General features: G+C 52.9%; 3 protein-coding genes across 5 annotated transcripts; 1 reads left to right on the top strand and 2 right to left on the bottom strand.

The window, feature by feature from the left end:
- The first annotated feature begins 669 nt into the window (after nt 1-669).
- Nucleotides 670-16,438, top strand: CCDC97 (coiled-coil domain containing 97). 2 transcript variants are annotated; one of them, XM_010380806.2, is made up of 5 exons: nt 670-1,167; nt 8,116-8,571; nt 11,186-11,464; nt 11,944-12,073; nt 14,169-16,438. In XM_010380806.2, exons 1-5 carry the CDS (start codon nt 1,122-1,124, stop codon nt 14,287-14,289), a joined length of 1,032 nt encoding a protein of 343 aa, XP_010379108.2. In that variant the 5' UTR covers nt 670-1,121; the 3' UTR covers nt 14,290-16,438. The 2 variants fall into 2 exon arrangements, with proteins under 2 accessions (XP_010379108.2, XP_030797545.1); XM_030941685.1 differs by having other exon boundaries at nt 14,174-14,344.
- A 6,020-nt stretch (nt 16,439-22,458) lies between these two features.
- TGFB1 (transforming growth factor beta 1) lies at nt 22,459-45,986 on the bottom strand. 2 transcript variants are annotated; one of them, XM_010380805.2, is made up of 7 exons: nt 44,754-45,986; nt 40,380-40,540; nt 37,148-37,265; nt 34,298-34,375; nt 34,011-34,158; nt 23,701-23,854; nt 22,459-22,765 (listed from the first exon to the last, which is right to left on the bottom strand). In XM_010380805.2, exons 1-7 carry the CDS (start codon nt 45,106-45,108, stop codon nt 22,607-22,609), a joined length of 1,173 nt encoding a protein of 390 aa, XP_010379107.1. In that variant the 5' UTR covers nt 45,109-45,986; the 3' UTR covers nt 22,459-22,606. The 2 variants fall into 2 exon arrangements, with proteins under 2 accessions (XP_010379107.1, XP_030797544.1); XM_030941684.1 differs by having other exon boundaries at nt 34,011-34,161; nt 44,754-45,295.
- Nucleotides 45,987-46,484: 498 nt separating this feature from the next.
- Nucleotides 46,485-56,727, bottom strand: B9D2 (B9 domain containing 2). The gene is made up of 4 exons (XM_010380804.1): nt 56,507-56,727; nt 55,977-56,068; nt 50,288-50,413; nt 46,485-47,038 (listed from the first exon to the last, which is right to left on the bottom strand). The coding sequence occupies exons 2-4, from the start codon at nt 56,062-56,064 to the stop codon at nt 46,725-46,727; spliced, it is 528 nt and encodes a 175-aa protein (XP_010379106.1). The 5' UTR covers nt 56,065-56,068; nt 56,507-56,727; the 3' UTR covers nt 46,485-46,724.
- Nucleotides 56,728-59,966: the final 3,239 nt, after the last annotated feature.

Raw genomic sequence — 59,966 nt, 5'->3', positions numbered from 1 at the left:
TATCCTCCTCAAGACTCTTCCTTACCTTCCTCTTACCCAGCTCCTACTCGTTCTTCAGGTCTTAGCTTGAGGGTCCCCTCCCAGAAAGAAGCCTTCCTTGACCCTCCAGCCTGGGGTGGGCAGCTCCCTCAGCCCTCTGGATCCATCAAAGCCCTGGCCACTGAGTGGTTATTGGTGACATGTCTGTCTACTCTGCTGGTAACACCTAAATAGAGCCCCACCCATCCCACAGGGAAATAAGGACCACAGTTGTCTTGTTTCACACCTGCAGATTTCCTCCAGGTCCTGGGAACACAAAATGGGAAGTTCTATCTCATCACCCATCTCATGCCAGCCAGAGACAGGGTATGATGACGGAAGTAAGCCAGGCTGGTGGCTCCACGCATGTAATCCCAGCACTTTGAGAGGCCGAAGTGGGAGGATTGCTTGAGGCCAGGAGTTGGAGACCCGCCTGGGCAACGAAGTGGGACCCTGGCTCTGCAAAATAATTTAAAAATTAGCCAGGCGCGGTGGTGCGCGCCTGTAGTCCCGACTACTCCAAAGGCTGAGGCAGGAGGATCACTTGAGCACAAAAATGTGAGATTACAGTGAACTGTGGTGGCGTGCACTCGTCTGGGCGACAGAGCGAGACCCTGTCTCAAAAAAAAAAAAAAAAAAAAAAAAAAAGAGTCAAGGCCTAGTAAATATTCCTGAATTCCTGAAGGGGTGAAGAAAGGAAAAGAGCAGGTGGGGTCTAAACCAGAGCACGAACCCTCAGAGTATGGCAGCTCCAGGCTCCGGGGGACAGTCGTTTAACCATCCATCCCAAAATTAAGTACGCTGGGAGCTGGAGTCACAGCAGTGAACAAACGAACAATGGTTCTGGTTCCTACTGACTGACAGCAGAGTCAAGGGCCTCTCACTCTCCGGGGAGCCCCTTTCTTTCCTGGCTGCGGAGGGCGGAGCCCGAGAGAGACACGCATGAGCAACGCAACGTCTGCTTTGGGCCCGGAACTTTGGTGCCTGGGCGCAGCGGCGCACCCGACCCGGAACATTCTCAGGCGAAAGTGTGTCTTGCGTGCGTGGGCCGGAAGTTGGTGTGCGGGGCCCGCCCGGCGGTTGACAAGTCCGAGAGAATCAGGATGGACGCCGTGGCGACTGCGGCGGCGGCGAAGGAACCCGATAAGGGTAAGATCTTGGTCACGCGGAGGCGGCGGGTGGGTGCGGCTGCGGTGTCTCTAGGAAATGATTCCCCCAGGAACGCGAAGGAGGACTCGCTTTAGGAGGACACCCGCCCCCCTCAGCCTTACCGGCCCTCTTCACCACTTTGCCCGGATTATCCCCTCCCTTGTCGGGGGCTGACCTCCATTCCTTCCTCCCTAAATTAACCTCTTCCCAGTTCCAGACCAATCCTTTCCATGTCCCTGACTAACTCATTTCCTTACCAGGCTAAGTCTCGAGTTAACAGAAACCTCTCTATCCCGGTCTAATTCCCGCACTGCCTCAGACCAGCCCTTTTCAAATTACCTCCTTCCCTATACCAAACTGAGCCTTCCCTTGCTCTAGACGAATCCTCCTACTTTTCCAGGCTAAACTTCTACCTGCCTCATGCAAACTTGACTTATCCCAGTCTAACGATTCCCTCATTTCTTTGTAACTCGCCTTTCCCCCAAAGTCCGAAATCCAGCCAGGCTCCTTTCAAAGTCCTTAGTCAATTTCTGTGCTTCCCCACAACCTTCAAAGTAATTCGTGGTCGGGTGAGGTGTGGTTGGAAGGGTGGCTCAACCACCACTGGCCAAGAATTGGTAATTGTGGAAGCCAGATGGAGATGATTGGTATATGGAGGTAGGGGGAGAGGTGTCGTTGTACTTTCTACGTTTGTGTGCGTTTGAAATTTTCTAAAGATAAATAATTTAACCTAAAAAAAAGTCTTAAGGCCGGGTGCAGTGGCTCCCACTTGTAGTCCCAGCACTTGGGGAGGCCAAGGCAGAAGGGTTGCTTGAGCCCAGGAGTTTGAGATCAGCCTGGGCAACAGAGAGAAACCTGATCTCTACAAACATTTAAAAATTGGCCGGGCGCGGTGGCTCAAGCCTGTAATCCCAGCACTTTGGGAGGCCGAGACGGGCGGATCACGAGGTCAGGAGATCGAGACCATCCTGGCTAATACGGTGAAACCCCGTCTCTACTAAAAAATACAAAAAACTAGCCGGGCGACGAGGCGGGCGCCTGTAGTCCCAGCTACTGGGGAGGCTGAGACAGGAGAATGGCGTGAACCCGGGAGGCGGAGCTTGCAGTGAGCTGAGAGCTGGCCACTGCACTCCAGCCTGGGCGGCAGAGCAAGACTCCGTCTCAAAAAAAATAAAAATAAAAAAAATAAAAAAAATAAAAATTAGCCAGGCCTAGTGGCTAGGGAGTAGCTAGGACAAGCTACTCCGGAGACTAAGGTGGGAGTGTCACTCGAACCCTTTGAGATTGCAGTGAGCTAAGATTATTACACCACTGCACTCCAACCTCTGCAACACAGTGAGACTTGAGCCCAGGAGTTTGAGACCAGCACTGGCAGCATAGCCAGACCCCATCTCTGCAAAAAAGTTTAAAAATTAAGGCCGGGCCTGGTGGCTCACACCTGTAATCGCAGTACTTTGGAAGGCCGAGGCAGGAAAATCACCTCAGGTCAGGAGTTAGAGACCAGCTCGCAACCCCATCTCTACTAAAAATACAAAAATTAGCCAGTCGTCGTGGTGTGTGCCTGTAATCCCAGCTACTCAGGAGGCTGAGGCACCAACTGGAATCACTTGAACGGGGGAGGCAGAGGTTGCAGTAAGCAGAGATCGCACCACTGTACTCCAGACTGGGTAACAGAGCGAAACTCTGTCCCCCAAAAAAAAAAAAAACAATTAGCCAGGTTTGGTGGTGCATTCTTGTGGTCCCAGCTACGCAGGAGGCTGAGGCAGGAGGATCACATGAGCCCAGGAGGTCGAAGCTGCAGTGAGCTTTGTTTGCACTATCGCACTGCAGTCTGGGCAACAGCACAAGACCCTGTTTCAAAAAAAGAAAAAGAAAAAAATCTGTTTCTTGGCCCCATCTGTCTCCTTCAGAGAGTCATGTACACTTGGTCTCCATTTCCTCTTCTGCTTATGACTGTCTCACTTTTCCCCTAAGAAACTGCTCTGATTAGGGTCCCCACTGACTTCCTCCATGTTGTTCAATCCAGTCACCTCATTCAGGTTGGTTTTTTTTTTTGGGGGGGGGAGAAAGTCTCACTCTGTTGCCCAGGCTGGAGTGCAGTGGCATGATCTCAGCTCACTGCAACATCCGCCTCCCAGGTTCAAGCGATTCCCATGCCTCAGCCTCCCAAGTAGCTGGGATCACAGGCGCCTGCCACCACGCCTAGCTAATTTTTTGTATTTTTAGTAGAGATGGGGTTTCACTGTGTTGGCCAGGCTGGTCTCGAACTTCTGACCTCAAGAGATCCTGCTGCCTCAGCCTTCCAAAGTGCTGGGATTACAGGTGTGATCCACCACACCCGGCCCATTCAGGATTTTTTCTTACTAGACTGGACTAGAATTAAATGCTGTTGACCCTTCCATCCTTCTTGCATGTTTTTCTTTGATTTCTGCAACACCACAATGCCTGATTTCCTGCCTGTCTCTCGGGCTGCTCCTTCTCAGCCTGACTTTGTTTCCCAGGGGTGCTGTAACAAAGTACCACAAACTGCATGGCTTCAAACAACAGAACTTTATTCTCTCATAGTTCTCAAGGCCAGAAGACTGAAGTCAGTGTTGCTGAACTGAAATCCAGGTGTCTGCAGGGTCGTGCTCCCCCACAGGCTCTGGGAGAAAACCCATTTCTTGCCTCTTCCAGCCAGTGGTGGCTTCTGGAATTCCTTGGGTTGTGGCTACATCACTCCAATCTCTGCTTCCCCTTTTGACATTGCCTTCTTTTTTTTTAAGACAGAGTCTTGCTCTGTTGCCCAGGCTGGAGTACATGATCTCAGCTCACTGCAATCTCTGCCTCCGGAGTTCAAGCAATTCTCCTACCTCAGCCTCCTGAGTACCTGAGACTACAGGCGTGCGCCACCACACCTGGCTAATTTTTTTGTGTTTTTGGTAGAGCACCATGCCATGTTGGCCAGACTGGTCTTGAGCTCCTGACCTCAAGTGATCTGCCCACCTCGGCCTCCCAAAGTGCTGCGATTATAGGGGTGAGCCATTGCAACTGGCCTCTTTTTTTAAAGGTAACAGTAATGGGCTCCAGGGATTAAGATGTAGCTATCTTTAGCACAGCCAGTTTTTTTTGTTTGTTTGTTTGTTTGTTTGTTTTTGAGGCGGAGTCTCGCTCTGTCGCCAGGGCTGGAGTGCAGTGGCCGGATCTCAGCTCACTGCAAGCTCCGCCTCCCGGGTTTACGCCATTCTCCTGCCCCAGCCTCCCGAGTAGCTGGGACTACAGGCGCCCGCCACCTCGCCCGGCTAGTTTTTGTATTTTTAGTAGAGACGGGGTTTCACCGTGTTAGCCAGGAAGGTCTCGATCTCCTGACCTCGGGATCCGCCCGTCTCGGCCTCCCAAAGTGCTGGGATTACAGGCTTGAGCCACCACGCCCGGCCGCACAGCCAGTTTTTAGCTTCAGAGACATGTCCTCCCCACATCCGTGCAGTGCTTTTTCCTGGACCCTCTTCTTATCCCTCTTCTACTCCCCCATCCCTACCTCTCATTTCTCTTGGCTTTGGTTCTTGTCTTGACTCTGATGACACCCACAGCTCTGTCTCCAGCCCAGCATTTCTCTCCTGAGGAGTCTGGAGGCCCGTGTAGCAGCGGTCGGACCATTCCCCTGGATGCCTCCCTTACCTCCCAGCACGTCAGCCCCGTGGCTTCTCCACTCAGCCTCCTGACATCTTTCCAGTTCGCTTACTCATGATCCTGTTCCTTCCTCCACAGCCCCTGCCCTTGTCCAGCTCAGTCTTCAGCTGCATCAGTGATTTAAATCCCCCCGATACACACTACACATGTAACGTCACCCGTGACTTCTCTCCTCCCCAACCCAGCCACGCTGCCTAAAGGAGTTGTCTCTATATTCTGTCTTCACGTATTTCCTGCTTGCCACAGGCTTGCTCCCTGCACTCTTGGGAAACAGCTCTCACCAAGGTTTGCCCAGCACTCCACTTTCCTGTTTTCTTTCCATTTTTTTGAGACAGAGTCTTAACTCTGTCACCCAGTCTGGAGTGCAATGGCTGATCTCGGCTCACTGCAACCTCTACCTCCTGGGTTCAAGCGATTCTTATACCTCTGCCTCCTGAGTAGCAGGGATTACAGACACCTGTCACCATGCCCAGCTGATTTTTGTATTTTTAGTAGAGACAGGGTTTCACCGTGTTGGCCAGGCTGGTCTCGAATCTGTGGCCTCAAGTAATCTGCCCACCTTGGCCTCCCAAAGTGCTGGATTACAGGCGTGAGCCACAGTACCCAGCCAGCTTCCTGTTTTCTTTGCCTGTATTATCGTTGATCCTGACTATCTCCTATATCAGACTGGGTGCTCCCTGAGGGCAGGAGCTGGACTGGATTCATCCTATGGATCCTCAGCATTGCCTGACTTAGGGCTTCTCAGAGATTTACAGTTTTTTGTTTGTTTGTTTGGCTTTGTTTTGTTAGAGTTTTGCTCTTGTTGCCCAGGCTGGAGTGCAATGGCGCAATCTTGGCTCACTGCCACCTCTGCCTCCTGGGTTCAAGCTATTCTCCTGCCTCAGCCTCCTGAGTAGTTGGGATTACAGACATGTGCCACCATGCCCGGCTAATTTTGTATTCTTAGTAGAGACACAGTTTGTCCAAGTTAGTCAGGCTGGTCTCGAACTCCTGACCTCAGGTGATCCATCTGCCACAGCCTCCCAAAGTGCTGGGATTACAGGCGTGAGCCACCGCACCCGGCCTAAAATTTAGAGTTACTAAAGAGTGGTTGGGTGAATGCATGAATACATGAGAGAGTGAATTAACGATTTAAAGAATTGAGTGGATCAATAAGTCAGGCCTCAGGGCCATTGTAGTAATTGTTCCCTCTGCCTGGAATTCTCTTTTTCAAGAGATCTCATGGCGTAATCCCTCACCACCTGAGGTCTCTAATCAAATGTCACTTTTTTGGCAAAGCCTTCTCTGAGCCTTCCATTTAAAATTGCAGCCTTGGCCAGGCATGGTGGTTTACACTGTAATCTCGGCACTTTGGAAGGCTGAGGCAGGAGGATCACTTGAGGCCAGGAGTTCAAGACCAGCCTGGGCAACACAGTAAGACCCTGTCTCTACCAAAAAAAATTAAAATTAGGCCGGGTCCAGTGGTACACGCCTGTAATTCCAGCACTTTGGAAGGTCGAGGTGGGAGGATCGCCTGAGCTTAAGAGATTGAGACCATTCTGGGCAACCTAGTGAGACCTTGTCTCTACTGAAACTTTTTTTTTTTTTTTAATTTAAAGATTGGCAGGGTGTAGGCCGGGCACAGTGGCTCACGCCTGTAATCCCAGCACTTTAAGAGGCCAAGGCGGGTGGATCACAAAGTCAGGAGTCCGAGACTGGCATGGCCAAGATAGTGAAACCCCGTCTCTACTAAAAATATAAAAATTAGCCGGGCATGATGGCAGGCACCTGTAATCCCAGCTGCTCGGGAGGCTGAGGCACAGAATTGCTTGAACCTGGGAGGTGGAGGTTACAGTGAGTCGAGATTGCTCCACCGCACCCCAGCCTGGGCGAAAGAGCAAGACTCCGTCTCAAAAAAAAAAAAAAAAAAAAAAAAGATTGGCAGGGAGAGGTGGCACACGCCTGTAATTCCAGCACTTTGGGGGGCGAAGGAGGGTGGATCACCTGCGGTCAGGAGTTGGAGACCAGCCTAACCAACATAGCAAAAGCCCATCTCTACTAAAAATACAAAAATTAGCCAGGCATTGTGGAGCATACCTGTAATTCCAGCTACTTGGGAGGCTGAGGCACCAACCAGAATCACTTGAACCCAGAAGGCGGCAGTTGCAGTGGGCAGATACCACACTATTGCACTCTAGTCTGGGCAACAAGAGCAAAACTCCATCTCAAAAAAAAAAAAAAAAAAAAAAAGGCCGGGCACGATGGCTCACTTCTGTAATCCCAGCACTTTGGAAGGCCAAGGCGGGCGGATCACGAGGTCAGGAGATCAAGACCATCCTTGCTAACATGGTGAAACCCCATCTCTACTAAAAAAAAAATACAAAACATTAGCCGGGCATGGTGGCGGGCGCCTGTAGTCCCAGCTACTTGGGAGGCTGAGGCAGGAGAATGGCCTAAACCCGGGAGGAAGGTTCACGCCACTGAGCCGAGATCACGCCACTGCACTCTAGCCTAGGCGACAGACCAAGACTCCCTTTCCAAAAAAAAAGAAAAAGAAAAAGAAAAAAATTAAAGATTAACTGAGTATAGCAGTGCATGTCTATAGTCCTGGCTGCTCAGGAGGCTGAGGTGGGAGGATTGCTCAAGCCCAGGAGTTCAAGCTTACAGTGAACCATGGTTGCGCCATTGAACTCCAGCCTGGCAATGGAACAAGGCCTTATCTCTAAAAATAAAAATAAAAATAGGCCAGTCACAGTGGCTTATGCCTGTAATCCCCAGCACTTTGGGAGGCCAAGGCAGGAGGATTGCTGGAGCCCAGGAGTTTGAGACCAGCCTGAGTAACATGTCAATACCCTGTCTCTACAAAAAATTTAAAAATTACCCAGGCATGGTGGTATGTGCCTGTGGGCCTAGCTACATGGGAGACTGAGGTGGGATGATCTCTCAAGCCCAGGAGGTCAAGGCTGCAGTGAGTCGTGATTGCACCCTACACTCCAGCCTGGGTGACAGAGCAAGACCTGTCTGGAAAATAAAATTGCAGCCTCCTCCACGTCCTTCCCTCTTTATTTTTCCGCATAACTCCCGGAAACACCTAACACATTATGTTTTCGGTAATTATGTTGCTAATTGTTTGTGTCCCCTACTAAAATGTCAACTTTTGCTCACTGTGGTTTCTCTAGTGCCCAGAACAGTGCCCAGAATATAGTCAGTGCCCAGTAAATGTGAGCTGAGTGAGTGACTAAGCCCCCAGTTCCTTCCCACACTCCCATCTCTGAACTAACAAATCTCTCCTTTCCTCAGGCTGCACAGAGCCTGGACCTGGGCACTGGGGTGAGCTGAGCCAGACACCAGTCCCATCTAAACCCCAGGACAAAGTGGAAGCAGCTGAGGCAACACCAGTGGCCCTGGACAGTGACACCTCCGGGGCTGAAAATGCAGCGGTGAGTGCCATGCTACACGCTGTAGCCGCCAGCCGCCTGCCTGTTTGCAGCCAGCAGCAGGGTGAACCCGATCTGACAGAGCGTGAGAAAGTGGCCATCCTGGCCCAGCTGTACCACGAGAAGCCACTGGTGTTCCTGGAGCGCTTCCGCACAGGCCTCCGTGAGGAGCACCTGGCCTGCTTTGGCCACGTGCGTGGCGACCACCGTGCAGACTTCTACTGTGCTGAGGTGGCCCGGCAGGGCACTGCCCGGCCCCGCACCCTGCGTACCCGCCTGCGTAACCGGCGCTATGCTGCCCTGCGAGAGCTGATCCAAGGTGTGGGGGCCAGATGGGCGAGAGTGGGCACAGATGGGGAGGGAGGGGAGACTGAGGCAGAGGGAATTAGAGAAAAGAATACAAGAGCAGAGATAGGGGTCCTGGGAGAGAAGTTTTGAGACAGAGACAGGGACACAGGAAGAGACTGAGACAGAAATGTAAAGTAAGGTGGAGAGATGGGGTCCAGGGAAGAGAATAGGACAGACAATGAGAATAGATCAGAATTTAGTGATGACAGAAGTGGCATTTCAGATTGGTAGGCTGAGGACACAGTATACAGTGCTGTGATAATTGTTCATACCTAAGGAACAAAACATGAGATCCCTACCTCATACCATATACAAAGGCATCAGGGGAAACCAAAAGGAGTATGTGCATGACCTTAGGGACACAGAAGCCTTGTGAACAAGACACACTGTGAAAACCATGAAGGAAAAAAAAGATAGCTTTTTGACCATGACATAATTAAAGCATCCTTGTGACCACAACACCAGAACCAAAGTTAAAAAGATGAGAGTGAATGAAGCAGAGAGTGAGTTAAGTTGTCATTAGGGAGAAGGCACAAGTTATAGAGAGGGTGAGAGGCTGGGCACAGTGGCTTATGCCTGTAATCTCAGCACTTTGGGAGGCCAAGGCAGGCAGATTACTTGAGCTCATGAGTTCAAGACTAGCCTGGGCAACATGGCGAAATGCTGTCTCTATAAAAAATACAAAAGTTAGCTGGGTGTGGTGGCGCCCTAGCTACTCCACAGGCTGAGATGGGAGAATTGCTTGAACCTGGGAGGTAGAAGTTGTGTGAGCTGAGATCCCACCACTAAGCTCTATCCTGGGCAATAAAGCCAGACCTTGTCTCAAAAAAAAAAAAAAAAGTGAAACACAGATGTGGAAATGAGGATGAAGAAAGAAGGAAGATGGGCCGGGGGAACGGTCGCTCAAGCCTGTAATCCCAGCTCTTTGGGAGGACGAGGTGGGGGTGGACCTGAGGTCAGGAGTTCCAGAGTAGCCTGGCCAACATGGTGAAACCCCATCTCTACTAAAAATACAAAAAAATTAGCCAGGCGTGGTGGCAGGCAACTGTAATTCCAGTTACTTGGGAGGCTGAGGCAGGAGAATCACATGAATCTGGGAGGTGGAGGTTGCCAAAAAAAAAAAAAAAAAAAAAACGAAGGAAGGTGAATGAGGTGGGGGTGGGTGACAGAAACTGAGAAAAGCAGGAAAGATAGAAAGATGGAGATAAAGGAAGAGATGGAGAGAGATCCAGAGCCAGGGTGGGTGATAATCCAAGTTGGAGTGAAGGAGGGATAGAAACTGAATCTGCTAGAGGCTGGGCACTGTGTTCACGCCTGTAATCCCAGCACTCTGGGAGGCCGAGGCAGGTGGATCACTTGAGATAAGGAGTTCAAGACCAGCCTGGCCAACATGGTGAAACCCCGTCTCTACTAAACATACAAAAAAAATTAGCCGGGCCCTGTGGCAGGTGCCTGTAATCCCAGCTACTCAGGAGGCTGAGGCAGAAGAATCACTTGAACCCGGGAGGCGAAGGTTGCAGTTAGCGGAGATTATGCCACTATACTACAGCCTGGGCATCAGAGTGAGACTCCATCTCAAAAAACTGAATCTGCTAGAGGATGCCAGAAACAGCTGGTGTTAAGAAAGCTGGCAGGAGTGGGGAAGCTGAGCAGGACAGGGACAGTCACAGCCTACAGTGCTGCAGAGGCCAGGAGTCTGAGCAGTTTTTTTGCCCTGGGCTCTGAAGACAGGGCTAGGACCAGTGGAGGGCAGGGACCAGGGCAAGTTTAACTGTTATCTGAGGGACAGAGTCGCTCCTGCAGGAACAGGCAGCCAGGGTTGATGCAAGGAACCCAGGTTTTGGGGCAGTGGGGAAGCCAGGCCCAACCAAGGGGTTGCTGCAGAGAGGAGCACTTGAGAGAGCACCACCAGGAGGGCCTGGCTTTCTCAGGGATACTCACACAGGCAGATGCCCCACCTGACCTGATCCCTTGCACATACATGCCAGATCCATGTGGATGTATGCACATACATGCTTCACAGTGCAGGCGTGTCCACTGCCAGCCAGACTGGGGCCCCACAAACAGTCACACAACCTAGAGACACACAACCTCTGCTGCATTGTCCTGCATGCTGACACCCAGACAGACAGGTGTCCATGGGCATATGCTGGGCCTCACGGGAGATGTGTGTGTCATGGGCCATGCACACATCCATGGGCAGGAGCTTGCGCCTCGTGCCTTGACATGGTTGTACACAAGCTCCAGACCATCGGAGCCTCAGAGGCCAGGATGTAGCCAGGTCTGCCTGTGCACACACATGCTTGGATGCATGAATACACAGGAAGATACAGGCGGGGCCACACACACACACACGGGCGCCTGCACGAGTATTCATGTGCACATGACCTCAGGTGCCTGCATGAGTGCTTGCGCGCATGGCCTCAGGCGCCTGCATGAGTACTCGCGCACACCTCAGGTGCCTGCATATTTGCCTGTGTTTTTGGGTGTGTGCACATCATCCCACAAGCATGATCACACGCATACCTACGTGGACACGTCTGCTCAGTTGCTTACCCCATGCCCACCCTGTCTTTCCTCTGCAGGGGGCGAGTACTTCAGTGATGAGCAGATGCGGTTCCGGGCCCCCCTGCTATATGAGCAGTACATCGGGCAGTACCTCACCCAGGAGGAGCTCAGTGCCCGCACCCCAACCCACCAGCCCCCTAAGCCCGGGTCCCCCGGGAGACCTGCCTGCCCACTCTCCAACTTGCTGCTTCAGTCCTATGAGGAGCGGGAGCTACAGCAGCGTCTGCTCCAACAGCAGGAGGAGGAGGAGGCCTGCTTGGAGGAAGAAGAAGAGGAGGAGGACAGTGATGAGGAAGGTGAGGGCCGGTAGCAGGGAGACCCCAGATTCCAGACACCCCAGCCCCAGGCTTGTCTGTCTCCACCTCATGGCAGCAGGCTGGGCCCCTAACCTGCAAAAGCCGACATTGTGTCCCTCCTCTGCCTGGCCTGACTCTCTCCCTGTGTGCCATTCCAACCGCTGCAACATCCCCATCACCCACTCCAAGACACCAAATGACCCCTCGCCTCCAGGTCTGCTCAGGCCGTTCCGTCTGCCAGGAATGCCTCTCCTCCCACCCTTCAGGTCTCAGATCCTGACCTGAGAATACGGTCACTGTATCGTCATGTGTTTTATGTGTGTCCCTGAAGGGCAGGGACCGGGGCCATCTCTGTCACTGCTGTGTTCCCAGAGCCACCCAGCACAAGGCTGGCGCAGGAGCAGCAGCTCTCTGTGGACTCTGTTCAGTGCCTGCCCGAGTGCACCCACATTCACACCCCCTCTGCTCTCCCTCTGCAGACCAGAGGTCAGGCAAGGACTCGGAGGCCTGGGTCCCCGACTCAGAGGAGAGGCTGATCCTGCGAGAGGAGTTCACCAGCCGCATGCACCAGCGCTTCCTAGATGGCAAGGATGGGGACTTTGACTACAGGTGCTCCTGTGCCCCCACCTTCCCATCCCCCATCCCAGCATCCCACAGCCTTTGGCCACATGCAGAACCCTTACCAAACTGTGGGGGCCTCCCTTCGTGGAGCTAGAAGGCCCCAAAACAGTTCCAGGATGTGTGGTTGAACAGCCAAAGGAAGAGACTGGGTGACCTTGGACTAGCCTGGTCTATCTCAGACCCTCAGTCTCCTCACCTCTAAGGCACGGGGTGGGCAGGGATGACATACAGCTCAGTATCAATGAAACCCTGAAACACTTCCCTCCTGACAAGTGGCAGAGGCTACTACCCTAAGTCCCCCAAGTCTCCCTAGGAAGCCCAGCCTCTTCCGCTTGACCTTGGACCTCCTCGTGGTGCAGGAAGTAACCCCTGGCAGGGTTCATGCCCGGCATGGAGGGACCTGCGCTGGCAGCCCCCCCAGTTACAGTTGTTCATTTCTCCAGTAGCACCCCAGGGCTGAGACATGTGAGCCACCTGCTTTGGAAAAGGACCCAGAAGAGGGATGTGTCAGTCAAAGATTGGTTTTGTCATTTAAGGTAGTTTTGCCTTGTGGTCCCCAACACTGGGCCCAGCAGCAGAGGACCCTCCTTGGTTTCACATCCAGCCCTGATGACATGTGAAATGTGTGACCACACGTAGGCGGACCCTACGTCCGTCCTGAGGTGGGCTCATCAGGAAAGTGGGAATTGTGATTGCCACTGCCATGGGGCCCAGCCATGGTCACCGGAGCCGCCTCCCATTCTGGGATCCCCAGCTCTTGAATGGAATCTGGCTACTCCACTTCCAGCCAGGCAGGCCTGCTCAGAGCCCCAGTTCCTGCATGCAAAGTGGTGAGCAGAGGGCCTGGACCACGGGGACCCTCAGTCAGCAGGCATCACTGCTGTTCCCAAGCCAGGGACCACAGTGTATCGCCTCGGGAAGGCAGCAGTGGCCCCGACACATCCCCCATCTGTGCATTCAATTGGCATGTGCTGAGCATCTGTGATGTCCACAGACTCTGGGGATAAGGCGGGGACCAAAACCAATGAAAGGCTTCCCTGCCTGGAAAGGGGTCCCACTCTAGTGAGGAAGATCTAGAATCTTCTAGCACTTCATGGTGATTGGGCCATGAGGAAAAGTGAAGCAGCAGGAGGGGAGTGACAGGGTGGCTAGGGAAGGCCTCTCTAAGGGGGTGACAGCAAAGGCCTGCAGGAAGTGGGGGGAGGAGCATTCCTGGCAGAGGCCACCGTAGATGCCAGAGCCCCCCGCAGCATCGAGGGGCAGAAGGGGCTGGAGCAGTCACAAGGGGTCATAAGGGGGTAGGAGATCTCTGCGTGGCCAGATCAAGCTAGGCTTGGCGACCCAAGTGAGTGCTACTGGGTTTACTTGCTGCCTTAGGGCATGGGCAGCTGTCCTGCCTGTGGTCGGCTCTGGCTGATCCCCAGCCTCTATCCACTGGAGGGCAGCAGCAAGCCCCCAGTGATGATGTCAAAATGTCAAAATGCCATGGGGGCAAAATCACCCCCAGGTGGTTCTCTGTTGAGAGCCACTGCCTGCTTGAGAATGTAAGCCCGTGTGTCGCCACATTTTACAGCTTTTTAAGAAAAACTAGAGCTTTGGGATTTTTTTTAGACAGGGTCTCCTTTGTCACCCAGGCTGGAATGTGGTGGTTTGATCATAGCTCACCGCAGCCTTGACCTCCTGGCCTGAAATGAGCCTCCCACCTCAGCCAACTGAGTAAACTGGGACTACAGGTGCTTGCCACCACGCCTGGCTACTTTTTCAGTTTTTTTGTAGAGTCAGGGTCTCCCTATGTTGCCCAAGGCTCCAACTGGTGGGCTCAAGCCATCTTCCTGCCTTGGCCTCCCATAGTGCTGGGATTGCAGGCATGAGCCACCATGCCCAGCCCAGAGTTTTTGTGCAAACTCTGATTTGGAAAATGTTTCCTTGAGTTTTAAACCCTGAGAATTTTAAACACCATCCCCCTTGGGAGGGTCAGCTCTGACGGCACATGTCCTTTGACATCAGGGTGCCCCAGGCCTTTGACCTGGGCATCCCAGGGTCCCAGAAAGACCCAGTCCTTGACAGCCTCCTCCCCCTGCAGCACAGTAGACGACAACCCCGATTTTGACAACCTGGACATCGTGGCACGGGATGAGGAAGAGAGGTACTTCGATGAGGAAGAACCTGAGGACGCGCCCAGCCCAGAGCTGGATGGGGACTGATGGCTGCCACCCTTCCCACTGCCTGCCCCATCCCTGACCCCAGCAAGGCAGCTGATTCCAGGCCGGCTCAGTGACCCTTTCTCTAGGGGGACACCAGGGCAGCGCCCCACAATCCACGCACACCACCATCTCACTGGGTCTAGTCTTATCTCAGACAACCCCCACCCCTTCTGTTTCTGGGGTTCCCTATCTTTCTCCTGTCTCCCACCCTGTCTCCTGCCTCTCTTGGTGTCTGTCTGGCCTTCTTTCTGTCTCTTTCTGTCTCTCTCCCTACCCCCGCTCCCTCTTTCCAGTGCTCTGGCTGGCTGTCTCTCCCTTTCTCCCCTTCTCTCTCTGCCTTAGGCTCTGTCTCCACCGCAGGGCCCAAGGTAAAAGTCCTCCCCTTGCCGGAGGCCAGCTGGCAGGGCCTTTCGTGGCTGGAAGTGGCCAGTTTGGTTCCGGCGCTGACCCCTGGGCCCCAGCACGGCTGCCTCCCATGCTGTCTGTCTCCCCCTCTCTGTTTATGTCTGCCTTGTGTCTCACACTCAGAGCCTCCTTGCTTCTGTTAGGTTCCCATGTTTCCTGCCTCACTCTGGGTCTCTTCTTTCTACTTGTACATTTCCACCTCTCTAGGCCTCTGCTGTCACTGTCCCTCTCTATCTGTCTCTCAGCCTTTATCTCTGGGTTTTGATCCCCTGCTCCAGGCTCTGGGCCCCTTCTTCCCCCTTCCCTCAAACCTGGCTGCTATACGCAGCAGAACCCTGACCACTGAGTAATGCAGCCCCAGGGGAGGGAGGAGACCCCAGGCAGGGAGGCTGGGGGCAGCTCTCTTCTCTCCCCAGGACCCAGGCTGGGGATCACGGGGCCTGCCAGCTTGAGTGTAGAGGGAGAGGGACTCTACCCCTCTCAGCCCCACCAGCCCCCCTCTGCCCAACCACAATTTTCCCTTCATCCGCCTTCCTCTCCCTCTGTTGTTTACACTCCCCAAATGCGCACAGGCTGTTATCATGGGTCCTGAGTCATCCCACACACAGCCTGCCCCAGCGTCCCTGCCCCCAGCTGGCCACAGGGCCCGCCCCATGGAGCCCCCTGCCGCCCTGGGCTAATGGGAGCCAGATGGCCGCCTGGTGACTCAGCCACCGTGCCTGTGGGAACCCAGGCGTCCCGCCTTCCCATGCCCCCACACCCAGCTCCTGCTCCCCCAGCAGACACACATACAGAAGGGCCTGGCCACTGTTGAGGGGGCACACAGGCCAAGGGTCAGCAAGACGGGGCCTAGGGACTCCTTATGCCTCTGAGATGGAATGGTGGTATCCTGCCGTGGCTGAGCCTGAAGGACCCTCAAAACTGCCTCCTGGAGCCCACATTTCCTGACCTCTGAGCCTCAGCTATGCCGTCTGGGTCAACCAGAATTAGAGCCAGACAGAGAAAGTGAGAGCTGGACGGAGGCAGACAAGATGTTCAGAGCACCTATTAAAGAATGAAAGCCTCTGCTACCGAGCGCTTCTGTCCTCTGCCAGGCCTGAGCTAAGTGCCTGACACCAGGTTGGATCCTCAGACAGCCCTGTGAACTAGTGAAATGGGTCAAGGGAGGCCCGGAAAGATGTTGCTTCCTCAAGGGCACTCAGCCATCAGAGGCAGAAATGAAACAGGAACCCAGGCCTGGAATCACGAAGGTCCTAGAAACCACTCAGCTGTCTGGCCTGTCAGGTGTCAGGGCCATCCAGAGTGGGACAGCATTGGAGGGACAAGTGTGCACGCAGATGTCCTCAGGAAGGTTTGAGAAGGGTCAGATGGCGGGTGGGCCTAACAAACGTTCTGTGCTAGCCACTGTCCCGCACACAGACGGGATCCAGTCAACTTGATACAGAGATCAATCCCCGAATCACTGCGTTGTCCCAGCAGTGCTATGCGCTAGGCACTGTCAGTGTCACTCCTCTATTTCCCAGAGGACGAAGCAGCAGCTAGACTCCAGGACCTTGGGGTCATACCTCTAGGAAAGCCAAGAGTGCAAGATGAGAGCTGTGTCTCTTACCTGCCTGTATTTGTGCCCCATTTGTAAGAGCAGAGGGCCTGGGCCACAGGAAAGGTGTCAGCCCTTGGTGATAGGCACATTTTTGACCAGTGTATCACTTGGTCATTAAATTTGTTTACGATATACTTTGCAATACGTAAATTTGTTGTGTAGGTTTTTAAAAAGCAATGACAGACACAAATTGAGTCAGAATTAGGGTTAGTCAGATGGTCAAGACGTGAGCGTCTAGCTGACAGACAGAGGTGGAGCCGGTCCCAGGGACAGGGATTAGATGGGGAGACAGGAAGAGAGGTGGAGACAGAGTGGGGCAGGGATGGCGGGAGACACACCCCCTGGTCACTGCCTCTGAGACCTGGGGGTGGTGGGCCCCCAGGGCGGGTACCTCCCATCCCCCTCCCAGTTCTCCTGGGGTCGGGATAGGCGGAAAGGCTGAGTCAGGGAGGGCGGGCCCCGCTGGGAGAGAGCCCCTAGGTGGGCATCCGGCCCCCACCCCCGTGTCTCCTGTCCGTCTGACAGGCCCTGGCCTCCTTCGCTGGCCTGGCCGCCACCCCGCCCCCCACGTCTGACACCTCCACACGTCCTGCCAAAGTGAGCTGCCTCCCTGCACTGTCCCCCTCCAGCTCCAGTCACTCCATCCCTCTGTCCCTAGTCCCTTCTCCCTGCTTCTCTGCATTTCTTTCCAGCCCTCTGCCTTCCTCCCTTGCCACCACTACTCTGTCTTCTCGTTCTTCTCCGCACCTCTGGCTGTCGGTGTCTCCCCGTGACTTTCCGTCTCTCCTCCCTCTCCTCCGTTGTTTTTCCCATGCCTCTCCCTCCCTCCCTCCCTCCCTCCCTCTCCTCCCTACCTTTTCCACTCCATGTCCCCAGCCATTCTCCATCTCATTCTCAGCTCCTGTCACCTCGTTTCCCCGTCCCTTTCTCTGCTGGAGCCTCCCTCTGGGGGGCTCTGTCCTCCCCTCACTTTGCCCTTTCCCTCTCCCTGCTGTGTGTCTTGGCCTGCCCCCCCCCCGCGCCCCCCATCTCCTCTGTCTCCCACACTCTGGGAAGCCCAGCTGGGATATCCAGGTCAGAGCCTCACTGGCAGCCCCTGGAAATCCAGAATGAGGGGTCACCGCCTCTTGCCCACCCAGAAAGGGTGCAGGAGGGGGCAGCAAGATTGCGGGGCCTGTCTGGCCAGAAGGAAATGTCTGTGCTGTGGCCTGGTCACCCCCGCCCCCAGGACCTGCTGGGCTGCTGCCGCCCCCGAGCCGGGGCTGAGGCCGAGTAAACACAGCAAACACAGCCGCCGGCAGCCTGGGATATTTATACCGAGGCTGGGCGTGGGTCCAGTGCCCACCACAGCCCCTGCCCTGCCCTGCCTTGCCTGCTGCCACAGCCAGCTCCGAGCCAGCGTGGCACCAGCCGGCAAGGGGACGCGCCACAGACACAGCCTGCGCTGGGTATGGAGGCCAACAGGCACTGGCCGCTCACGACACAGGCGGCTTCATGGATGTACCCCGTTCCCCTCCCCTGAAAACACCAGCACACAATGTGGACCCACACTCGCAACCACTTGAGAACACACATCCACCCCTGCTGAGAACCTGAGAACGCGAAATGCCCTCAACGGTGATGCAAAACAGACCCACAAAACACACACTGCAGTCACCAGCCTACATGTGGGAACGCAGCACGCAGACACCACTTAGCACCTGCTCACAGCACCCACAGCTGGGAACACCAGTCCCTGAGACGAACACACACAGCCCCGAAGTACAGCCCTCCCTCACACACACACACCGAGAACCACAGGAAGCATGCTGGATGCACACCACGTAGACAAGCATGCTCAGAATACCAGTGACACACGCACTGATCACAGTGCAACCCGGGAACAACTCACAACTCACCCACCTCATATGTAAGAAACATACATGGCCGGGCGCGATGGCTCAGGCCTGTGTCTCAGCACTTTGGGAGGCCGAGGTGGGTGGATTACAAGGTCAGGAGTTCGAGATCAGCCCAGCCAACATGGTAAAACCCTATCTCTACTAAAAATACAAAAATTAGCCAGGTGTGGTGGTGGGTGCCTGTAATCACATCTACTCAGGAGGCTGAGGCAGGAGAATCTCTTGAGCCTGGGAGGCGGAGCTTGCAGTGAGCCAACATCGTGCCATTGCACTCCTGCCTGGGCGACAGAGCAAGACCCCATCTTACACACACTCTTACACACACACTCCCCTCTCCTGGAAAAACATCACTCACAGATCGATTAACATATGCAGAAAACACCACATTTCAAGTCAAACTTACACTAAAAAATGCACAAATTTACACCCAGAACAGTGAAGATGTTGAGAAAAATATCAGACACAATATGCCCCAGATACATGGCCGACTTGGAGAATCAAACAGTGCCAGAGCATAAAACCCACAGAAAATACAACAGCTTGCCCAGCAGAAATACAAAACGCAGACGCACACCCCAGAAATGCAGCGCAGCCACAAACACACGGCGCGAACACGTGCTGGGGACACACACAGACAAGACCATCCATACCAAACAGCTCACGGGCCCCCAGAACACCAATGCCAGATGCAACTCACACCACAAAGCTTGGAATCACACACACACAATAAGGTCCTGAACACACATAAATCCACACTGGAACCTCAAACACTGCATATCCAGAGATTGAGGGGGAAGGGGCTTGCTTTCACCCCCCAACCTTCCCACACCACCTCGCCGACCCGGGTCCCAGGCCCGTCTTGGGGGCCGGGGGGAGGGGGCAGGAAGGCCTGAGCTGGCCTCCCCCAGCGGCTTCCTGCCCCACGGGGGCTGCACAGGAAGCTGGGGCTCCAGCCGGAACCCAGGCTCCCCCCACAACTTCCCTCCGTGGCCCCGGCTGCCTGCAGAGGCAGGGGTGGGGCAGGGGAAGGGAGCGGGAAGCCCCAAACCCCCTGCCCTGCCCCTGCGGTCAGCCACGGGCGGGGGCAGACTTGTCCTGACGGGGCTAAGCCACCCATCGGGCCTGGGTGCCAGGGTGGCAGGGCAGGGGCAGTGCGCACGCGGCCAGGAGAAGGTGCTGAGCCCACAGTTTCCCCTCCCCACCCTGTGGGGCTCTGCCAGCTCATCCGGCAGCCCGGGGCAGGTGGGCGGGGTGTGTCACGAGGGCGTGTCGGGCAGGCCGACCACACCGCGAGTGTGCAGCCAGCACTTGTCCTCAGGCCGAGGCACGAGCTGGGGCTGGGCATGTGAGGGCCGCGTCTGCCACCCTGGGGGTGTGTCTGCTCCGTCTGGGACCCTGGGTGTGACAGTGTGTCTGGGCGTGACAGGGTCGCTGCAGTCTATGGGGCCCTGTGGGACTCCCCAAGCTGGAGTTGTGCGTGTGTGGTGGAGGGTGTGGGATGTCAGACTGAGTGGGTAAGACCGACCTGCTGTCTGTGCGGTTGTGACGTGTCAGACCTCCGTGTGGGGTGTGTCTGGTAGGACTGTGACAGGTCCGACCGTGGACATGCACCCTGGACCTGTTTGTGACTGTGACCCCGTGGGGGAGGAGGTAACTGTTGGGGGATCCATTTCCTGTCCGGGCTCTGATGCCGTGCTGCGTGTGCGTGCATGACACTGAATCAGTGTCTGGTGTGCGGTGGTTGCGACCATGACCCTATGGAATATATTTGTATATGACTGTGTTGTGCCAGGTCCCTATTGAAGTCTCTGCTCCTGTTGTGTCCCAGTGAGGCTCCGAGGCTGGGTGGTGTTTATGTGATGGGCTGACACTTTCTCTGTTTGTATCTGTGTATATGTGGGCTGTAGCTGCTGCCAAATGACACAGCCCATGTGTTATGGGCCCTGCAGGAGTCTCTGTGTGTCCACGGCGGCTTTGAGAGGTGAATGTTTGTGTAGTGTGGAGCACCGTCCGTGTTTCCCCCTTGTGAGTGTGTCTGCATGAGTACACACACCACATCCTCGCAGGGCTGCAGCGATTACAGCCGAGTCACTGTGTCCTAGCTTGTGACTCTGCCTCTTGGGGCCAGGCCTCAGCACCTCTATACCTATCCATTTGTTGGCATGTTCTTGCATAGTGAACTCCTGCCTCCCCACTCCTCCCTCAGCCCTGTGTGCTTTTGGACCTGAGGCCAGAGGAGTAACCACATTTCTACCCCTACGCTGAGCTGGGAGGGCCTCAGGTCCCTGGCACCCAGACCCAGTGCTACCAACAGCTCTCATGCCCACAGGCAAAGGAATGGCAGCACTCACAATGTCCTCCCTCCCAGGACAATCACTGGGTGTGGGGAAGTGAAACCTGGGAGAAAGAGCAGAAACTGAGAGCCACGAGAAAGAGGAAGCAGGAGGGAATTAATTCACGAGCAGGACCATAGCAGATGGGAAGAAATGGAGACTGCAAGAGAGACCCACCCATGGCTGCTGCCATTTCTTACCTGGACAGCTGGTCTCTCTGTGCTCACTCTCACCCTGACACTTCTGTCCACTCCCAACCATGAGCCAGACGGCGAACCCTCTGAGCACCTAGGTCAAACCCTGCCATGGCTCCTGTCTTCCTCAAGTACAAGTTCTTTGTTTGTTTGTTTGTTTTTTGAGATGCTGTCTCACTCTGTTGCCCAGGCTGGAGTGCAGTGGCGCGACTTTGGCTCACTGCAACCTCTGCCTCCCCTGTTCACACGGTTCTCCTGCCTCAGCCCCCTGGGTAGCTGGGACTACAGGTGTGCACCACAATGCCAGACTAATTTTTTTTTGTATTTTGCATTTTTATTTATTTATTTGAGATGGAGTCTCGCTCTGTCACCTAGGCTGGAGTGAGGTGACACGGTCTCGGCTCACTGCAACCTCCACCCTCCGGGTTCAAGTGATTCTCCTGCCTCAGCCTCCTGAGTAGCTGAGATTACAGGCTTGCGCCACCATGGCTAATTTTTGTATTTTTAGTAGAGACTGGGTTTCACCATGTTGGTCAGGCTGGTCTTGAACTCCTGACCTCGTGATCTCTCTGCGTCTGCCTCCTAAAGTGCTGGGATTACAGGCATGAGCCACCGCGCCCAGCCTTTTTTTGTATTTTTATTAGAGGCGGGGTTTCACCATGTGGTCCAGGCTGGTCTCAAACTCCTGACCTCAAGTGATCCCCCTGCCTCGGCCTCCCAAAGTGCTGGGATTGCAGGTGTGAGCCACCATGCCCAGCCTTTTTTTGTTTTTGTTTTTTAAGATGCGGTCTTGGCTGGGGCGCTGGCTCATGCTTGTAATCTCAGCACTTTGGGAGGCCGAGGAGGCGGGCGGATCACCTGAGGTCAGAAGTTCGAGACCAGCCTGAACAATATGGTGAAACCTCGTCTGTACTAAAAAAAAATACAAAATTAGCCAAGCGTGGTGGTGCATGCCTGTAATCCCAGCTACTCGGGAGGCTGAGGCAGGATAATCGTTTGAACCCAGGAGGTGGAGGTTGCAGTGAGCCAAGATCTCGACATTGCACTCCAGCCTGGGCAACAAGAGTGAAACTCTGTCTCAAAAAAAAGAGGCGGGGTTTTGCTTTGTCACCCAGGCTGGCATACAGTGGCACAGTCAGGGCTCACTGCAACCTTGACCTCCCAGGATCAAGTGATCCTCCCACCTCAGCCTCCAGAGTAGCTGGGACCACAGGTGCACATTTTTAGAAAAATGTTTTGTAGAGATAGGGTCTCACTATGTTACCCAGCCTGGTCTCAAACGCCTGGATTCAAGTAATCCTCCCATCTCCGCCTCCCAAAAGTGCTAGGATTACAGGCGTGAGCCACCCTGCCTGGCCTGAACTACCATCTTTTACTGTCTTCCTCATCATCCCCCGCTAAAGCAGGTTCCTGGTGGGCAGGAACTCCTCCCTTAACCTCTCTGGGCTTGTTTCCTCACCTTTAAAATGGGTGTTATCAGAGTCCCTGCATCTCAGAGTGTTGCTAAGGTGACTGAATTAGTTCATTAATGTAAGGCACTTCAACAGTGCCCAAGGTGCTCGATAAATAGATCTAACTACAGTAGTGTTCTCCACTGGTTCCCTGTGCCTTGATGCGGGACAAAGGAATAGTGCATAGTGCAGGCAGGCAGGAGGAGGCAGAGAGGGAGAGAGATGGGGTGGGAGTGGGGGAACGTCAGGGAAGGAGACCCCAGGCAGGCGCCCAATGACACAGAGATCCGCAGTCCTCTCTCCATCTTTAATGGGGCCCCAGGTGGGCTTGGGGCACGGGTGTCCTTAAATACAGCCCCCATGGGCAAGGCAGCGGGGGCGGGGCGGGGCCGGGCCTGCCGGGGCGGGGCGGGGCGGGGCGGGGCGGGGCGGGGCCTCAGCTGCATTTGCAGGAGCGCACGATCATGTTGGACAGCTGCTCCACCTTGGGCTTGCGGCCCACGTAGTACACGATGGGCAGCGGCTCCAGCGCCTGCGGCACGCAGCACGGCGCCGCCGAGGCGCCCGGGTTATGCTGGTTGTACAGGGCCAGGACCTGCGGGCGGCGGGCGGGGTCAGGGCTCAGGGTTCGCGGAGGGAGGAAGATGGCCCTCCACTGCCCCATCCCCCACCCCCTACCGCGCCAGCCTTTCCCACTTCCAGCCTCTCCCACTTCGTCTCTCCCCGCATCCCTGTCCCCCTCTTCCCATCTCCAATTCGGTCTCTCTTATCTTCTAACATCCTATCTTATTCTCTCTCTCCCCACCTGTCTGATTTTCTTTTTGTTTTGAGACTGGGTCTCGCTCTGCCACCCAGGCTGGAGTATAGGGGCGCGATCAAGGCTCGCTACGGCCTCAACCTCCTGAGCTTAAGTCATCCTCCCGCCTCAGCCTCCGGAGTAGCTCGAATCACAGGCAAGCGCCACCACTCCTGGCTTTTTTTTTTTTTTTTTTTTTTGGTAGAAATGGGCTCTCACTCAGCCGCCCGGGCTACTTTCGAACTCCTGGGCTCAAGCCATCCTTCTGCTTCAGCGTCCCAGAGTGCTGGTATTATCAGCGTGAGCCGCCGCGCCCGCCTGATTTTCTTTCTGTCTCTACCCTTCCTCGTCTTCGCCTCTTGCCTTGTTGTATATCTGTCTTTGTCTCTCCTTCCCTAACTCTGTGTTTGTATCTGCCTCTCTCATTTTGTCTCTCCATTTCTCTCTGCCTTTTTCCTTCCATCTCCCTGTCTGTCTTCCCCCTTGACCCCCACCCCTCTGTTACTTCAGTTCTGTGGACCTTCATATCTCATCTCCCTCTGCCCCCTGCTCAGAGCCCTTCTCTGGCTTCCTGCCTCTCTCCCATCTCTTTATCCATTCCCTTTCCCACCCCATCCCTCTCTTTCTCCCCATCCTGCCAACTCACCTCTCTGACTTTACTTCTCTTTCTCTCTCCTCTTTCTCTGTCCTGGCTACCCCCAAGCACACCTCCTAGCCCGGTGGGCCAGACGTACCTTGCTGTACTGGGTGTCCAGGCTCCAAATGTAGGGGCAGGGCCCCAGGCAGAAGTTGGCGTGGTAGCCCTTGGGCTCGTGGATCCACTTCCAGCCGAGGTCCTTGCGGAAGTCAATATACAGCTGCCGCACGCAGCAGTTCTTCTCCGTGGAGCTGCAGGCAGGAGAGACGCGTCAGGGGTAGGGAGGGGCTACCACCACAGGAGCTGTGTGCCCCTCCTCCCCAGGTGTGTGTCACCCTAAGTTGCCCCCCCCCCGCCCTATCTCCATCTGGGTCTCCCTTGCACCCCATGTTAATAACAACACAAATAGTCATGATAATCACTAACACAGATTAAGCACTTCCTCCAGTCAAGCACTGTGCTAAGAGCGATGTAATAATCTCATGCAATGCTTAAGACAAGCCTGTAAGAAGCCAGATGACCATCCCCCGGGGGACTAAATAAATCATGGCATGCTCACACCCTGGAACATACAAAATAACACGGCTCCATGTAAACCGATCGGCTCTATTTGTGCAACAAATGTTTATTGAACTACTACTGTGTGCTGGGCTGGGATCTACTGGGGGCTGAGGACAAATGAAACAGATAGAAATAGGCTAGGCATGGTGGCTCACACCTTTAATCCCAGCACTTTGGGAGGATGAGGTGGGAGGATCGCTGGAGTCCACGAGTTGGAGGTTGCAGTGAACTGGGATCACACCACTGCATGCCAGTCTGGACAACAAGGAGCAACACCCTGTCTCTAAAAAATTTTTTTTCAATTTTTTAAAAAGAGACAGAAATCTCTACCCTCCAGGGTCATGCTATGAATTATCATGTCATTCCTCTGCTCTGAACCTGGCTCCACCTCACGGCAAATGCCCAAGTCCTCACCGTGAGCCACAAGGTGCTAGCAAATCTGGCTGATCTCAACTCCCTCTCTCACGCCTACTCTACTCCAGCCACACTGGCATCCTGTCTGTTCCTCAGACAGTCTTATCTCAGGGCTCCTGCATCTGCTATTCCCTCTGTCTGTCTTGCTAGTCCCACAGATACCCACTCCAGCTTGTTCCTTCACTTCATTTCTTCTTTTTTTTTTCAAGACAGAATCTCACTCTGTCTCCCAGGCTGGAGTGCAGTGGCATGATCTCGGCTCACTGCAACCTCCGCCTCCCAGGTTCAAGCGATTCTCCTGCCTCAGCCTCCCGAGTAGCTGGGATTATAGGCGTGTGCCACCACGCCTGGCTAATTTTTTTTGTGTTTTTAGTAGAGACAGGGTTTCACCATGTTGGCCAGGCTGGTCTCGAACTCCTGACCTCGTGATCCGCCCACCTCGGCCTCCCAAAGTGCTGGGATTACAGACCTGAGTCACCGCATCTGGCCCATTTATTCTTTTTAATTTGTTATTCTTTTTTTTTTTTTTTTTTTTTTTTTTTGAGACGGAGTCTTGCTCTGCCGCCCAGGCTGGAGTGCAGTGGCCGGCTCTCAGCTCACTGCAAGCTCCGCCTCCCGGGTTCACGCCATTCTCCTGTCTCAGCCTCCCGAGTAGCTGGGACTACAGGCGCCCGCCTCGTCGCCCGGCTATTTTTTTGTATTTTTTAGTAGAGACGGGGTTTCACCGTATTAGCCAGGATGGTCTTGATCTCCTGACCTCATGATCCGCCCGTCTCGGCCTCCCAAAGTGCTGGGATTACAGGCTTGAGCCACCGCGCCCGGCCAATTTGTTATTCTTTTTAGAGACACGGTCTCACTATGTTGCTCAGGCTGGTGTCGAACTCGGGCTCATGCGATCTGCACGCCTTGGCCTCCCAAAGTGTTGGGATTACTGGCATGAGCCACCGCACCTGGCCCCTTCACTTAATTTAAACCTTAGCTCAAATGTCCTTCACTCAAGGATCCTTAACTCCTAAAGCAGTGCCTGGAATGCAGTAGGTACTCAGTAAATAGCAGTTACATGACTGAACATCACCTCCTCGGAGATACCTCTCTGAGCCATCCTTTCCAAAATATCCAAGTGACTGTTAGTTCCATTTAGTGCAATACAGTATTGCAGTTATGCAAGAAAATATAAAAATGCATGCATTTGAAATGGGGCAAAATCTTAATCACCGATGTCGCTGGATGAGAGTTTACAGGCGTTCATTATCTTCATTGCTTTTGTATACATTTGAAATTTTCCATAATAAAGCAATTTAAATCAAAATAGGAAAAATAATAGTTCCCAATATCTATTACTCTCTGTCTGCCTTCTTCTGATGTATTTTACTTCTTAGAACTGTCAAAGAGGCCAGGCACAGTGGCTCATGCCTGTAATCCCAGCACTTTGGGAGGCCAAGGCGGGTGGATCACCTGAGGTCAGGAGATTGAGAACAGCCTGACCAACATGGCGAAACCCTGTCTCTACTAAAAATACAAAAATTAGCTGGGCATGGCAGTGCTTGTCTGTAATACCAGCTACTCAGGAGGCTGAGGCACAAGAATCGCTTGATCCCAAGAAGCAGAGGTTGCAGTGAGCCAAGATCACACCACTGCACTCCACCCACGGCAACAGGGTGAGACTCTGTCTCGAAAACAAAAGAAAAAAGAAAAGAAAAGAGAAAATAAAAGAAAAGGTTGACAGTGCCTTTTTTTTTTTTGAGACAGAGTCTCGCTCGGTCACCCAGGTTGGAGTGCAGTGGCGCGATACTGGCTCACTGCAACCTCCGCTCATAGATTGGTGGGGCCGGCCAGGCACGGTGGCTTACACCTATCATCCCGGCACTTTGGGAGGCTAGGGCAGGCGGACTTGAGGACCCTGTCTCTACTAAAAATTCAAAAATTAGCTGGACGTGGTGGCGGGCACCTGTAATCCCAGCTACTCGGGAGGCTGAGGTAGCAGAATCGCTTGAACCCAACTTCAAGTGGCATCAGATAACCTGGAGGCAAGATAAAGCCTTTCCAAGAGCCACAGAAGCCTGAGAAGGAAGTCAAGAAACTGAGATCCCTGTGAACTCAGCATGTACCACCCAGTTTGGTTGGACCTCAGTTTCCTCATCTGTTCAGAGGTAGGTGCTACCAGATCAAATACGGTGTTAACCTGAGGGCCAAGGGACCATCATGGGCAGGCTTGAGGAGGGTCCTGAGTGCCTGAGATCATATGCACATGCGTGTATGTGTGCATGTATTTCTGGGGAAAAGGTTTCTGGTTTTCACTTTCTCACAGGAGGTTCTGAACTCACAAAAGGGGAAGAACTAGTGTCCAGAATCATCTTTTTTTTTTTTTTTTGAGATGGAGTTTCACTCCTGTTGCCCAGGCTGGAGTGCAATGGTGTGATCTTGGCTCACTGCAACCTCCGCCTCCTGGGTTCAAGCAATTCTCCTGCCTCAGCCTCTCAAGTACCTGGGATTACAGGCATGCGCCACCATGCCCAGCTAATTTTTTGTATTTTTAGTAGAGGCTGGGTTTCACCATGTTGGCCAGGCTGGTCTCGAACTCTTGACTTCAGGTGATCCACCCACCTCGGCCTCCCAAAGTGCTGGCATTACAGGCATAAGCCACTGCGCCCGGCTCAGAATCATCTTTAATGCCTAGTTTAACCCTAGCTGGGGTTCTGAGGTCCTAGGATTTGAACAGTCTGTGATACTGTTATCCAAGTCAGCAGCTCTCCACATGGGCTCCCAGGACCAGCGGCAGCATCACCTGGGAACTGTGGGAAATGCAGATTCTCAGGCGGCACCCCAGGCCACTGAAATCAGAAACTGTGTGTGGGACTGGGAACAACAGTCTGTGTTGAACAAGCCCTCTAGGTGATCCTCTGACTTATTTTCTCAGGACGCATTCGGGGCCTACCCTGCACTGGGCCTTGGGATACCCACAGCCCTTGCCCTTGCCAAGCCTCTTCCGTCCAGTCTCACAAGACCTAGGCTGGGTGCAGTGACCCATGCCTGTAATCTCAGCACTTTGGGAGGCCAAGACCGGTGAATCGCTTGAGCCCAAGGAGTTTAAGACCAGCCTGGGGAGCATAATGAGCCCTGTCTCTACAAAATGTTTTTTAAATAAAAGACCCAACAGAGACTGTTGAGTCAAAGATCTACTTAGGGCCCCAGGGGAGGCCTAGAGGCCTCTCATTCACCTTGGATGTTGGAGAAAGGGGTTAGGAAGGAGGTAGTGTTCGAGCTGCCTTAAGAATAAATTTTCCTATGAAAGTTTTTTTTTTTTTTTTTTTGAGATGGAGTCTTGGTCTGTTGCCCAGGCTGGAGTGCAGTGGTGCAATCTTGGCTCACTGCAACCTCCACATCCCAGGTTCAAGCAATTCTCCTGGCTCAGCCTCCCAAGTAGCTGGGATTACAGGCACGCACCACCATGCCCAGCTACTTTTTTGTATTTTTAGTAGAGACCGGGTTTCACCATGTTGGCCAGGCTGGTCTCGAACTCCTGACCTCATGTGATCCACCCACCTCAGCCTTCCAAACTGCTGGGATTACAGGTGTAAGCCACCACGCCCGGCTGGAAAGTTTCAAATGCACACAAAAGCAGCTTCAACATTGGTCAACTCATGGCCAATTTCCATTGCATCTCTACCCCTATCCACTCTCTCTCTTTTTTTTTTTTTTTTTTTTTTTTTGAGACAGGATCTCACTCTGTCACCCAGGCTGGAGTGCAGTGGTGCAATCACAGCTCACTGTAGCCTCCACTTCCTGGGGTTCAAGCCAACCTCCCACATCAGTATCCTGAGTAGCTGGGACTACAGGTACACACCACCAGGCCCATCATATAGAGATATATATATATTTTTTTGGGGAGATGGGGTTTCACCATGTTGCCCAAGCTGGTCTCCAACTCTTAGGCTCAAACAGTCCTCCTGCCTTGGCCTCCCAAAGTGGTGGGATTATAGCTGTGAGCCACTGCACCCAGCCGACATTGGTTTATCTCAAAGCACATGCAATCCACCAATGTTGCTTCATCCATAAATATTTCAAATGTATCTGTAATTAAGATTACTTTAAAACACAGTCACAATACCATGTAAGAAAATTAACAATTCATTGATATCATCAAATGTCTAGATAGAGTTCATGTTTACCCAACTGTCTCATAAATACCTATTTTTTTAAAAGCCTGTATAAATAAAGATTCAAGTAAGGTCTACACATTGCAATTGGTTGATATCTCTTTTAGGAACTTTTTTTTTTTTAATTTATTTTTGAGAGGAGTCTCACTCTGTCACCCAGGATGGAGTGAAGCGGTGTAATCTCGGCTCACTGCAACCTCTGCCTCCCAGGTTCAAGTGATTCTCCTGCCTCAGCCTCCCAAGTAGCTGAGACTACAGGCGCCTGCCACCATACCTGGCTACTTTTTGTATTTTTATTTATTTTATTTATTTATTTAGTTAGTTAGTTAGTTAGTTTTTGAGACAGAGCCTCGCTCTTGTTGCCCAGGCTGGAGTGCAGGGCCTTGATCTCAGCTCACGTCAACCTCTGCCTCCTGTGTTCAAGCGATTTTCCTGCCTCAGCCTTCCGAGTAGCTGGAATTACAGTTCCCCGCCACCACACCCAGCTCATTTTTGTATTTTTAGTAGAGACGAGGTTGACTGTCTCCCACGTTGGCCAGACTGGTCTTGAACTCCTGACCTCAGGTGATCTATCCACCTTGGCCTCCCAAAGTGCTGGGATTACAGGTGTGAGCCACCACACCCGGCCTAATTTTTGTATATTTAGTACAGACAGGGTTTCACCATGTTGGCCAGGCTGGTCTCCAACTCCTGACCTCAAGTGATCCACCTGCCTCAGCCTCCCAAAGTGCTGGGATTACGGCCATGAGTCTCCATGCCTGGCCTCTCTTAGAACTTTTTTCAAAATCTACAGAATCATCTCTCTCTCTCTATGTATATATATTCAGGGTCAACTATATATAGACTGACCCTTGGACAACATGGGTCCAATTACAAAACTCACCACTTACAGGTGAATTATTCTTCCACCTCTGCCACCCGTGAGATAGCAAGACCAACACCTCTTCTTCCTCGTCCTCAGCCTGCTCAACGTGAAGACCTTTATAAGCCACTTCCACTCAATGAATGGAAAATACACTTCCTCCTCCTTATGATTTTCTTAAGAACATTTTCTTTTCTCTCTTATTTTATTTAAAAAATACAGGCATAGGCCGAGATCAGTGGCTCAAGCCTGTAATGCCAGAACTTTGGGAGGCCAAGGCTAATGAATCACCTGGGAAGTTGGAGACCAGCCTGGCCAACATGGTGAAACCCTGTCTCTACTAAAAATACAAAAATTACCTAGGTGTGGTGGCATGCACCTGAAATCCCAGCTACCTGGGAGACTGAGGCAGGAGAATTGCTTGAACCTGGGAGGCGGAGGTTGCAGTGAGCCGAGATCGCACCACTGCACTCCAACCTAAGCAACTAGACTCTGTCTAAAAAAAAAAAAAAAAAAAAAAAAAACAAAGAATACGGCCAGGCGCGGTGGCTCACTCTGCAATCCCAGCACTTTGGGAGGCCGAGGCGGGTAGATCACTTGAGGTCAGGAGTTCCAGAGCAGCCTGGCCAACATGGTGAAACCCCACCTCTACTAAAAATACAAAAGTTAGCCGGGCGTGGTGGCAGGTACCTGTAATCCCAGCTACTCAGGAGACTGAGGCAGGAGAACTGCTTGAACCCCTGGGAGGTAGAGGTTACAGTGAGCCGAGATTGTGCCATGACACTCTGGCCTGAGTGACAACAGCAAAACTCCGTCTCAAAAAAAAAAAAGGTATAGGACATAATACATAAAATATGCAAAATATGTATTATTCAGCTGGGCGCAGTGGTTCATGCCTGTAATCCTAGCACTTTAGGAGGCTGTGGCAGGCGGATTGCCTGGGCTCAGGAGTTCGAGAACAGCCTGGGCAACACGGTGAAACCCCGTCTCTACTAAAATACAAAAAATTATCCGGGCGTGGCAGCAGTCACCTGTGGTCCCAGCTACTTAGGAGGTTGAAGCAAGAGAATCACTTAAACCCGGGAGGCAGAAGTTGCAGTGAGCCAAGATGGCACCACTGCACTCCAGCCTGAATGACAGAGTGAGACTCCATCTCCAAAAATTTAAAAAAAGAGTATTAATCAACTGTTTATGTTATGGATAAAGCAGAATTCCGGTCCACAGTAGGCTATTAGTAGTTAAGTTTTTGAGGAGTCGAAAGCTGAATTTTGGCCAGGCACAGTGGCTCACGCCTGTAAGCCCAGCACTTTGGGAGGCCGAGGCGGGTGGATCACAAGGTCAGGGGATCGAGATCATTCTGGTTAACACGGTGAAACCCCGTCTCTACTAAAAATACAAAAAATTAGCCAGGCATGGTGGCGGGCACCTGTAGTCCCAGCTACTCAGAGGCTGAGGCAGGAGAATGGCGTGAACGCGGGAGGCAGAGCTTGCAGTGAGCCAAGATCATGCCACTGCACTCCAGCCTCGGAGACAAAGCCAGACTCCGTCTCAAAAAAAAAAAAAGAAAGTTGAATTTTGGCTGCATGGGGGGTCAGCACCCCAAACCCCTATTGTTCCAGGGTCACTGTGTGTGTGCGCGCGCACGCTTTCCCCTTCTTTGCATTGTATTTGATGAAGATACTGGGTCAGGTTTCTCACAGTCTGAGTTTTGCTGACCATTTCCTCTGTTCCTGTCTTTCTAGAAAACTGTTAGGATCTACAGTCCTGATCAGATTCAGGTTTGATTTTGATTTTTTTTTTTTTTTTTTTTTGTGAGACAGGGTCCTGCTCTGTCCTGAAGTGCAGTGGCGTGATCCTGGCTCACTGCAATCACAGCCTCCTGGGCTCAAGCACTCCTGCCTCAGCCTCCCAAGTAGCTGGGACTACAGGCACACACCACCCAGCCCAGCTAGTTTTTTGTATTTCTTGTAGAGAGACAGGGTTTACCATGTTGCACAGGCTGGTCTTGAACTCCTCAGCTCAAGCGATCTGCCTGCCTTGCCCTCCCAAAGTGCTGGACTTACAGGCATGAGCCACTGCACCCGGCCTTCAGTTTTGATTTTTCGGCAAGAATTCCCAGGCGACATTGGGTTCCTCCCTACAGAGGCTCACATGGCTGGCTGTCTCCCTTTGTAATGTCAGCTGCTGTTGGCACTCAAGACCTCAATTTGTGGCGGGGCACAGTGGTTCATGCCTGTAATCGCAGCACTTTGGGAGGCCGAGGTGGGCGGATCACGAGGTCAGGAGTTCGAGACAGCCTGACCAACGTGGTGAAACCCAGTCTCTACTGAAAAAAAACAGAAATTAGCCGGGTGTGGTGGCACGTGCCTGTAATCCCAGCTACTCAGGAGGCTGAGGCAGGAGAATTGCTTGAACGTGGGAGGCAGAGGTTGCAGTGAGCCGAGATCATACCACCGCACTCCAGCCTGGGCAACAGAGTGTGACTCCGTCTCAAAAAAGACCTCAGTTTGTTCATTCACAGAGTTGCTGGGCTGATGGCACTAAGATCTGGTGGTGAAGGAGTCTGGAAGCAGGGCTGATTTTCTGGCAGGGAAACAGCAGGTAACAAAGCCCAGAGACACCACCAAAATATTTTAAGTAGGGGAGGAATAAAGTCAGATGATCACTCTAAATTTACAACATACTAACTCTCCATTTCAACTTTCTAGGAATCCAACATTTCAGCTTTCTTAGATTGCAGTATTAGCATTCCAGCATCTTATGATTCTAACATTCTGACAGCATCTTCAACTCTCTAGGATTCATACTTTTCAACCTTTGAGGATCTTGATATTCCTGAATTCCAGTATGCCAATATTGCATCCCAACTTTCCAAAGTTCCGAGCCATCACTCAAGAGGTTCAAGCTGCCACTTTCTTTCTTTCTTTTTTTTTTTTTTTTTGAGATAGAGTCTCGCACTGTTGCCCAGGCTGGAGTGCAGTGGTGTGATCTTGGTTCACTGCAACCTCTGCCCCCCAGGTTCCAGGGATTATCCTGCCCCAGCCTGGGTATCTGCAGAGCCATAATCCCAGCTGAGTAGCTGGGATTACAGGTGCTCGCCACCACACCCCGCTAATTTTTGTATTTTTAATAGAGATGAGGTTTCACCATGTTGACCAGGTTGGTCTTGAACTCCTGACCTCAGGTGATGCACCCACCTCAACCTCCCAAAGTGCTGGGATTATAGGCATGAGCCACCGCGCCCAGCCTGCTGCCACTTTCTATTAATAAAATCCCAGCATGCTAATATTCTAACATTCCAACATTGAGTTCCAGCATGCTGGGATACCAATATTCTGCTTTCTCCAATTCCAACATTTGTGGATGTGAATGTTTCAAAACAGAATTCTACCACTGTGAGCCCAATATTCCAGGACTCCAACCTGCCAACACTGGTATCCACAATCGGCCAGCGGTGCAGGAATTCCACATGGGCCATCTTCTCATTCTGAATTCCCAAATTCTAGGATCCCAATATTTCAGCTTTCCTTGAGTCCAGCATTCTCCATTTCCGTAATTAACACCAAATTCTAGCATTCTAGAACTTCAACCTGCCAACAGTTTAGGGATTCACGATGGTGATCTTCCAACTTTGAATTCCAACAATCTCAGGGTTCAACTTTCTAACATTCTGTGATTCCAACACTCCAGTAAAAAAGCAAGGCCGGGCGCGGTGGCTCACGCCTGTAATCCCAGCACTTCGGGAGGCTGAGGCAGGCGGATCACAAGGTCAGGAGATCAAGACCATCCTGGCTAACATGGTAAAACCCTGTCTCTACTAAAGATACAAAAAATTAGCTGGGCATGGTGGCACATGCCTGTAGTCCTAGCTACTCAGGAGGCTGAGACAGAAGAATCGGGTTCGGCAAAGGTTGCAGTGAGCCAAGATTGCGCCACTGTACTCCAGCCCAGGTGACAGAGCAAGACTCTGTCTCAAAAAAAAAAAAAAAAGCAACCTGATCCCAACATTACAAGACTTCCAGTTCTTTTTCTTTTTTTGGGGGGTTGGGGGGTTTTTTGTTTTTTGTAGCTGGGATTATAGGCGCCAACTTCCACACCTGGCTAATTTTTGGATTTTTAGTAGAGACAGGGGTTTCACCATGTTGGCCAGGCTGGTCTCGAACTCCCGACCTCAGGTGATCCACCTGCCTCGGCCTCCCAAAGTGCTGGGATTACAGGCATGAGCCACCGCACCCGGCACAAGACTCTCAGTTCTTACACCCAGACCTCATCCCCTGAGCCCTCCAAGCTAAAGGAGACAGACGCCCAGCCCAAGCATGGCACCAGCCAGGTGTCCAACCTGGAGCATCTGGTCAGCAGATGGCAGTCATGCCCGCAGCCTGGAAGGTCTCCATCCAAGGATACAAGGCTCACCTGAAGCAGTAGTTGGTGTCCAGGGCTCGGCGGTGCCGGGAGCTTTGCAGATGTTGGGCCCTCTCCAGCGGGGTGGCCATGAGAAGCAGGAAAGGCCGGTTCATGCCATGAATGGTGGCCAGGTCACCTCGGCGGCCGGTAGTGAACCCTGCTTTGGTGTGGGAGTCAGGGGATAGGGGACATACACACACACTCTCAGAGGGATAGATAAGTGGGGCGTGGGGCAGATGGGGACACACACACGCACACACGTCACAGCTGGGCATGGCCAGGGAAGCAAGCCTCACCGTTGATGTCCACTTGCAGTGTGTTATCTTTGCTGTCACAGGAGCAGTGGGCGCTAAGGCGAAAGCCCTCAATTTCCCCTGTAGGAGTGGGGAGAGGGAAGCCAGTCTGAGAGTGCAGCTCACCCAGCCCCTGGAGGAAGAGGAAGGAAGGAGCAAAGCCCAGGGGGTTCCTTCCTGCCTCCCCCACCCACCCCACTTTGCCATCTCGCTGCAGCTCTTCTTTTTTTTTGAGACAAGGTCTTGCAGCCTCAATCTCCCAGACCAAAGCAATCCTCCCATCTCAGCCTCCTGAGTAGCTGGGACCACAGGCGCGTGTTACCATGCATGGCTAATTTTTTTTTTTGAGATGGAGTCTGGCTGTGTTGCCCAGGCTGGAGTGCAGTGGCGTGATATCAGCTCACTGCAACCTTCGCCTCCCAGGTTTAAGCGATTCTCCTGCCTCAGCCTCCCAAGTAGCTGGAATAACAAGCATGCACCACCACACCCAGCTAACTTTTTGTATTTTTAGTAGAGATGGGGTTTCACCATGTTGGCCAGGCTGGTCTTGAACTCCTGACCTCAGGTGATCCACTGGCCTCAGCCTCCCAAAGTGCTGGGATTACAGGCATGAGCCACTGCACCCAGCCTACACGGCTACTTTTTAAATTTTCTGTAGAGACAGAGGTCTCGCTATGTTGCTCAGGCTGGGCTCAAGCAATCCTCCCGCCTTGGCCTCCCAAAGTGCCAGGATTACAGACATGAGCCACTGCACCCGGCCAGCATCGATCTCTTGAATGAATGAGTGAATGGTATTTTCTAAGCTCCTATGATGTGCCAAAGCCTGTGCTGTGTGCTTGGGACTCAGCATTGACCAAGACAGTTGAAATCCTTCTAGGCCTTTGTCGAACAGCCCAAGACATGCCTCTCGGTGCCCACCTGCTCCCTAATCCCTATTTTTTGTTTCTCATTTCTTTTTTTTGAGATGGAGTTTTGCTCTTGTTGCCTAGCCTGGAGCACAATGGTGCGATCTTGGCTCACTGCAATCTCCGCCTCCTGGGTTCAAGCAATTCTCCTGCCTCAGCCTCCCGAGTAGCTGGGATTACAGGCATGCGCCATCACGCCCAGTTAATGTTGTATTTTTAGTAGAGATGGGGTTTCTCCATGTTGGTCAGGCTGGTCTTGAACTCCCAACCTCCGGTGATCCACTCACCTTGGCCTCTCAAAGTGCTGGGATTGCTGGCGTGAGCCACCGTGCTTGGCCCACTAATCCTTATTTTTTCTTTCTTTTTTTTTCTTTTTGAGACGGAGTCTTGCTCTGTCGCCCAGGCTGGTGTGCAGTGGTGCGATATTGGCTTACTGCAAGCTCCGCCTCCTGGGTTCACACCATTCTGCCTCAGCCTCCCAAGTAGCTGGGACTATAGGCACCTACCACCATGCCCGGCTAATTTTTTCTTTTTTTGGATTTTTAGTAGAGACGGGGCTTCACCTTGTCAGCCAGGATGATTTCGATATCCTGACCTTGTGATCCACCCTCCTTGGCCTCCCAAAGTGCTGGGATTACAGGCGTGAGTCACCACGCCCCCTAATCCCTATTTTTTCATGTGGCCAAACTACTATTTATCCTGTGAGTCTCCACACAATCACCTTCACCCAGCAAGCCCTCCTAGGCTCCCCAGATGGGTCTGGGTGCCTTCTGGGCTCCCAACAGCGCTTAGGGCATCCCCCATCCTGCATGCCTCTCTGTCCCAGCCCTGTCCTCTCTGCCCATGCCTCCCCGTCCCATCCTCAATCATTCTAGGTCATTCCTGCCTGGTGGGGCAAGATCTCTTCGGTGTCCAGAAGTGACTGTGGGCCCCATGAGGGCAGAACTGAGGGCTGTCTTGGTTATCACTATGTTCCCCACACCACCCAGCACAGGGCCAGACACACAGCAGGAACCTGTGGGCAATGATTGAATAAAAGCATAAATGAGAGGGAGGTGAGGGAGAGAGATATGGGCACCATGGCCCCTGCCAGGAACTGGACAGAGACAATCATCTCCAGGACAGATCAAATGAGTTAGGCTCTCTTGCCTCTGGGCCTTTGCACAGACTGTTCCCCTTGCCTGGAACACTTTTTTTTCTTTTTTTGAGATGGGATCTCACTCTTTCATGTAGGCTGGATTGCAGTACTGTGATTATGGCTCACTGCAGCCTCGACCTCCCAGGTGCAGGTGATTCTCCCACCTCAGTCTCCCAAGCAGCTGGGACTACAGGCATGCACCAGCATGCATGGCTAATTTTTGTATTTTTTTGTAGACACCGGGTTTTGCCATGTTACCCAGGCTGCTCTCAAACTCCTGAGCTCCAGCGATCCATCCTTGGTCTTCCAAAGTGCTGGGATTATAGGTGTAAGCCACCGTGCCCAGCCCCAGAATACTCTTACACCTCTCCTTTTCCTGACCATACTACTCATCCCTTCAACATCAGCTATGGTGCTCCTCCTCCAGGAAGCCCTCCCTGATTCTGGGCTGGGTCAGGTACCTCCTTTGGGCTCCCCGTCCCGGTCCCACCCACTCTGGGTCATCACTGCCTTACAGGTCTATTCCCCAGCTACCCACCCAATGAACTATATGAGCTCTATGAGGGCAAGGATGGGGCTGTTTTGGTCATTGCTCTGTCCTTAGCCTCACCCATCACAGGGCAGGGCAGAGAGGTGCTCAGGAAACAGATTAGCCAATCACTCGGGTTTCCATGCCACAGAGGGGAGCCAGGTCTCAGTACTTTCACACCAGTATGGGGCAGAGAGGGATCCTAGGCAAAGTGACCCCAAGACAAACAATGGGGTGCACCCCATTGAGAAACAGGGGTGGGACACACAAGTGATCCTCACCTCCGCGGCTCAACCACTGCCGCACAACTCCGGTGACATCAAAAGACAACCACTCCGGCGAGTCGCTGGGCGCCAGCAGCTGGTTGCTGAGGTATCGCCAGGAATTGTTGCTGTATTTCTAGAGGATGATGAAGTTGGAAGACAGACAGTGGGTATATGCTGCCACGCCCCCTCATATACTAACTCAACCCTTCACCCCATCTGCTTCCAGAAAGTTCCCACGCACTACCTCCTCAGACAGCCACGCTGTGTGGTCCTGTGGCACCCATCCTCCCCCACAGCATCCGTGAGAGGAAGGGTGGAGAAAAAGCCCAGGCTGCGGTCAAGGCACCTTCACACAGCTCAGTCGAAGGTGTTTTCCTGCCTTCTCCGGCCTGTTTCCTCATTGGTGAAATGCTAAGCCCCACTCAGCGTGGACAGTCCACAGTGCTAAAATTCCACTGCTAACATTCTGGGCCGGGCACAGTGGCTCACACCTGTAATCCCAGCACTTTGGGAGCCCAAGGCGGGTGGATCACTTGAGGTCAGGAGTTCAAGACCAGCCTGGCCAACATGGTGAAACCCCATCTCTACTAAAAATACAAAAATTAGCCAGGCATGGTGGTGTGCGCCTATAGTCCCCACTATTTGGGAGGCTGAGGCAGGAGAATTGCTTGAGCCTGGAAGACAGAGATTGTAGTGAGCCAAGATCCCACCACTGCACTTCAGCCTGGGTAGCAGGATGAGACTTCGTCTCAAAATAATAATAATATATACATAAATAACAAATACAATAAAAATCTGCTGCAAACATTCTGGGGTTTGCTGAGCATGCAGTTCTGCAAATTTGACACCCTGAATTCTAAGTCAGTAACTCAGAAGTCATTTTGTGATTCAAATGTTTGATAATATCCCAAGATTTCCACATTTAATGAGCCTAAGAAGCTTTAGAAGACTAATGTTCTATAAACCCAAGAGTCTGCCAAGCTGCACCTAGATGCTGGAGGCACCCAACATCTGTGTAGTATAATTTTCTGGGCTGGGCGCAGTGGCTCACGCCTGTAATCCCAGCACTTTGGGAGGCCGAGGCAGGCAGATCACCCGAGGTCAGAAGTTCAAGACCACACTGACCAATATGGAGAAACCCCGTCTCTACTAAAAATACAGAATTAGCTGGGCGTGGTGGCGCATGCCTGTAATCCCAGCTACTCGGGAAGCTGAGGCAGGAGAATTGCTTGAACCCGGGAGGCAGAGGTTGCAGTGAGCTGAGATCGTGCCATTGCACTCCAGCCTGGGCAACAGCAGCAAAACTCCATCACAAAAAAAAAAGAAGAAGAATTTTCTGGGGCTGGATAGACCACTCCAGGGCCTGCTGAATTCCCCAAACTCCAAGAGGCCAAGCTAACATAGGACAAAGTTCTCTCACTATGAAAGTCTGAAATCTACCATCCTATGAGTTTAACATTCCCTCTGATGTGGATTCTAGCTCATAGAAACTGCTAGAGCCTCCAGCCCTTCCAGATGCCCCAGTCCTCTTGGAAGCTCCCTATCTTCTACAGCAGTGCTGTCCTAAAGAACTTTCTGGAAATGTTCTTTATCTGCAACATCCAAAATAGTGGCTGCTAACCACATGTGACTATAGAGCACTAGAAATACAACCAGTGAGAATGAGGATTTGTTTTTCATTTTTATTTTTTGAGACAAGAGTCTTGCTCTGTTGCCCAGGCTGGAATGCATGGTATGATCTCCACTCACTGCAGTCTCCACCTTCCAGGGTCAAGCGATTCTCCCGCCTCAGCCTCCTGAGGAGCTGGGATTACAGGGGCCCGCCACCACACCTGGCTAATTTTTGTATTTTTAGTAGAGATGGAGTTTCGCCATGTTGGCCAGGCTGGTCTTGAACTCTTGACCTCAAGTGATCCACCCACCTTGGCCTCCCAAAGTGCTGGGATTACAGGCATAAGCCACCACACCTGGCCTATATATATTTTTTTTGAGACAGGGTCTCATCCATCACCCAGCCTGGAATGCAGTGGTGCAATCACAGTTCACTATAGCCTCACCTCCTGGGCTCATTCAATCCTCCCACCTCAGACTACTGAGTAGCTGGGACTAGAGGCACGCATCACCATTAACAGGCTAATTTTAGTATTTTTTGTAGAGACCAAGTTTCAAAATGTTTCCCAGACTGGTCTCGGACTCCTGGGCTCAAGCAATCTGCCTGCCTCAGCTCCCCAAAGTGCTGGGAGTAGAGATGTGAGCCACTATGCCTGGCCCTAAATTTTTAATTTAATTTTAAATAATTTAAATTTTAATCAACTTAAATGTGACTAGTGGCTGTCCCATTGGACAGAATGATTCTACAGACCCCAACCTTTTCAGAGATCCCAACTTTCAAGAATCCTGTGTGCTTAAAGAGTCCAACTCCTAAGATTCCAGCCTTCTAAGTGTTTAACGTCCTAGGATGCAAAGAGTCTGAACGTTTAAAAGCGCTCTAGATTCCGGGTGCGGAGGCTCACGCCTGTAATCCCAGCACTCTGGGAGCCTCAGGTAGGAGAATCACTTGAGGGCAGGGGTTCGAGACAAGCCTGGCCAAAATGATAAAACTTCGTCTCTACTAACAATACAAAAATTAGCCCAGTGTGTTGGTACATGCCTGTAATCCCAGCTACTCAGGTGGCTGAGGCAGAATCACTTGAAGCCAGGAGGCAGAGGCTGCAGTGAGCCGAGATCAAGTCATTGTACTCCAGCCTGGGCGACAGAGCAAGACTCCATCTCAAAAAAAAAAAAAAAAAAAAAAAAAAAGAGGCAAGGTGCAGTGGCTCACGCCTGTAATCTGAGCACTTTGGGAGACCGAGGCGGGTGGATCACGAGGTCAGGAGTTCGAGACCATCCTGGCCAACATGGTAGAACCTCATCTCTACTAAAAATACAAAAATTAGCTGGGTGTGGTGGTGCACACCTGTAATCCCAGCTGCTTGGGAGGCTGAGGCAGGAGAATCACTCGAACACAGGAGGCGGAGATTGCAGTGAGCTGAGGTCGTACCACTGCACTCCAGCTTGGCAACAGAGTGAGACTGTCTCAAAAAAGAAAAAGAAAAAAAGAGTCCTAGGACTGTATGGTTTGTATTCCTCTATTCTTCAGGGACCATCTAGGTGGACCTTGCAGCCAGCCCACCCACAGCCGCCCTGCTGGTCACAGCTCACCCTCTCCAGCCCATGCCCTGACCCTCCTTCTGGCTCATGTCCTCACCTGGTACAGCTCCACATGCTGCTCCACTTTTAACTTGAGCCTCAGCAGACGCAGCTCTGCCCGGGAGAGCAACACAGGTTCAGGTACTGCTTCTCGGAGCTCTGATGTGTTGAAGAACATATATATGCTGTGTGTGCTCTGCTTGAACTTGTCATAGATTTCTAGCAGGGAGAAATGAAGGAAGGCGATCAGGGGTTTGGCAGAGGTGAGGGGAGCTGGTGCTCCCAAGTCTAGGAGTTTTGGAGCTGACAACTCTGGGGTGGAGTCAGTCTCTGATACCTTTTATTTATTTATTTATTCTTTATTTTATTTTATTTTTTTGAGATGGAGTCTCGCTGTGTCACCCAGGCTTGGAGTGCAGTGGCGCAATCTCTGCTCATTGTAACCTCTGCCTCTCCGGTTCAAGCAATTCTCCTGCCTCAGCCTCCCAAGCAGCTGGGACTAAAGGCGCATGCCACCACGCCCAGCTAATTTTTGTATTTTTGGTAGAGATAGGATTTCACCATGTTGGCCAAGATGGTCTCGATCTCCTGACCTGGTGATCCACCCGCCTCGGCCTCCCGAAGTGCTGGGATTACAGCCACCGCGCCCAGCCCTGACTGATACTTTTTAGCTGTGTGACCTTGAGGAAGTGGTTTCTCCCCCTGGGGGTTTGTTTCCTCCTCTGTAAAATGGGTCCTAACCACACTCCTCTCTCATGTAGCATCATCTGTCAAGTCGACTAAGGCCGGCACTAAGGGGAACCACTCTGTTTGCTCTGGCCTTCCTTGCCCCAAATGCAAAGAGCCCCTAAAATGCAGAGTAAGGATCAAGGGCACAAGCTTTGGACTCAGACAGTGCCTCTGCTCCCTCTCCGCTGTCTGACCATGGGCAGTTAACACCCTCTTTCTGAATGTCAGTTTCCTGTTATTCTTTGAAAACCAGCAATAACATTAAGCTCCCTGCACTCCCACCCAGACTCTCCTAATTGAAGCGCTGTGTAATCTTGGGCAAATGAATTCCTCTCTGAGCCAGGTGCTCATCTGTAAGGCAAGACAGAGCGACTCTAGAATCCATTCCAGGATTATAGTGGGAAATTAGATGACCCAGGTCAAGCCATGTGGCACCAATTCTGTATACACTGGTCACTCAGTCATGTATACATTTAAGAGCACTGGCTGGGCACGGAGGCTCACACCTATAATCCCAGCACTTTAGGAAGCCAAGGTGGATGGATTACCTGAGGTCGGGAGTTCGAGACCAGCCTGGCCAATATGATGAAGCCCTATTTCTACTAAAAATACAAAAATTAGCCAGGCGTGGTGGCAGGCACCTGTAATCCCAGCTACTTGGGAGGTTGAGGCATGAGAATCACTTGAACCTGAGAGGCAGAGGTTATAGTGTGCCGAGATTGAGTCACTGTACTCCAGCCTGGGTGCCAGAGTAAGACTGTCTCAAAAAAAGCAACAACAATAAAAAAAAAAACCCACAAACAGCGCTATTTACCAGATGCTATTTAAAGCACTTTACAAAGATGAAGACATTTAACCTCACAACCTTATACTATTATTATACCCATTTAATAGATGGAGAAACTGAGGCACCAAGATTAAGTAATTTGCCCCAAGGTCACATAGCTGCAGACTGGGATTCAAACTCAAGCTGTCTAGTTCCAGAGACTGTGCTTTTTCTTTTTTTTTCACCCAAGAGACAGGGTCTCACTCTGTCCTCCAGAGTGAAGTGCAATAGTACAACCATGGCTCACTGCAGGCTGGAACTCCTGGGCTCAAGGGATCCTCCCACCTCAGCCTCCCAATATGTTGAGATCACAGGCATGAGCCACCACACCCACCCAGCTAGAGACTGTGCTCTTATCCCCTAAGTGATTTTTCTACTTCTTTTTATTATTAGTTTTCCACCCTTAACTCCCTTCCCCAGCTGGTTAGGGAAAGTGAAGTTCATTCTGGGTAGGAATCGCTGTAGTGGGGACAAAAGGAATTAAGGTGTTTTCTTTTCTTTTTTGAGACGGCGTCTCTGTTGCCCAGGCTGGAGTGCAGTGGCACAATCTCTGCTCACAGCAACCTCCGCTTCCCAGGTTCAAGTGATTCTCCTGTCTCAGACTCCCAAGTAGCTGGGATTACAGGCGCCGCCCGCCACCCCGCCCAGCTAATTTTTGTATTTTTAGTAGAGACGGGGTTTCGCCATGTTGGCCAGGCTGGTCTCGAACTCCTGACCTCAGGTAATCCACCCGCCTTGGCCTCTCAAAGTGCTGGGCTTACAGGCATGAGCCACCGCACCCAGCCAAGTTATTTTCTAGTTTAGGAAAAGTTTGGGGTTGGGGATGAGGGAATAGGCCATGAACTCCTGGACCAACTGGGGCAACTGCTTCCAGCCTCCTATAGTGGGGGTGTGAAAAGAGACTGGTGAGAAAGGCAGAGGAAACCGCTTCCTAGGGCCCCCTTAGATCTTCCTCCTCTTCCCCAGTCTCCCTCCCCACCCAGCCCCAAAAACCCCTATTCTTGGCCCAGAGGTTACTCAGCAAACCCCACAGGAAAGGCAGAGCCTTGGCTGGGGAAGACAGATAGGGAGGAAGAGAAAGAGGAGGGAAAGGAAGGGTTGGAGGGTGCTGCAAAGAGGGAGAGGCAGTCAGATGCTAGAGACAGAGAGGAGGCCAGAGGACCGTGGAGGAGAAAAATAGAAAGGGAGAGAAAATAGTCGGAGAGACAAAAACCAGGAGACCCATGCGTGGACAGAGAGACTAACGGAGACGAAAAGAAAGAGGCAGATGGGGACACGCGTGCGAGAAGAGACACATGTGCATTTGTTGGGGAGAAGAGGATTGTAGGTGTCAGTGTTAAAGGAGCCTCTACAACGAAGGTGAAGCACGGAAGATAAGGCAAGGCTGAGACTTGGGTGCAGTGTGCGCGTCATTGGGCTGGAGCCGTAAACTGGCGCAAGAATGGGTCGGCGACCCGCAAGCCCACACCGCCCAAAAGTCAGTGAAACCTAAGGGATCTTCCCCAAGGCTCTGAACCACGCGGGACGCCTGGGTCCTCGCATGGATGGACGGGGCCGGCTCAGTGGGAGCCCCGCCCGTAGCTGGGGTGAGGAGGGCGGGAGGCGTCGCAGCCAGGAGGGCGGGGACCAGACCTGCCCCGTCTCGCCCCGGGCTCCGCGCGCGCGATCCCCGCCCCCGCCGGGGGCATGGGAAGGAAAGGGAAGGGAGGAGAGTGAGGCGGCCGGACGCTGGGGTTTCCCCAGCCACCTCGAGAAGAACTGGGGCTTTGGGGTCCAGACTGCCAGCGTTTAGCGCAGCGGGGTCCTCCTGACCCTTGGTGGAAGCGCAGGCTCCTCCCCCCGCGCGTGGCACCCACGTGGGGCTTTCTCACTCCTCCCAGCTTGGTTTTCTCACCTCGGTCTTGTAGAGTCACTCCCCACCCAGCACTTCCCCTGCGGCTGGACTCCGCTCAGCCCATTCCCCTGCATCCTGAGGCGAGTGGCGGGGGGGCGCTCAATGCTCGCGGCATGGATGGCGCTGGGTATCTCTCCTCCGCCCCGCTCACACCACCTTTCCCACGCTTGTCTCCCCTCTCGGTAAAGCTCTTCCCATGACCCAGGATTCTAGGTCTTCTAGAAGCTCAATTCCTCCTCTGGGCTCCCCACTCTGTCCCTCACATCCCTGTGTGAAACACCGAGGACACCTCTGCATCCCGGGCGCACTCCTGGGTCTCCGCTCCTCTCCCGCTTGCCTCCTCCTTCCAATAACCTCCCGTCCCTTTCTCCCCACATGTATCACACCCACTTCTGTTTCTCTTTCTACGACTCTCCCTCACCCCCGCATCCCGCGTGTTCCTCGCAGCCTCTGGAAGTGGGTCCGCTCTCTTTCCTCGCACCCCTTGCCTTCATCTAGCTTTTCTGTCCTTGAATCTTTCCACCTCAGGACCCCCAAGCTCTGGGTCAACTTGCCCCAGTGCCTCTCCTTTCCCAAATGCTGAGGTCTTCGCTTCTCCCACACCGGGCTCCCCTCTCCCCCCCCTCCTACCCCACGACCCCCTCCCCAATTCAACGCGTCCTGGAGGAGGGAGCCTTCTACCCTCCCCCTATTGCTTCTATCCCTCTAGGGGGCTACCCCCACGACCCCGAATGTTTCTGTCGCCCTCTAGAAGCAGTCCACTTCGCTATCTCCTCCTCTCCAACACCAGATACCTGGGGGGTAGGGGGCTCAGTGCCATCCTCTTTCGGACACCCCCCTCCCACCATCCCACGTTCCCTTTGCCCCGGGGGGTCCTCTTCCTCCAGCCAGTTTCCTCTGCCAGTCACTTCCTACCCGTGGCCCCGGCACTCCGGCGCCCCCTGGGGGCCCCCCTCCCGGCTCCCCTGCCCCTCCGAGCTCACCGTTGTGGGTTTCCACCATTAGCACGCGGGTGACCTCCTTGGCGTAGTAGTCGGCCTCCGGTTCGGGCTCCGGCTCCGCACTCTCCCCGGCCACCCGGTCGCGGGTGCTGTTGTACAGGGCGAGCACGGCCTCGGGCAGCGGGCCGGGCGGCACCTCCCCCTGGCTTGGGGGGCTGGCGAGCCGCAGCTTGGACAGGATCTGGCCGCGGATGGCCTCGATGCGCTTCCGCTTCACCAGCTCCATGTCGATAGTCTTGCAGGTGGATAGTCCCGCGGCCGGCCGGCCAGGCGTCAGCACCAGTAGCCACAGCAGCGGTAGCAGCAGCGGCAGCAGCCGCAGCCCGGAGGGCGGCATGGGGGAGGCGGCGCCCCCCGGCACTGCCGAGAGCGCGAACAGGGCTAGTTTGGTGGGGAGGCCCCGCCCCTGCAGGGGCTGGGGGTCTCCCGGGAAAAGGTAGGAGGGCCTCGAGGGAAAGTTGAGGTCCTCAGGGAGAAGGGCGCAGTGGTGGAGGGGAGGCTTGGACCGGGGGTGTCTCAGTATCCCACGGAAATAACCTAGATGGGCGAGATCTGATACCAGAAGGTGGGTGGTCTTGAATAGGGGATCTGTGGCAGGTCGGAGAGAGATCCGTCTCCTGGAGGAGAAAGGGTCTAGGATGCGCGGGGGCTCAGGAGACAGGCCGGGGATGAAGGCGGCGTGCAGGGGGTGCGCCCGAGGTCTGGGGAAAAGTATTTGCGGGAGGCCGGGTCGGCGACTCCCGAGGGCTGGTCCGGAATGGGGGCGCCTGAGGGACGCCGTGTAGGGGGCAGGGAGGGAGCAAGCGTCCCCGGCGGCAAAGGGAGACGGTCTGGGGTCCCCAAGTCCTGCCTCCTCGCGGGGCAGCGTCGCGCCAAGAAGTCCCCGCGACTCCGGCTCCCAGCGGCAACGGAAAAGTCTCAAAAGTTTTTTTCCTCTTCTCCCGACCAGCTCGTCCCTCCTCCCGCTCCTCCTCCCCCTCCTCCCCGCAGTGGCGGGGGCGGCGGCGGCTCGTCTCAGACTCTGGGGCCTCAGGCTGCTCCTTGGCGACTCCTTCCTCCGCTCCGGGCCGAGGCCGGCCCCGCGGGCGGCTCAGAGCCGGGGGGGTGCCCCGGACGGGGCGTCCCCCCTGCCCCCGGCCGGGGCCCTCGCTGTCTGGCTGATCCGCGGAGGGAGGTGGGAGGGAGATGGCCCAGGGCGCGAAGGGCGGCGGCGGCGGCGGGGACCGGCTGGGTCGGCGGGGGGTTTTGAAGCCGCCCCGGCCCCACCCAGGAAGCGCACGGGGCGGGAGGGCGGGCGGCCCCCAGGGGGAGGGTATGGGGGGGCTGGGCCACAGTCCTCATCTCGCGTGGGCGGGCTCCGAGGGGGGTCCCTTCAGCCCTGGGGGAAAGGGGGCGGGCACCCCGGCTCCGCCCCGCAAACAGGGTGCTGCCTCCTGGCGGCCAAGAGCCACCAAAGCGGGTGATCCAGATGCGCTGTGGCTTTGCGGGCGGTGTGGGTCACCAGAGAAAGAGGACCAGGGGGAGAAGGCTTAATCTGCGGGATGAGACACAGGGGAGCCGACCAGAGGAGGGGGACCCAGAACGGGAGGAGAGTGTGAGGCTGGGACACAGGGTAGGGGAAGAGGGTCTGTGAAGTTGGGGGCCTCGGGAGGGTGTCAGTGGGAGGAGGTGGCAACAGGACACCTGAGGGATGGAAGGGTCAGGAGGCAGACACCTGTAAGAATTGCTCTCCTTTACTGAGCACCTCCCATGTGGCTAAGCAGCCTCTTGTCACCCAACATCCTGCGACCCCATACATTTACTGTCCCCAATTTACAGATAGGGAAACTGGGCCCAGAGGTCCTAGCAAGGACAGGAGTCCTTAGCTGGGGTCCAGCTCTGACGGTCTCCTGACCACTGTGCCTCACTGGGTGTCCAGGGTGTGGATGGTGGTGGCACTGGAGACAGGGTCCCTCAGCACTCAACGCCATAGCGGTCGAAGTTGCGAAGCAGCAGGCTGATCTCCAGGTGCACGGTGCCACCAGCAGCTGTGTGCAGGCGATAGCGGTCGGCCCCACTGTAGATGGTGTCCCCATGCAGCAGCTGTGGCCCACCACCCACGAAAGCCCGTGCCAGCTGCTCTCGCCAACTGCCCAGGGGCCGCCACGTGGGGCAGGCCAGCTGGTGTGTGCCCGGGCTGCTGGGCACATGGCAAAATCCATAGCCTGCAAGCTGGCAGCGGCCAAAGCTGTCCTGGGACCACACCTGGAAATGGAGCCGGGGCCAGCCTGCAGGAAAGCAGGGAGAAGGGAAAGGAGGGATGGGTGGAGACCAGACTCCTGCTCCTGATTCCCCGCTCCCTGATACTCACCAGAGACCCCAGGCCCAGTCCTTTCCTCTCTGGGTTTTTGTCCCAGGGTTTCCAACCCAGCCTCCTTTCTAGACTCCCACCCTCTCATCTATTCCCACACAACTGCCAGAGATCTTTCCAAATCCATGTTACTCCCCTGCTAAGGATCCTTCCATAGCTCCCCAGTGCCCTCAGTATAAAGTTCAACCTCTTCAACATTCAAGGGCCTTCTAATCAGACCTCTGCTGAATTTCCTTTCTGTGTTATCCTCCTCCATGACCCAATGTCAGGGCAGCCCATTGCTCCTCCAGTCCCCAGGTAACCATTGTGGTCCTTGTCAGGGTCACCTCCTGCCTTCCTTCCTCATGTCCCTGCCCTGCTCTCTTTGGACCCAGGGCCTTCTTTCTTGCCCCTCTCTAATCCACCTTCCACCTGGCATCTGGAAGCATCTTTCCTTCCATAGCTTTGCCCATGTCCTCAGAACACAGTTCAGCTCCTCAGTCTAGTAGTCAAAGCCCTTGGAGATCCAGCCCCATCTCATCTCATGGTGACCCCTTCCCCTGTGCTAGGCCCTGTTCTAGCTAGCTGGGGACACGGCGGACATGAACATGGATGGCAGACAAAAATTCCTGCCCCCGTAAAGCTGATATCCTAGACAACAAATGTAGTAAATAAGCAAATTATAGGTTAGATCGGATGGTAATTGCTGTGGAGAAAAACAGAGCTGGGTAGGGTGAGGGTGGGGATACCGCTGTAGAAGGGGATCAAGGAAGCTTCACTAAGAAGGTGACATTTGGCCGGGCGCGGTGGCTCAAGCCTGTAATCCCAGCACTTTGGGAGGCCGAGACGGGTGGATCACGAGGTCAGGAGATCGAGACCATCCTGGCTAACACAGTGAAACCCCGTCTCTACTAAAAAAATACAAAAAACTAGCCGGGCGAGGTGGCGGGCGCCTGTAGTCCCAGCTACTCGGGAGGCTGAGGCAGGAGAATGGCGTAAACCCGGGAGGCGGAGCTTGCAGTGAGCTGAGATCCGGCCACTGCACTCCAGCCTGGGCGACAGAGCAAGACTCTGCCTCAAAAAAAAAAAAAAAAAAAAAAAAAAAGAAGGTGACATTTAAGCAAATGCTAAAAGGAAGGAAGGGAGTAGGCCATGTGGCCATCTAGAGGAAGAGTGTTCCCAGCCAGAGGGAAGAGCAAGTGCCAAGGCCCTGAGAGGGCAGTGTCTGGTGGGGACGGCATGGCTGGAGCCCCGACAAAGAGTGTGCCTGGTGGGGATAGCATGGCTAGAGCAGAATGAGGTGGGGAGAAGGGAAGGAGGTGCCAGCCAGGTTGTGGAGAGCCTTGTGATGCATGCTAAGACTTTGGCTTTTACCCTGAGTGAGATGGGGACGACTGGAGGGTTCTGACCAGAGCGGAGATGGGACCTTAGGTATTCACAGGGTTCCAGCTGCATGTGGGGTGCAGATTAGCGGGGGTTCGGGAAGGGGGCCCCACAGACAAGATTCCTGTCATAGTCCAGGTGAGAGATGAACTTGGACAGATCAAGGTGCTGGGTGAGAAAAGGGTGAGAAGTGGGATTTAGGGTGTATTTCAAAAGTAGAGGCAGTAAGATTTCCTAATGGACAAAATGGGGGCCTGAGAAAAGAGAAAGCAAGGCTGATGCCACCACTGGGGAACCGGAGGCCCCAAGAGCTGAAAGGTTAGAGCTGCCCACCTCACCCACACAGCACCGGAAAGTTTTTCTTTCCCCAGCTCCAGCTTAAAGGACAGAAAGATTATTTAAGAGTGAAATCTCAGCCAGGCGCAGTGGCTCATACCTATAATCCCAGCACTTTGGGAGGCCGAGGCAGGTGGATCACCTAAGGTCAGGAGTTCGAGACCAGCCTGACCACCATGGTGAAATGCCATCTCTACTTAAAAGAAAAAAAAAAAAAAGGCAAAAATTAGCCAGGTATGGTAAAACACAGCTGTAGTCCCAGCTACTCATGACGCTGAGGCAGGAGAATTGCTTGAACCCAGGAGGCAGAGGTTGCAGTGAGCTGAGATCTTGCCACTGCACTCCAGCCTGGGTAACAGAGTGAGACTGTCTCAAAAAAAAAAAAAAAACAAAAACAAAAAAGTGAAATCTCACTTGTCCATCACCTGCTCTGGCTCCCAAGTACCTTCAGGAGATGGCCTCAGCTCCTCAGCCTGGCACTCAAGGTCCTGCATGGCCTGTCCCCTGCTACCTTTCCCTGCTGCCGTCCCACTCTCCCTCAGTCCGCTAGACGCCCTTGGTTCATTCTCCCCTTTGAGTCTTCCACATGTAGCTCCCTCTGCCTAGAACCTTCTTCTATCCCTCTGCCTTATTAGCTCCACTGGCCCTTCACAGCAAAGCGCAGAAGCCCCCTCCTCCAGGAAGCCCTCTCTGACCTCCCTGACAGAGTCAGGCACTTCCTCTGGGCTCCCACGGCCTCTCCAAATTGCCTATCTTAGTCCTGCCCACTCTGAGGTGCCACTGTCTGGAGAGAGGTGTGTCCCCTCCATAGGATGGTGAACTCTGTGAGGAGAAGGCTAAGGGGCACTGCCTTGATCCCCAGTGTCTCTCTGGCATCACCCAACACAGGCTGGACACAGGGCAGGCACCAGGTAAACATTCTTTATATTGGTGAAATATACGGCACATTTACCTAGGCAATTTCTCAGAATCGACTCATCTTCAGGAACCCACATTTCCTACCAAAAGGTTTTCTGATGCCGCTCCTCTCCCAGTACTGATTTCCCCTTTGAGCAGCGGCTCTACTTTCAAGCAGAGGAACCCTTCCTGGAGAAACAGCCCTTGCCTCTCTCAGACCCTGCCTCCAGGCTTCCTCTTTATTGGAAACTCTCTTTACTTGAAACTCTCTTTACTCTCTTTTATTGGAAAGTCTCTTTACTTGAATGCCACCTTCCCTCCCACCCTGACCCCCACCTTCCCATCTCCCGCACCACCCTGGCCTCTGCCCTAATCCTACAAACTTGGGATCGCCTATTGAGCAGGCCTGGGAAAGCCTTAGCTCAGCCTCTCTCGGGCCAGACTTGGCTGCAAAAGGGACCCACATGGTATGGGGAGCAGGGACAGGTCTTGGTGTTCCCAGACCCAGGGGCCTCAGAGGCTACCCGTCCCCCTCTCTCAGCCTGGCCCCGGGACCAGGTGTGGTACCCACCTTGAAGACCTTTGGTGGCGAAGTGCAGATCGATGGGGTGGGACCAGTAGGCCATGTCCCCTATCTGGGGGGTGTCCACCTGCGTTTGGCCCTCCCGCACGCCTGACAGGAGCTTCCACGCTGCCCCTGCAGTGACAGTGGGGACATAGAGGGGTGGGAGGCAGCCACTGGGAAGGGGATGCCGCTGTGGCTATAGGACTGTTTCTCTGTGGCATCTACTGGTAGGGGTTATGAAGCGTGGACTCTGGAACCAAGTATCTGGGTTCAAATCCTGGCACTACCTCTTCCTGCCTCTGCAACCTTGGGCAAGTCATCTATGACTTGGTCTCCCCATCTATAAAACGGGCTGAGTAATAATGCATTCCCCATTGTCTTCATTTGTTTTCTGTTACTCTTAATATCCGAAACTGGGTAATTTACAAAGAAAAGGAATTTCTATCACACAGTTAGGGGAGACTGACCAAGGTGGAGGGGCCCCATCTGGTAAGAGCCTTCTTGCTGGGGGGACTCTCTGAAGAGTCCCAAGGCTAGTGTGTTAACATGCCACTCACGTCTCTCTCTCATTTTATAAAGCCACCAGTTCCTCTCCCATGATAACCCACTAATCCATTAACCCATTAATCCATGAATGGATAATGAGCATAGTGAGCACGGGATAAGTCTTCAATATCATTTTATTACTATTCTCACCCCACATTTACAAGCCTAGTCCAAGGATTAAGACGAGGCCAAGGGTACCCTCCAGGAGCAATCCTGAAACACACATAACAATTTCGATCCTACTGAGGGGTGATAATGATAGCTAAAATGCACTGAGTGGTCAGACACAGTGGCTCACACCTGTAATCCCAGCACTTTGGGAGGCCAAGGCAGGCAGATCGTTTGAGTCCAGGAGTTCAAGACCAGCCTGGCCAACATGGCAAAACCCCATCTCTACAAATAATATAAAAATTAAGGCTGAGCACGGTGAGCATGGTGGCTCATGGCTGTAATCCCAGCACTTTAGGAGGCTGAGGCGGGCAGATCACCTAAGGTCAGGAGTTCAAGACCAGTCTGGCCAACATGGCAAAACCTCGTCTCTACTAAAAATACAAAAATTAGTCTGGAGTGGTGGCAGGTGCCGGTAATCTCAGGTACTTAGGAGGCTGAGGCACAAGAATCGCTTGAATCTGGGAGGGAAAAGTTGCAGTGAGCCAAGATTGCACCATTGCACTTCAGCTAGTGTGACAGAGTAAGATTCCATCTCAAAAAATGAACAAACAAGCCGGGCGCAGTGACTCACACCTGTAATCCCAGCACTTTGGGAGGTTGAGGTGGGCAGATCACCTGAGGTCAGGAGTTTGAGACCAGCCTGGCCAACATGGCGAAACCCCATCTCTACTGAAAATACAAAAACTAGGATGGGTGCGGTGGCTCATGCCTGTAATCCTAGCACTTTGGGAAGCCAGGGCAGGTGGATCACTTGAGGTCAGGGGTTCGAGACCAGCCTGGCCAAAATGGTGAAACTCCGTCTCTACTGAACACACACACACACACACACACACACACACACACACACACACAAATTAGCCCCAGGTATGGTGGCGCATGCCTATAATCCCAGCTACTCGGGAGGCTGAGGCAGGAGAATCGCTTGAATCCAGGAGGTGGAGGTTCCAGTAAGCTGAGATCGCACCACCGCACCCCAGCCTGGGCAACAGAGAAAGACTCTGTCTCAAAAACAAACAAACAAACAAACAAAAACCCAAGCCACACCAAGCCACGCAAGGAATATAAAAATTAGCCAGGTATAGCAGCTCATGCCTGTAGTCCCAGCTACTTAGGAGGCCAACGTGGGAGGATCACCTGAGCCCAAGGAGGTTGAGGCTGCCGTGAGCCATGATCGTGCCACTGCACTCCAGCCTGAGCAACAGAGTGAGCCCCTGTCTCAAAAAAAAAAAAAAAAAAAAAAAATCAAAGAAAGAAAGAAAATGTACCGAGTATAGCAGGGTGTGGTGGCTCACGCCTATAATCCCAGCACTTTGGGAGGCCGAGGCAGGCAGATCACGAGGTCAAGAGATCGAGACCATCCTGGCCAACATTCTGAAACCCTGTCTCTACTTAAAAAAAACAACAATTAGCTGGGCATGGTGGCGCACGCCCGTAGTCTTAGCTACTCAAGAGGCTGAGGCAGGAGAATCGCTTGAACCCAGGAGGCGGCGGTTGCAGTGAGCCAAGATGTTCCCATTGCACTCCAGCATGGGCAACAAGAGTGAAACTCCATCTCAAAAAAAAAATAAGAAAATACACCGAGTACTTACTAAATCCCAGATGCTATGCTAAGCACTTTAAGCAATGCATTCATTTAATCCACCCTCTAGGACTCTTAATTCCCTCCTCACTCCCCAGTTTACACTCTCCACCATGGCCCACATGGCCTGGCTCTTGCTCCCGTCCCTGAGTTCATCTCCCATCACTTTCCCTCTCCCTCATCACCCTCTGGCCTCACTGTCCCACTTCTATCTTCCCACCTCAGGGCCTCTGCACTGGCTGTTCCCTCTGCCTAGAAAGCTCTGCTCCTGGATGTCCCCATCCCTAGCTTTTGTTTTCATCCTTCAGGGCCCAGCTCAAGTGCCACTTCCACAGAGGGCTTCTCCCTGACCCTCTTCTCCAAACACTAGTTTCTGTCACATCATTTCTTTTCATCCTAGCACTTACCACTGTCTGTAATCACAGTGCTTTTTTTTTTTTTTTTTTGAGGAGGGGGAGACAAGGTCTCCCTCTGTCACCCAGGCTGGAGTGCAGTGGCACAATCACAGCTCACTGCAACCTCGACCTCCCAGGATCAAGCAATCCTCCCACCTCAACCTCCCAAGTAGTTGGGACCACAGGCACACATCACTATGCTCTGCTAATTTTTTATTTCTTTGTAGAGACGGGGGGTCTCACTATGTTGCCCAGGCTGGTCTCAAACTCCTGGGCTCAAGTGATCCTCCTGCTCCAGTCTCCCAAAGTGCTGGCATTACAGGGGTGAGTCACCACACCCAGCTGCACTCGTTTATCTGTTTCTTTTCTTTTCTTTTTTTTTTTTTTTTTGAGACAGAGTTTTGCTCCTGTTGCCCAAGCTGGAGTGCAATGGCACCATCTCGGCTCACTGCAACCTCCGCCTCCCGGGTTCAAGTGATTCTCCTGCCCCAGCCTCCCGAGTAGCTGGGATTACAGGCACATGCCACCATGCCCAGCTAATTCTTTTGCATTTTTAGTAGAAATGGAGTTTCACCATGTTAGCCAGGCTGGTCTCAAACTCCTGACTTCAGGTGATCTGCCTTTCTCAGCCTCCCAAAGTGCTGGGATTACAGGCATGAGCCACCGTGCCTGGCCTGTTTATTTATTTTCTGTCTCCCCTGCCATATGGCCCAGGAAAACAGGGACCTTGCACACTGCTGGATCTCTAAGACCACAAACCCAGCTCTTGGTATACAGAAGGTGCTCAATAAATGTTTCTTGGACAAATTAGTGATCCTAGGAGGTAGGAACTAATATAATTCCCATTTAACAAGTAAAGAAATAGGCTCTGAGAGGGTAAGTTCATGAACATTTATTGAGCACCTGCTGTGTGCCAAGCACTGTTTTCCATGCTGGTGACATAGCTGTGACTACAGCAGACCAAGGTCCCATCATGGAACTGGATTCAGACTCAGCTCTAACTGCAGAGCCCAAGCCTTTCATCCAACTGCCTCAGTATTCTTGGCTGGGTCAACACCCCCAGCAACTCCCTGAAATAATAAAAATCAGGTTAGTCATTACTCCCTTCTGGGTTGAGTGAGGGAAGCACCAGGCCCTCAGTCAGGCTGCTTAAAAGCAAGATTTCCCAACATCCCTATGAAGAACAAATGAGGAAACTGAGGCTCCAAGAGGGGACGGCATCTGCCCAGGGTCACAGAGAAGGTGAGTGGTAGGGTGGAACCTGGAAACCAAGTCTGACTTCAGAGTCTGCCTCTCTTCCATCAACTGGAGGGTCCCGATTTCCTGGGAATCTCAACTTCCACCTCACTTACCTGTAGAATCAAAAAGGACCAGAGGCCAGGGGCAGTGGGTCACACCTGTACTCCCAGCACTTTGGGAGGTCTAGGCGGGCGGATCACCTTAAGGCCAGCCTGGCCAACATGATGAAACACCATCTCTACTAAAAATACAAAAATTAGCTGGGTGTGGTGGCGGGCGCCTGTAATCCCAGCTACTCGGGAGGCTGAGGCAGGAGAATCACTTGAATCCAGGAGGCAGAGACTGCAGTGAGCCGAGATCGTGCCACTGCACTCCAGCCTGGCGACAAGAGTGAGACTCTGTCTCAAAAAAAAAAAAAGAAAAAAAAAGGCCAAGCGCGGTGGCTCACGCCTGTAATCCCAGCACTTTGGGAGGCCAAGACAGGTGGATCACGAGGTCAGAGATCGAGACCATCCTGGCTAACACAGTGAAACCCTGTCTCTTACTAAAAATACAAAAAAAAATTAGCCGGGCGTGGTGGCGGGTGCCTGTAGTCCCAGCTACATGGGAGGCTGAGGCAGGAGAATTGCGTGAACCTGGGAGGCGGAGCTTGAAGTGAGCCAAGATTGTGCCACTGCACTCCAGCCTGGGCAACAGAGCGAGACTCCATCTCAAAAAAAAAAAAAAAGGGACTAGGACTCAGGCCTGAAGACATGATAATGCCAAATGGCCACATCTGTTTCATGGACATTTATCTGTGCCAGGCAACAACATACCCCAGGCTTTACAAACAAGACCCCATCAAAGTCTTGTATGAGCCAGGCAAACACTGAATGGGCACTTCATATTCCAGCCCTATTCCTATTCTAAGTGCTGTTGATATTTGTTTAGTACTCATGACAACTTCAACAGGTAAATATTTCTGTTACTCTCATTGTACAAACAGAGAAGTCGAGGTGAAGAGAAGTGCCCAAGGTCACATAATCAGCCCAAGGGTGCATTAACAAGCAATAACTGGTTTTGAACCCAGGCAGTCTGTGCTCTTAATCTCAAACCTGTGCCGCTTCTTGGCTGCTATTAGCTTCAGTTTCAGACAAGGAAACTGAGGCTCAGAGAGGTCAAGTCCAAAGGTCTCCAATTAATAGATGGGAGAGTTAGTATTTAAATCCAGATCTGGCAGCCCATGGCCCTAACCATTACACTATACCATGACTCTATAGGGCCTCAGTTGGGGAAGCATGAACAAAATTACTTTCCTGGGATGTGGTGGCTCATGTTTTTAATCCAAGCACTTTGAGAAGCTGAAGCGGATGGACTGCTTGAGCCCAGGAGTTTGAGACCAGCCTGGGCAACAAAGCGAGACCCTGTCTCTACAAAAAATTAAAAAATTAGCCACACTTGGTGGTGCGTGCCTGTAGGCCCAGCTTCTCAGGAGGCTGAGGCGGGAGGATCACTAGAGCCCAAGAGTTCCAGGCTGCAGTGAGCTATGATCACACCACCTTACTCCAGCCTGGGCGACAGAGAGAGACCCTGTCCGTAGCCCCCGCACAAACAAAAATACAGATGGGAGCTTGAGACTCATGTGGACAGGGTGTGGGCTAAGCCTGGAGTACAGAGAGCTGATGGAAGATGAGTTTAAGGGGCTGCGTTAATGGGTCGAGGAAGGAGCATGCAGCCTCTAGGCTAGGGGTCTTGGTGTGGAAATGAACCAGGCCTGGGGGAATACCTGTGTGAATGCCCCACTTGCAGAAGAGGCTACTTTCCGAGAAACCGCTGGCCCCCACGATCTGCCCGATCACGTGCACCTCAGCCATGGCCCTGGGAGGGGAAAAAATATAATCACAACCCTGTGAGGTAAGTGTATTATCTCCCTTTGACAGGAGGGGAAACTGAGGCCCAGCAAGTAAAGGGTAGTACTAGGATTCCAAGCTAGCTTCGTCACACCCCTGAGGCTGACGTCTTGACCACAGATCCTAATTGCCAACCCATGAAAGCCTGGAAAAAATGGGGGGACCCTTGTCTGGGGAACCAGCATTTAACTCTGCGAGGTCTAAAATATCCTCTTTGGGTTCAGGTCGGCGGAAAGCCCCCACACGACGAGGGGACTATGGCTCCGCCCACGAGCGCAAAAGACCCGCCTTCCGCGTCAAGTCAGCCACCCCGCTTCCCTCCCCCAGCAAGCTCCATAAGGCGCATGCGTTGAGTTCCGGGCCGACTTAGCCACGCCTCTAAGCGCAGCGCATGCGTTATTCCTACCTTAGCGCACTTAACGGTTAGGAGGGGCGAAAGTGGCAACGGGGATTGTAGTTCATGGGGTTGAGTTGATTCGTTTTTCTCTCCGCGGGCGCCTACCAGGCCTGGCTCGCGCCTTTCCCAGGACCTTCCTGGCTGCGAGAGATGGAAGCCGCGATACTTCCGCGTCCGCGCTCGTTTTGGGTTCTGTGGTTGTTGCTGGGGCAACAGCAGGCTCCTCCCCTGGCTTTGTACTCGCCCTCCGCGCCACTGATTGGTGCTAGGCGTCCCCGGGAGGCGGGGTGAACCTGTGATGGACATTTTCCTCCTCTCGCTCCATTTTGGGAAAATAGCGTCTCTCCAGCTACGGCAAGGGGTTCCGCCATTTTGGGCGTGGCTAGGAAGCTGCCATGTTGAGTGTGGCTGAGGAAGTTTGAGTGTCTCCCAGATGTGCTCTTTACCAAAAACGCAAATCCGTAACTGCTCTGTGCTGCGGACCCCACCGAAGAGCTTTCCGGGATCACAAATCAGAGATTGAACCACGACCAAGGAGGAATTCCTTCCAGGACCTCGTGTACATCCCCTACCTTGTAACTGGAAAACAAAGCAAAAAAATCACTCCTCATTCACAGAGAGTGGAGAAATTGGGGAGTGGGTTCTGCTTCCGTTTTAGAGTTCCCCTAGGTTTTTCAAGGACAAGGAAGGAAGTTGGACTTCTACCAAGCTACTGCCAAGTTCACTGTTAAACTGCTTGAGTCTGAGCAAGGAGCCGTTGGGGTAGCGAAGAGAAATGAGGAACTGGGATCCCCTTATTTGCAGAAAATCCTCTTTTCTATTGATTGATTTCTCAATCAAGAAATGGAGATGTCCCTGGATGCCATCATAGATGCCATCATTTCCCACATCAAGCCAGTCATCAGGTCCCATCAAGACTCCATAAAAGGGTCGCACTGTGTAACCCAGGCTGGAGTACGGTGGCTTGATCACAGCTCACTGCAGCCTCTTAACTCCTGGGTTCAAGGGATCCTCCTACCTTAGCCTCCCATGTAGCTGGCATCACACACATGCGCCACCACGGCTGGCTAAATCTTTTGTTTTTGTTTTTGTTTTCTTTTTTTTTTTAAGAGATGGAGTCCTGCTGTGTTGCCCAGTCTTGTCTTGACCTCCTGGGCTCTAGCTAGCTTCCCAGTTTGCTCTCCCATACTGCCGGGATTACAGACCTGAGCCACCCAGCCAGGCCAATAGACACAAGTATTTAAAAGCTACCCTTGGCTAGGCTCATGACTGTATTCCTAGCCCTTTGGAAGGCTGAGGCGGGAAGAGCTCTTGAGGCCAGAAGGTCGAATATAGTGAGACCCCCATCTCTACAAAAATAAAAAAACAAAATAATGCATATATCAACTAGTGAAATATTCCATTGAATTGTTTAATATAAATGTTATCCTATTGAAATGTTGCCCCCTCCTTATAATTTTGGATTTTTGTGAGGTTTTTTTTTTGTTTGTTTGTTTGTTTGTTTTGAGATGGAGCCTCGCCCTGTCGCCCAGGCTGGAGTACAGTGGTGTGATCTCAGCTTACTGCAACCTCTGCCTCCTGGTTCAAGCAATTTTCCTGCCTCAGCCTCCCGAGTAGCTGGGACTACAGGCGCGCACCACCACACCCAGCTAATTTTGTATTTTTAGTAGAGATGGGTTTTTTATATCTTTCTAGATGCTGTGTGGGTGAGGTAAACAGCTCTAATCTTTCAGCTCTTGGGGCCCCTGGTCCCCTAGTGGTGGCACCAGCCTTGCTCTCTCTTTTCTCAAGCCCCCATTTTGTCCATCAGGAAATCTTACTGCCTCTACTTTTGAGATACACCCTAAAACCCACTTCTCACCTCTTTGTCGCCCAGCACCTCGATCTGTCCAAGTTCATCTATCACCTAGACTATGACAGGGACCTTGTCTCTGGGGTCTCCTTTCCCAACCCTCCTAGTCTGCACCCCACATACATCTGGAACCCTGTGAACCCCTAAGTCAGGTCCCATCTGCTCAGACCCCTGTAGTGGTCCCCATTTCACTCAGGCTAAAAGCCAAAGTGTTACCATGCCTGACAAGGCTCTCCACAACCTGGCTGGCACCTCCTGCCTCCATTTTGTATTTTTAGTAGAGATGGGGTTTCGCCATGTTGGCCAGGCTGGTCTCAAACTCCTGACCTCAGGTGATCCACCCACTTTGGTCTCCCAAAGTGCTGAGATTACAGGCATGAGCCACTGCTCCCGGCTGGGGTCTTCATTCTGAAGGCTCCCATATATACATGTTAAATAAGAGAAAAAAAAAAATTATTGTCAACCATAAATAACGAGATTCAGAAAATATGATTGAGGCCGGATTCAGTGGTTCATGCCCGTAATCCCAGCACTTCGGAAGGCCAAGACGTGTGGATACGCTGAGATCAGGAGTTCGAGACCTGCCTGGTCAACATATAATGAAACCCTGTCTTTACTAAAGATATCAAAACTAGATGGGTTTGGTGGCACACGCCCGTAGTGTCAGCTACTTGGGAAGCTGAGGCAGAAGAATCACTTGAACCTGGGAGGCGGTAGTTGCAGTGAGCCGAGATCACACCACTGCACTTCGGCCTGGGCGACAGAGCAAGACTTCTACTGTCAAAAAAGAAAAAAAGTCCGGGCACAGTGGCTCACGCCTGTAATCCCAGCACTTTGGGAGGCAGAGGCAGGTGGATCACCTGAGGTCAGGAGTTCGAGATCAGCCTGGGCAACACAGTGAAACCCCGTCTCTACTAAAAATACAAAATTAACCGGGTGTGGTGGCACATGCCTGTAATCCCAGCTACTCGGGAGACTGAGGCAGGAGAATCGCTTGAACCTAGGAGGTGGAGGATGCAGTGAGCCGAGATCACGCCATTGCACTCCAGCCTGGGCAACAAGAGTAAATCTCCATCTCACCAAAAACAAACAAACAAATAAATAGAAAAGAAAAGAAAAAAAAACAAGAAAAGGAAAGAAAATATGATTAACTATAGAGTTTATTCCAGGCTACAAGGCCAGTACATATGTTACAGCGATTTCATTAGTACATCTTGCTATGCTGCAGGGAAGATTGCGTTAACATTCTGTGAGGAGGAGGAGTACTCTTTCTTTCTTCTTTCTTTCTTTTTTCTTGAGATAAGATCTTGCTCTGTTACCCAGGCTGGAGTGCAGTGGCACAATCACAGCTCACTGCAGCCTCGAACTCCCAGGCTTAAGCCTCCCACCTAAGCCTCCCCAGTAGCTGGGACTACAGGCATGTGCCACCATGACCAGCTAATTTCTTAATAAATTTTTCTGTAGAGACGTGGTCTCACTATGTTGCCCAGGCTTGTCTCAAACTCCTGGGCTCAGGTGATCCTCCCACCTCTGCCTCCCAAAGTGCTGGGGTTACAGATGTGAGGCCACAACGCCCGGCCTAGGAGTAATGTTCTGAGGCGATCTTATCTCTGGCAC

The sequence above is a fragment of the Rhinopithecus roxellana genome, chromosome 12 (genome assembly GCF_007565055.1).
Source record: "Rhinopithecus roxellana isolate Shanxi Qingling chromosome 12, ASM756505v1, whole genome shotgun sequence".
Taxonomy (NCBI): Eukaryota; Metazoa; Chordata; class Mammalia; order Primates; family Cercopithecidae; genus Rhinopithecus; species Rhinopithecus roxellana.
The sequence above is the reverse complement of the archived record's forward strand: the minus strand, read 5'-3'. Positions and strand labels throughout refer to the sequence as shown.

Bases quoted from the DNA above. Each gene is read 5' to 3' on its own strand.
- B9D2 (XM_010380804.1), bottom strand. From the start codon at position 56,064: ATGGCTGAGGTGCACGTGATCGGGCAGATCGTGGGGGCCAGCGGTTTC. The intron at 50,414-55,976 runs GTATTCCCCCAG...CTGTCACTGCAG, and splicing joins CAAGTGGGGCATTCACACAG to GGGCAGCGTGGAAGCTCCTG. The intron at 47,039-50,287 runs GTGGGTACCACA...GCTTTCCTGCAG, and splicing joins CGCCACCAAAGGTCTTCAAG to GCTGGCCCCGGCTCCATTTC.
- TGFB1 (XM_030941684.1), bottom strand. From the start codon at position 45,108: ATGCCGCCCTCCGGGCTGCGGCTGCTGCCGCTGCTGCTACCGCTGCTG. The intron at 37,266-40,379 runs GTGAGGACATGA...ATCATCCTCTAG, and splicing joins AGCATGTGGAGCTGTACCAG to AAATACAGCAACAATTCCTG. The intron at 22,766-23,700 runs GTACGTCTGGCC...CGCCGCCCGCAG, and splicing joins TGGACACCCAGTACAGCAAG to GTCCTGGCCCTGTACAACCA.
- CCDC97 (XM_010380806.2), top strand. From the start codon at position 1,122: ATGGACGCCGTGGCGACTGCGGCGGCGGCGAAGGAACCCGATAAGG. The intron at 8,572-11,185 runs GTGTGGGGGCCA...TTTCCTCTGCAG, and splicing joins CCTGCGAGAGCTGATCCAAG to GGGGCGAGTACTTCAGTGAT. The intron at 12,074-14,168 runs GTGCTCCTGTGC...CTCCCCCTGCAG, and splicing joins GATGGGGACTTTGACTACAG to CACAGTAGACGACAACCCCG.